This window comes from Anolis carolinensis, chromosome 2 (assembly GCF_035594765.1).
Source record: "Anolis carolinensis isolate JA03-04 chromosome 2, rAnoCar3.1.pri, whole genome shotgun sequence".
Lineage (NCBI taxonomy): Eukaryota > Metazoa > Chordata > Lepidosauria > Squamata > Dactyloidae > Anolis > Anolis carolinensis.
Window position 1 is genome coordinate 323,823,309 of NC_085842.1, and position 71,895 is coordinate 323,895,203.

The 71,895-nt window shown below is 43.6% G+C and overlaps 2 protein-coding genes across 4 annotated transcripts; both read left to right on the top strand.

The window, feature by feature from the left end:
• The first annotated feature begins 7,450 nt into the window (after positions 1 to 7,450).
• LOC103280941 (C-C motif chemokine 19-like) lies at positions 7,451 to 25,017 on the top strand. The gene is made up of 4 exons (XM_062972650.1): positions 7,451 to 7,644; positions 11,793 to 11,916; positions 19,561 to 19,657; positions 23,516 to 25,017. The coding sequence occupies exons 1-4, from the start codon at positions 7,575 to 7,577 to the stop codon at positions 23,570 to 23,572; spliced, it is 348 nt and encodes a 115-aa protein (XP_062828720.1). The 5' UTR covers positions 7,451 to 7,574; the 3' UTR covers positions 23,573 to 25,017.
• A 33,972-nt stretch (positions 25,018 to 58,989) lies between these two features.
• Positions 58,990 to 68,387, top strand: LOC134295877 (uncharacterized). 3 transcript variants are annotated; one of them, XM_062969345.1, is made up of 4 exons: positions 58,990 to 59,776; positions 61,738 to 61,916; positions 67,568 to 67,683; positions 67,779 to 68,387. In XM_062969345.1, exons 2-4 carry the CDS (start codon positions 61,788 to 61,790, stop codon positions 68,161 to 68,163), a joined length of 630 nt encoding a protein of 209 aa, XP_062825415.1. In that variant the 5' UTR covers positions 58,990 to 59,776; positions 61,738 to 61,787; the 3' UTR covers positions 68,164 to 68,387. The 3 variants fall into 3 exon arrangements, with proteins under 3 accessions (XP_062825415.1, XP_062825414.1, XP_062825416.1); XM_062969344.1 differs by having other exon boundaries at positions 59,119 to 59,822; positions 67,779 to 68,383; XM_062969346.1 differs by having other exon boundaries at positions 59,587 to 59,822; positions 67,597 to 67,683; positions 67,779 to 67,901.
• The last annotated feature ends 3,508 nt before the right edge of the window (positions 68,388 to 71,895 follow it).

The window sequence follows — 71,895 nt, forward strand, 5'->3', positions numbered from 1 at the left end:
AGTAGAGTCTCACTTATCCAACACTCGCTTATCCAACGTTCTGGATTATCCAACGCATTTTTGTAGTCAATGTTTTCAATACAGTAGAGTCTCACTTATCCAACATAAACAGGCCGGCAGAACGTTGGATAAGCGAATATGTTGGATAATAAGGAGAGATTAAGGAGAAGCCTATTAAATATCAAATTAGGTTGTGATTTTACAAATTTACAAATTTACAAATTACAAATTAAGCACCAAAACATCATGTTATACAACAAATCTGGCAGAAAAAGTAGTTCAATACGCAGTAATGCTACATAGTAATTACTGTATTTACAAATTTCGCACCAAAATATCATGATATATTGAAAACATTGACTACAAAAATGCGTTGGATAATCCAGAACGTTGGATAAGCGAGTGTTGGATAAGTGAGACTCTACTGTACATCATGATATTTTGGTGCTAAATTCGTAAATACAGTAATTACTACATAGCATTACTGCGTATTGAACTACTTTTTCTGTCAAATTTGTTTTCTAACATGATGCTTTGGTGCTTCATTTGTAAAATCATAACCTAATTTGATGTTTAATAGGCTCTTCCTTAATGCCTCCTTATTATCCAACATATTCGCTTATCCAACATTCTGCCGGCCCGTTTATGTTGGATAAGTGAGACTCTACTGTAGTAACAAGAAATTCTTGATAGGATTCACAGTTTGTCTGGTTATGCTGGTTTGTGATGACAACTACTGTACAGTATATAATAAATGTTCATTTTTTTGTTCAACAATAAATGTGAATTCTTCTTCATGGAAAAATAAGACATCCCCTGAAAATAAGACCTAGCACATCTTTGGGAGCAAAAATTAATATATGACACTGTCTTATTTTCGGGGAAACACGGTATGATACTTCACCTTGTTGATGGGAAGCTTCCCACCGGAGTGGAAATCATCTATCGGACAGATGGCAAGCTATTTAACCTCAGCAGACTGAGAGCCAAAACCAAGGTCACCACAACCGTGTTGTATTTCAGCATCAATGTTGACTTTTGTGGAGAGGTGGCTGCCAAGATAGCGGAAATGGCCAGTATTTTCTAGTGTTACACCATTAAGTTGTATTCCTGGCATTGCAGAGGGAGTAGCTGGTGCCTGTTGGAAGAGCACCTTGGTTTTCTTGATGTTCAATGAGAGGCCGAGCTTCTCGTATGCTTCTGCGAAGGTGTTTAGAGTGGCTTGTAGGTCTTCTTCTAAATGAGCACAGACCACATTGTCATCAGCATATTGGAGTTCCATAACCGACGTTGTTGTGACCTTAGTTTTGGCTTTCAGTCTGTTGAGGTTAAAAAGTAGTCCCCAACTGTCACCCTAACCCACCCTTGCGTGGAAGACTTTGGAGATTTCCCTTTGATGTGAACTTTGTTGCAAACTGTCTAACCAAAAGTGCCCAACTTGCTACCACTTTGCACCTGGGAGCTGTGTTTTGGCCAAAGACTTCTTTTGTCTCATAAAACTAGATCCCTAGAGTGGAACTTGGGGCTCCAGGGCAGAATATAGCGGGACTAGGACGTCCCTCAACATGGAAGCAATGTTTTTAGTAATGCAGGCTAAAATGGCATTCGCCTTTGTTTCTAGAATCATAGCATCCTTGAGTTGGAAGAGAGCCCCATTGCCATCCAGTTCAATCCCCTTCTGCCAGGCAGGAAGACACAAGCCAAACCCTCTCAACAGATGGCTATAAAGACTCTGTTTGAAAACATCTGGATGTTATCTTCCAAAATAATAACTTAAATTAAGTCTCAAACCCAGTTTACATGTTGATCTGGTTTGAAATGTAGCAGGCATTCTGAGTGATGAATCCCCACTGCTGTTTAAGCAGTCTGTTGAATGGGTTGCTGTGAGTTTTTCAGGTTGTTTGGCCATGTCCCAGCAGCATTCTCTCCTGACATTTTGCCTGCATCTTTGGCTGGCATCTTCAACAAGTTCTTCCTAATATTTAGGTGGAATCTTCTTTCCTGCCATTTAAATACACCACTCCATGGCATCACAACACAGAGGGAGAAAAGGTATGCACAGATCTAGGTTGGTGTAATACTTGGCTTGACATTTGCAGTGCTTCGTCATCCAGAATCCACAGATGGGATGCCCCATCCCAGCCATTGTGTGAGTATATTTTCACCAATGGAAAAATTGTGGGCTGGGCTGCGGCGCAGCTGGTCAGTAGCCAGCTGCAATAAATCACAACTGACCGAGAGGTCATGAGTTCGAAGCCAGCCTGGATCGGATTGAGTGCCCGACCATTAAAATAGCCCAGCTCGTTGTCGACCTAAACAACCTGAAAGATAGTTGCATCTATCAAGTAAGAAATTTAGGTACCACTTATGCGGGGAGGCTAATTTAACTAATTTACAACACCATAAAAATCATCCAGCAGCATGTGGAAAGGAATGAGGAAGTAATCCATCAAGGACTTGGTGTCACAAGTGGACGATGAAGCAGCAGCTCCCCCTGTGGCCGGAATCGAGCACACCCTCATGAAGCCGGAAGCTGGAAAATGTTAAATTGCCTCTGTGTCTTTGTCTCTGTCTGTCTGTCATATGGTATTGAATGTTTGCCATGTATATGTACATTGCCCTGAGTCCCTTTCAGAGTGAGAAGGGAAGAATATAATTACTGCAAATAAATAAATAAATAAATAAATAGTGTGTGATTGTGTACTTGTGTCCTCAACAGAACGGTGAGAGATTAGAAACATAGTTTTGCATTTCGATGCCAAATCCCAAAATGCACTTACTTGGCAGGGAAACGCTGAAAAGGTGCAAACTAAACAAGTGACCATCCAAAACCAAGCCTGTGCCTGACGTCAAGCCTTGGCCTAAAGCAAGTCCGGAACCGGAATTCACCACAAGCTGAATATGAGCCAGGAGTGTGATGCAGCAGCTCAAAAGACCAATGTGATTGTAGGCCACAACAAGGGGAGAATAATGCTTGCATTGAGGGAATCGAGTTGGAAGATATATTCCTTTCCTTGCCTTGTTTATCCATGCCTCACAACCTCTGAGGATGCCTGCCATAGATGTGGGCGAAACGTCAGAAGAGAATACTTCTGGACCATGGCCACACAGCCCGAAAGACATACAACAACCTTGGAAGAGACCTCTTGAGCCCATTTAGTCTGACCCCGTTCTGCCATTATGCAGGAAAACCACAATCAAAGCACCTCTGACAGATGGCCATCCAGCCTCTGTTTGAAAGCCACCAAGGAAGGAGCTTCCACCACCAATTACAGGAAAAGAGATTCTCTCTAAACCTGAGAAAGAACTTCTTGATGGTAAGAGCCATTTAACTATTGAATAATACTGCCATGGAGCCTGGTAGAATTTCTATGCACAAGCTGGGTGGTTGTCTGTTAGGAGGGCTTCAATGGTGCCTTCCTGCCTGACGAAGGGGTTGGACTGGATGGCCCTTTGGGGTCTCTCCCAACTCTAGGGTCCTATGGTTCTAATAGGAAATGAGTTCCTTGCATCCTTTGGGGCTGAGAGAGTGTCCTTGCTTCCGGGAAACTTGGCTGCCAAGGCCAGACTGACTTCTAAGAAGGCAGCCCTGAAAGGCCTGGCTTTGCAAAGAAATGGGTTTCCTTTTCATTTCAGTGGCCGGTGCTTCACCTCGCAAAAAATTCCCGCGGGACTTTTCTAACCACTGCATTTTTCAAAGAACAAAACTTTTCTCATAAACCTCAAATATTAACAGAATCAGGGGAGGAGCTCAGTTCCACAAACAGATGGGAGATGGATTTGGAAGAAGGGTCTCTCAGAGGAAGAAGCTTCCGTGCCATGAATAAGACCTTTTCTATAATAATAATAATAATAATAATAATAATAATAATAATAATAATAATAACCCCCCCGCAGGTGCCACCTTGACGTGGTGGGGTGCAAGGAAACCGATGAAACCATTGATCATATCCTCAGCTGCTGTAAGAAAATTGCACAGACAGACTACAAACAGAGGCACAACTATGTGGCCGAAATGATTCATTGGAACCTATGCCTCAAGTATCACCTCCCTGCAGTTTAGAACTGGTGGGATCACAAACCTGCAAAGGTTGTGGAAAATGAACACGCAAAGATACTGTGAGACTTCCGAATCCAGACTGACAAAGTTCTGGAACACAACACACCAGACATCACAGTTGTGGAAAAGAACAAGGTTTGGATCATTGATGTTGCCATCCCAGGTGACAGTCGCATTGAAGAAAAACAACAGGAAAAACTCAGCCGCTCTCAGGACCTCAAGATTGAACTTCAAAGACTCTGGCAGAAACCAGTGCAGGTGGTCCCAGTGGTGATGGGCACACTGGGTGCCGTGCCAAAAGATCTCAGCCGGCATTTGGAAACAATAGACATTGACAAAATTACGATATGCCAGCTGCAAAAGGCCACCCTGCTGGGATCTGCACGCATCATCCGAAAATACATCACACAGTCCTAGACACTTGGGAAGAGTTCGACTTGTGATTTTGTGAAACGAAATCCAGCATATCTATCTTGTTTGCTGTGCCATACAACGTCGTTGTATCAATAATAATAATAATAATAATAATAATAATAATAATAATAATAATATACCCCGCCACCACCTCCCCGTGGGGACTCGGGGCGGCTCACAATGTTACAAAAGTAACAGCGCAAATACATTAAACAATATACAAAATTTAAAACACAAGAAGATGATAAAACAGAAGTTAAAACAAAGGTTTATACAACAGTGATAATATCAAACAACCACCAATGCCATTCAGTCAACTTCAAAGGTGGTGGTGGTGGGGGACTATAGCAGCAATATAAGATAAAATAATTAGATTAAAATACCCCGATGAAAGGAACCTAATAACATTCAGAATAGAATTATAATGAGGCTGGTCATCCAATGGCTGTCTCTCCAAAGGCCAGCCCAAACATCCAGGTTTTCAATTGTTTCTTAAAGGATTATTCTTTGAAGGTGTTTAAGCAGAGGTTTGGCTGGTGTCTTCCTGCAAGACGGAAAGGGGTTGGACTGGATGACCCCTTGGGGTCCCTACGAAAGCTTAGGATTTGATGGCCATTCATTCATTGTAAACTACGGCTTGGGAGTCCTGTCGTGGAGTCTCCTTCCTTGGAGGTTTAAAGCAGAGGCTTGATGGCCATCTGTCAGGAAGGTTTAAGTAGTATCTTCATAGCAAAAGGGGGCTGGACTGGATAGTCTCGGGGGTCCCTTCCAACTTTAGGATCCTATTATTCTGGTTTTTGGGTCTGTTTCCAAACAGACCTTTCTCATTCTCACGTTCCCTCCTTCCAAGCACAGAGTGAGCAAAGTAATTGCCTGATTGTTGCATCTACACTGCAGAATTAATTTAGTTTGGCGCTACTTTAACTGCCGTGACTCAGGGTTGTGGAATCCTGCTATTTGCAGCATGGTGAGGCCATGCCAAACTACAACTCCCATGATTCTGTAGTTTTGAGCCATGGCAGTTAAAGTGGTACCAAACTGCACTTATTCTACAGTGTAGATGCACCCTACATCAGTGACCAAAGAACATTTGTAGTCATATATTTTTTCCTGGCTTCATTAAAATGTCCAAATTGACAAGTTCTTCAGTGAACATTTGCAGTCATATTTTTTTTTTCCTGGCTTCATTAAAATGTCCAAATTGACAAGTTCTTCATCTGTCTCAGAATTTCAGAGCTCAAGGAAAGCAATGATCCCATCATCCCCCAGACAGCATGGCTTCAGTGGGAGATGCTGGGATTGGCATTCCAAGATAACTCTGCCTTTCCTACTGTTTCCTCGCCTTGTGCCAAAAAAAACCTTAGGGAGAAAGCAGCGTTAAAGCAGAATTAGAGGCAGGACAACCTCGCCAGGCAGTGGCCATGCTGACTGGGACACCGGGCTGTGGCACAGGCTGGTGAGCAGCCAGCTGCAACCAGCTGCAACAAATCACTCTGACCAGGAGGTCATGAGTTCGAGGCCAGCTCAGAGCCTGCGTTTGTCTCTGTCTTTGTTCTATGTTAAGGCACTGAATGTTTGCCTATATGTGTAATGTGATCCACCCTGAGTCCCCTTCGGGGTGAGAAGGGCCGAATATAAATACTGTAAATAAATAAAGGAACTTTGCCCAAGTTCTGCTCTTTATTAGCATACAACAACGAGAACACAACACAGGCATTTACAACAAAAGGAAGTCACAGATTAAAAAGTAACGCACACTTAAAAGTTGCCAATCTCAAGAATAAAATTTGCAACAGTCTCAGTCTCTGCTCTTTCCCAGGTCGAGATGTGGGATAAATTAAAATGCCAGCACCGTGGGACAGAAGGGACAAGAAGCGCCAGTTGCAAGCCACTGGCCTTGCTGGCAAAGGGACTCTGAGGCTTAAAAATGAACTTTCCCAAGCCCTGATGGTCTGGCCCCATATAGTCCCTTTTTATATGCCAAAAATCAAGGGAAGAAGGCAGTGTTAGTCTAAGGTTTTCATGGCCAGGATCCCAGGGTTGTATGTTTTCCGGGCTGTATGGCCATGTACCAGAAGTATTCTCTCCTGATGTTTCACCCAAACCTATGGCAGGCATCCTCAGAGGTTGTGAGGTATATGGAGAAACTAAGCAAGGGAGGTTTATATATATGTGGAAGCCAGATTTTGTCCATTTTAGTGGTTTCCTCCTTTCTGTTGAGATTGTCCACGTGTTTGTGGATTTCAGTGGCTTCTCTGTGCAAACAGAAGAATTCCAGACATGAGTCAATCAGGGGCAGCTAACAACTCTGAACAAAGGATTCCCCCAGGCCAGGATGTGAAGGTTGCAAGGCATTTAATGCTAATCAAAGTGATTTAGTACAACATTCACACTGGCCTCCAACAGACAAGAGTTCTTTCCCCTACCCAGGAACTTCCACACATATATATAAACCTTCCTTGCTTAGTTTCTTCATATACCTCATAACCTCTGAGGATGCCTGCCATAGATGTGGGTGAAACGTCAGGAGAGAATGCTTCTGGAACATGGCCATACAGCCCGGAAAACATACAACAACCCTGTGATCGCGGCCATGAAAGCCTTTGACAACACATTATTATTATTATTATTATTATTATTATTATTATTATTATTATTATTATTATTATACCCCTCTTTACCTCCCCAAAGGGGATTCAAAGCTGTTTGCTGTGGCACTAAGGCTTTATGGCTGAGAAGGCTAAATATCTCCCAAAACACTGTTCCATTGCACTGAGCTATAGCTGTTCGAGCAGAGTCAAATTGCATGAATTCTACAGTATTGTATAGCAGTGCTCTTCGAGACCGTCCACACTGCAGAGTTATACTACTTTGACACCTGATGACACTTTTCCTTGTCTCTCTGCCCCAGAAGGGTGGCACTTCTCCATCCCCGGGATTTCCTGCCTTGCTCACCCAAAGACACACAGAAGGAAAGTGAAAACGAGAGTCAAGAGAAGAGCGTATATAGGAGAGGCAGGAGCCGTGTCTGCCCAGGACTGGGGCCAGCTTTTCTTCCGAGTTGGCTCTTTGCCTTTGGCTCCTCGGTGTTGTGTCTGCCATGGCCATCCTTGGACAAAGCCAGGCTCTGCTCTGCCTGATGGCTCTCTCCGCCTGGACCGTCTCTCAAGGTAAGAACTGACTCCATCTGGGTTCCCAGCAGGACCCTCTTTGCCCAGTCTGGAGACAGAGAAAAGGATTTGAAACTGCAGCTCCCACTATGCTGAACATAAGCAGAGGCTGGGTGGTCATCTGCTGGGAGGGCTTTGATTTTGTCAACCTCCAAGGGTGAAGGGGGTTGGTCTAGATCAGGGGTCCCCAAACTTTTTAAACAGGGGGCCAGTTCATGATACTTCGGACCGTTGGAGGGCCGGACTATAGATGGCCACCGAGCAATAACAACAACAACAACAACAACAACAACAACAGCAACAACAACAACAAAAAGAGTCCAATCCCCTTCTGCCTTTGTGCACTGAAAGCACAAGCAAAGCACCCCTGACAGATGGCCACCCAGCCTCAATGTTAATAATAATAATAATAATAATAATAATAATAATAATAATAATAAAGAGGGTTGGAAGAGACCCTTTGGGCCATTGAGTCCAACCCTCTTCTGCCTTTGTGCACTGAAAGCACAAGCAAAGCATCCCTGATAGATGGCTACCCAGCCTCAATGTTAATAATAATAATAATAATAATAATAATAATAATAATAATAATAATAATAATAATGAGGGTTGGAAAAGACCCTTTGGGCCATTGAGTCCAACCCCCTTCTGCCTTTGTGCACTGAAAGCACAAGCAAAGCACCCCTGACAGATGGCCACCCAGCCTCAATGTTAATAATAATAATAATAATAATAATAATAATAATAATAATAATATAGACATTGACAAAATTACGATCAGTCAACTGCAAAAGGCCACCCTGCTGGGATCTGCACGCATCATCCGAAAATACATCACACAGTCCTAGACACTTGGGAAGTGTTCAACTTGTGATTTTGTGATATAATATCCAGCATATCTATCTTGTTTGCTGTGTCATAATAAAATAATAATAATAATAATAATAATAATAATAATAATAATAATAATAATAATAACAAAAAAAGAGGGTTGGAAGAGACCCCTTGGGCCATTTAGTCCAATCCCCTTCTGCCTTTGTGCACCAAAAGCACAAGCAAAGCACCCCTGACAGATGGCCACCCAGCCTCAATGTTAATAATAATAACAAGCCATCAGGACAAATGCAATTAAGGCCAAGATCGAAAAATCAGCTGATGACCCAAAATGCAGACTGTGCAAGGAAACAGATGAAACCATTGATCATATCCTCAGCTGCTGTAAGAAAATGGCACAGACAGACTACAAACAGAGGCACAACTATGTGGCCCAAATGATCCATTGGAACTTATGCCTCAAGTACCACCTCCCAGCAGCAAAGAACTGGTGGGATCACAAACCTGCAAAAGTATTGGAAAATGAGCACGCAAAGATACTGTGGGACTTCCGAATCCAGACTGACAAAGTTCTGGAACACAACACACCAGACATCACAGTTGTGAAAAAGAACAAGGTTTGGATCATTGATGTTGCCATCCCAGGTGACAGTCGCATTGACGAAAAACAACAGGAAAAACTCAGCCGCTATCAGGACCTCAAGATTGAACTTCAAAGACTCTGGCAGAAACCAGTGCAGGTGGTCCCGGTGGTGATGGGCACACTGGGTGCAGTGCCGAAAGATCTCAGCCGGCATTTGGAGACAACAGACATTGACAAAATCACCATTTGCCAACTGCAAAAGGCCACCCTACTGGGATCTGCACACATCATCCGAAAATACATCACACAGTCCTAGACACTTGGGAAGTGTTCGACTTGTGGTTTTGCGAAACGAAATCCAGCATATCTATCTTGTTTGCTGTGTCATACAACGTCGTTGTGTCAATAATAATAATAATAATAATAATAATAATAATAATAATAAGGGTTGGAAGAGAAAAAGAGACCCCTTAGGGGGTCTGCCCTTTTGCTGTGGGGGCCGGATAAATGGCTTCGATGGTTTGGGGACCCTTGGTCTAGATGGCCTTGGGAGATTCCTTTCCAACTCTAGTGGAGTATAAACTGTCTGAGAGTTCAATGGAGTCTTCATGGATGGAGGATTCTAAACTCGGGTTGAATGGCCATCTGTTGGGAGGGCTTGGATTGTGTCTTTCTGCCTGGCAGAAAGGGTTTGGACTGGATGGCCTTGTGGGTTCCTTTCCAACTCTAGTGGAGTATAAACCACCTGAGAGTCCAATGGAGTCTTCATGGCTGGAGAATTTTGAATACACATTGAATGGCCATCTGCTGGGAGGGCTTTGGCCATGTCTTTCTGCCTGGACTGGATGGCCTCTTGGGGTCCTTTTCAGTTCAAAGATTCTATCATTCTGCTGCAAGATGATCACAAATTGACATTGTAATGCAGAAGCCAAACAGGCCCATGCAAGTGATGTTTTCCTGCATTGCAGACTGGGCTTGGCGATGGGTGGCCTTTTGGGGTTCCTTTCATTTCTAGGAATCTATGATTTGACTGGAAGATGAAGATGAGTCAGTAGCAGCACAAAAGTCCAATGCAGTTGGTGTCTTCCTGTGTTGCAGAATGAGGTTGGACTGGATGGCCTCTGGGGGTCCCTTCCAACCCTAAGGAGCTATGAAAAGCCAGCAAGCCCCTTTGGGTGCCTTTAGTCCAGGCATGGCCATCCATCCTTAAAAGATTAGAGAGCTGGACCAAAGGTTAGCCCAATGAATACCAACAGGGAGAAATGTACATCATTATTATTATCATTATTATCATTATTATCATTATTATTATTATTATTATTATTATTATTATTATTATTATTATTATTGCAATATTTATTTATACCCCGCTTTATCTCCCCAAAGAGGACTCACTTTAGCAATGTAGATGAAATACATAGCTATAGGATGAGTGATTCTTGGCTTGAAGACAGTCTCCGTGGAAGGGATCTAGGAGTCTTAATAGACTACAAGGTGGAGTCAAGAGTGTGGTGCAGTGGCAAAAAAGGCCAATGCCATTCTAGGCAGCATCAAAAGGAGGGCAATGTTGAAATGGAAGGAAGTCATCATCCCACTCTCTTCTGCTTTGATCAAACCTGCTCACCTGGAATGATAACACATTGTCCAGTTCTGGGAAAAGCAACCCTTAGGCCCCTTCTACACTGTCATATAAAATCCATATTATCTACAGTAGAGTCTCACTTATCTAACATTCACTTATCCAACATTCTGGATTATCCAACGCATTTTTGTAGTCAATGTTTTCAATACATTGTGATATTTTGGTGCTAAATTCGTAAATACAGTAATTACTACGTAGCATTACTGCATATTGAACTGCTTCTTCTGTCAAATTTGTTGTATAACATGATGTTTTGGTGCTTAATGTGTAAAATCATAACCTATTTTGATGTTTAATAGGCTTCTCCTTAATCTCTCCTTATTATCCAACATATTCGCTTATCCAACGTTCTGTCGGCCCATTTATGTTGGATAAATGAGACTCTACTGTACTTTGACTCAGATAATTCAGTTCAAAGCATATAACCTGAATTATTTGCTTTGATAATCTGGATTATATGGCAGTGTAGATCCAGCCTCAGGCTCTATCTACACTGCCATATAAAATCCACCTTATCTGCTTTGATCTGGATTGCATGGCATTGTAGACTCTTATAATCCAGTTCAAAGCAGATAATGTGGACTATCCGCTTTGATAATCTGGATTATATGGCAATGTAGAATAGACCTTTTTCTGGGGGCTGGATGGCCATTTTCCGGCAGGGCTTGGGATGTATCTCCCTTCCTAGCAGAAGTGGGTGGACTAGATGTCTCCTGATAGTCTCTTTGAATTCTATGATTCTATGAAATTCTAGAACCTTCCATTGCACTATTTGGTTGGCATTAGAAAAAGACACCAATTGAGAAGAAGAGAGGGAGGAATGAGAGAGAAAGAGAAAGGAATGGATGGATGGATGGATGGAGGAAGAGTTCCTGGTACCCACCTTGGAGACCATCTCCTACCTTTCCCAGCCTTCCTTCCTTCCTTCCTTCCTTCTTGCAGAGAAGTCCCAAGGCTTCTGCAGAAAGACTCCAACTTCTCCCTGGCTTTATAGCCCAGATGGCCCAGCTAGCCAAGGAAGGGGAAACCCTGTCAGCTTCTCCTCCTTCCTCATGATGGCTTCTCTCCTTCTGCTTCCTTCTCTCCCAGTCTCTGAAGGACACCAGGTGATGGACTGCTGCGTGAGGACCAGCCCCGTCCCCATCCCGGCCAAGATCATCCGCTCCTACCGGGACCAACACTCCCAAGAAGGTTGCTTCCTCCGCGCCGTGGTGTAGGTTGGGGCCTGGACCGGGATGGGAGTCTTGGGGTGCATCTACACTGTAGAATTAATGCAGTTTGAGTCCCCTTTAGCTTCTATGAAGTGCTGGGAGTTGTCATTTGGGGAGACAACTGCCTTATTTGGCAATGAAGGCTGAAGGCCTTGTGGTGGACGTTCCTTCTTTGAAGGCTTTGAAGCACAGGTTGGATGGCCATCTGTCAGGAGTGCTTTGAATGCGATTTTCTTGGCAGAACGGGGTTGGACTGGATGGCCCATGAGGTCTCTTCCAACTCTAGGATTCTAGGATTCTATGAAACTACACCATGGCAATGCTACACCTGCCCAGAGTAGACCTTTAGAGTCAACCTGGGGTAATGGTTTGGGTTTTGGACTGTGTTTGAAGTCCAGCTTGGCCAACATGAACAAAATAAAAACTCAAGTGACCATGGGGAAGATGCATCTTCTCAGGCCCCTTCTACCCTGCCGTATAATCCAGATTACCAAAGCGGATAGTCCACATGATCTGCTTTGAATTGGACTATATGAGTCTACACTGCCGTATAATCAAGCTCAAAGCAGATAAGGTGGATTTTGTGTTGTTGAAGGCTTTCATGGCCAGGATCACAGGGTTGTTGTGTGTTTTCTGGGCTGTCTGGCCATGTTCCAGAAGTATTCCCTCCTGACGTTTCACCCACATCTATAGATGGATGGTGAGATTAGTTATGAGGATGCCTTCCATAGATGTGGGCGAAGCGTCAGGAGATAATACTTCTGGAACATGAAGAAGTATTCCAGAAGTATTCCCTCCTGACGTTTCACCCACATCTGTAGATGGATGGTGAGATTAGTTATGAGGATGCCTTCCATAGATGTGGGCGAAGCGTCAGGAGATAATACTTCTGGAACATGGCCAGACAGCCCGGAAAACACACAACAACCCAAGGTGGATTTTATATGGTAGTGTAGAAAGGGCGTCAACCCAAGGCAAAGGAAAATCTCCTTGGAAGAAATCTTACCTAGAAAACTTAAGGGTTGACTCAAATTGGAATGTGCAGGTGGAAAATGGTCCAGGAGATGCATGTCCTTGCCACTGGTGTCCATTGTTTGTCCTTGCCAGGTTCTCCCCATTCTTCTTCCAATGCGTTTCTTAGGTTGCATCAACAGGAATGGAGGGTCTAGACCAGGCATGGGCAAACTTGGGTCCTCCAGGTGTTTTGGACTCCAACTCCCACCATTCCTAACAGCCTACCGGCTGTTAGGAATGGTGGGAGTTGGAGTCCAAAACACCTGGAGGACCCAAGTTTGCCCATGCCTGGTCTAGATCAAAGGAAGTCTTCTGCTGCTCCAGAGATAGGACACAATGGAACAATATGGAAATATTAGGAAGAACATCCTGGTAGCAAGAGCTGTCCATTCAGGAAATACTTTGCTTGGGAGTACAATGGAATCTCCTTCTCTGAAGGTTTTCAAGCAGAGGCTGGGTGGCCATCTGTTGGGAGAGCTTTGATTTTGTGACAGAATGGAATTGAGCTCAGTGACACTGGGGATCTCTTTCCAATCTTATTCCTCATCCATAAGAAAAATAGAAGGAGTAAAAATTAGAGGACAAAGCTGTAAGTTCAGACAGGCTTTTTATTCCCCTTGGGGTGATAGGGCAGAATAAAAAATAAAGTATTATTATTATTATTATTATTATTATTATTATTATTATTATTGACACAACGACGTTGTATGACACAGCAAACAAGATAGATATGCTGGATTTCGTATCACAAAATCACAAGTCAAACACTTCCCAAGTGTCTAGGACTGTGTGATGTATTTTCGGATGATGCGTGCAGATCCCAGTAAGGTGGCCTTTTGCAGTTGGCAGATCGTAATTTTGTCAATGTCTATTGTCTCCAAATTCCAGCTGAGATCTTTTGGCACGGCACCCAGTGTGCCCATCACCACTGGGACCACCTGCACTGGTTTCTGCCAGAGTCTTTGCAGTTCAATCTTGAGGTCCTGAGAGCGGCTGAGTTTTTCCTGTTGTTTTTCTTCAATGCGACTGTCACCTGGGATGGCAACATCAATGATCCAAACCTTGTTCTTTTCCACAACTGTGATGTCTGGTGTGTTGTGTTCCAGAACTTTGTCAGTCTGGATTCGGAAGTCCCACAGTATCTTTGTGTGTTCATTTTCCACAACCTTTGCAGGTTTGTGATCCCACCAGTTCTTAACTGCAGGGAGGTGATACTTGAGGCATATGTTCCAATGAATCATTTGGGCCACATAATTGTGCCTCTGTTTGTAGTCTGTCTGTGCAATTTTCTTACAGCAGCTGAGGATATGATCAATGGTTTCATCGGTTTCCTTGCACAGTCTGCACTTTGGGTCATCAGCTGATTTTTCGATCTTGGCCTGAATTGCCTTTGTTCTGATGGCTTGCTCCTGGGCTGCAAGGATCAGGCCTTCTGTCTCCTTCTTCAGGGTCCAATTCATGAGCCAGAGCCAGGTCTTCTCCTTATCAGCTTTTCCTTCAATTTTGTCAAGGAACTTTCTATGCAGTGTTTTGTTGTGCCAGCTGTCAGCTCTAGTTTGTAGTGCGGTTTTCTTGTACTGGTTTTTTGTCTGCTGTGCTTTGAGGAGTTTCTGATTTTTGACTTCAATCAAAGCAGGTTCTTCACTTTGTTTTACATCTTCTGCCAGGGCATGTTCTTCTTCTTTGACTGCTTGTTTTACTTGCAAGAGTCCTCTGCCCCCTGATCTTCTATTATTATTATTATTATTATTATTATTATTATTATTATTATTATTATTAGTTTTTAAAGATGAAGGGGTTTTTTTTGGCTGTATGGCCATGTTCGAATAGCATTCTCTCCTGATGTTTTGCCAGACTCTACCTCCATATATTCCATCTTGAATGCTTCTGTCTTGAAAGTTCATAGACTCACAAAGATCCCAAGAGATCATCCAGTCCAGCCCCATTCTGCCAGATGGGAAGACATCATCCGAACTATCTGTACAGATGGGCTGCTGTGAGTTTTTCAAGCTGTATGGCCATGTTTTAGTAGCATTCTCTCCTGACGCTTCTCCTGCATCTGTAGCTGGCACCTCTGAAAATGCCATTAATCGGAGATGGAGGTGAAACGTTAAGAGGGAAATGTTAAGAGGGCTGTGGCGCAGGCGGGAGAGCAAGCCAGCTGCAACCAGCTGCAATGAATCACTCTGACCAGGAGGTCATGAGTTCGAGGCCCGCTCGGAGCCTATGTTTGTCTTGTCTTTGTTCTATGTTAAAGGCATTGAATGTTTGCCTATATGTGTAGTGTGATCCGCCCTGAGTCCCCTTCGGGGTGAGAAGGGCGGAATATAAATGCTGTAAATGAATGAATGAATGTTACTGGATCATGGCCATACAGCCCGAAAAACTCCCAGCAACCTATCTGTAGAGATGGTTGAGATGGTGTTGTCCCGCCTGGCAAAATGGGGCTGGACTGGATGATCTCTTGGGATTTCTGTGAGTCTATGAACTTTCAAGACGGAAGCATTCAAGACGAAATATCTGGAGGCAGAGTCTGGTGAAGCATCAGGAGAGAATGCTACTGGAGCATGGCCATACAGCCAAAGAAAACACCTTCATTTCTGTATTCAACTTTCAGGAGCTTCTGGTGGCCTAGGGGATAAAAGCCTCGTGACTTGAAGGTTGGGTTGCTGACCTGAAAGCTGCCAGGTTCGAATCCCACCCGGGGAGAGCGCGGATGAGCTCCCTCTATCAGCTCCAGCTCCATGTGGGGACATGAGAGAAGCCTCCCACAAGGATGGTAAAACATCAAAACATCCGGGCAATGTCCCCTGGGCAACGTCCTTGCAGACGTCCAATTCTCTCACTCCAGAAGCAACTCCGGTTGCTCCTGACACGAAAAATAGGTGTGAATACAGCCCAAAAAATTCACAGCTACCCAGCGATTCCAGCCATGAAAGCCTTCGACAACACATGGCTGTTTTTGTTCCAAGGCTTGTGTATTTCTCCAGGGACAACGGGGTTAGACTGCATAGCCCTGGAGGTCCCTTCCAATTCCGTGCCTTTGCTGTTGGGGCTCTTGAAGCTCCAACTCTTCTCCAATTTGTTATCATGTTTCCACAGCTACTGAGGACTCTTTCTGCCAGCTGGGCGGTCAAGGGCGAAAATGGCCCAGGCAGGTGTTGCTTTTGTGTGTGAAACGGAGACCGTGCACAAAAATGTGTGCACAAAATACTTCTCTCTTGCTTACAGTCTGGATTTGCAGCCGTGCAAGGCATAGAGGCACTCCCAACACTTACGGGGACCTGATCTGCTTGGAAGACGTCCAAAAGCCTATGCCAGGGAGACATGTTTCCTGCCACCTTCTATCTCAGGTATGGGCAAACTTTGGCCCTCCAGGTGTTTTGGACTCCAACTCCCACAATTCCTAACAGCCGGTAGGCTGTTAGGAATTGTGGGAGTTGGAGTCCAAAACACCTGGAGGGCCCAAGTTTGCCCATGCCTAGCTATCTGCACAGTTTTAAGTATTCGTTCCATCCCTATGAACACATTACAATTCGCAACTCAACTTGTTTCCTTTTGGGAGCATAATCTGATTAAAGGTTGCAATTAAAGCAACACCTGCGGTCAGGGGCTTGCAGCCAAATCCGAATTTAGAGGCTTTTGGTTCCACCTGAGCAGCCGGCTGACGGATGGCAAAGACGGCTTCTGCATCTCCCGTTTTGGCTCCTTCCCAAACCGTCATGGGACAAGAGAGGCAAAAACGAAGCAAAAACGAAGGAGCCAAATGTTCGAGTTTCACAGTCCATTTATCCAGACTGGAAGCCTCTCATCTACGGCTTGACCCAATGGCTCCTTCCCAAAATTTGCAAACTTGGCCTCCTTTGGAAAAGCTACTCTGGGTCTCGATCAAGAGAGAAAAATAGAAAAGTGACATAATGCTACAACACTGAGGCTGTCCCTAAGTTGAAGGACATACCTTGGATGTGTTGGTGTATTGTGGCCAAATTTGGTGTGATTTGGTTCAGTGGTTTTGTTGTCTACTCAGTCCTACAAACGTACATTACATTTAATATATATAGATATGTGGCTGGAGTTGCACTTAACAAATGTCCCTATTCCAACTTATACAAATTCAATGTTGCACTGTAGCCTTCAGACACCTTTTCTGACCCGAGAGTCCAGTGTATTAACTGCAGCAGTTTATTAAGAAAAACATGTACAAAGGGGAAAGGGGCATTTCCCAAAAGAGCAGTAGAAAAGGAGCTATAAAATAGCGGTAATCTATATACAAAAGTATATCCCTGGTGGCACAGTGTGTTAAAGGGCTGAGCTGCTGAACTTGCGGACCAGAAGGTGCCAGGTTCAAATCCCGGGAGCGGAATGAGCACCCACGGTTAGCCCCAGCTCCTGTCAATCTAGCAGTTCGAAAACATGCAAATGTGAGTAGATCAATAGGTACCGTTTTGGCAGGAAGGTAACGGCGCTCCATGCAGTCATGCTGGCCACATGACCTTGGAGGTGTCTATGGACAACGCCGGCTCTTCGGCTTAGAAATGGAGATGAGCACCAACCCTGATGGAGATGAGCACCAACGACTGAACTTAACGTCAGGGGAAAAGAGCAGTAGTCCAAAAATGGAAAAGTACATGAAGTCAAGGAAGTCAGAATCACGGGCGTACTTCCATAAACATGAAAGCAGGAACTTTTTCCAAAGCAAAATTCTTTCAGGAACATAGGCAAACACAGGAAATGTGAGCTGAGATAGGAACCTGAACCTTCTGGCAAAGTTGTCTGCTCTTGAGACACCAAGAAACATCACTTAATTTAAGCCCAAGTCCAACCTCTTGGTTGGATTTGGGCTTAAATTAAGTGATGTTTCTTGGTGTCTCCAGCCATGAGATAGTGCCTTTGACACCTGAGTTTCAAGGATTTCTCAGAGTCTCTCTGAGTGCCTAATCAATCTATCCTTCACTCCCTCCATCCTGGGACCTAATCTGATATCACGGGAAAACTCCCCATCAGATGAAGGACAATTCCCAAGAGAAATGGACCTTTCACTGGTTTCCCTTTCCCTTGTTGCTAAGGAACAAAGATTGAGATCCAAAACATCCTCTGTCGCATCTTCAGCTGCCTGTACTTCTCTCTGATCTAAGGCCTGCAATTCACCCCTATCACACACAGAGTCCAAAGTTGGAAACCCATCATCCCCCTCATCCTCTGAGAAATCTCCAGCCTCTCGCTGAGCCCCAACATTCAACTTAAGAACAAGCCTACAGAACCTCTCTTGCTCGTAATTTGGGGATTGCCTGTAATCTCTTTGGAAATCCCAGAAAGTTGCTCTCCCCTGCAACAAGGCCATTAAATGGTACAGATAGCCCTCCTCATTTGTTCCACTTAGGGGTGTAGGGAAATGAAAAAAATCTACATATTCAAAAATCTTTTTTTAAAAAAGGGAAATCTCCTCTTAAGAATCTCTAGGTTCTCCATAGTCAAGCAGCAAACAGACCCTGTGAAATGGATCTTAGCAGACTACAAAGGAAACATGAGTAAACATAAACAGTGTGATGCCGCAGCTAAAAAGGCCAATGTGATTTTAGGCTGCATAAAGAGGAATCTAGTGTCCAGATCGAGGGAAGTCCTAGTCTCATTCTCTGTTCTGCTTTGGCGTTACCTCCGCACCTGGACAAATAACACTGTGTCCAGTCATGGGCAAAGCAAGGCAAGAAGGAGATGGACAAGAGGAGAGAAACCAAAATGGTCAAAAAGACTGAAAACTATTAATCCCTCTGAAAGGAGGTTGAAGGGCCGGGCTGTGGCGCAGCTGGCTAGTAACCAGCTGCAATAAATCACTATTGACCGAGAGGTCATGAGTTCGAAGCCCGGGTCGGGTTAAGCCCCCGACCATTAAATAGCCCGGCTTGCTGTTGACCTATGCAGCCCCGAAAGACAGTTGCATCTGTCAAGTAGGGAAATTTAGGTACGCTTTATGCGGGAGGCTAATTTAACTAATTTACAACATCATAAAACTGCCAGCAAAACACGAGGAATGGAATGAGGAAGTACAGCCACTACTGGACAGTGAAACAACAGCTCCCCCTGTGGTCGGAATCGTGAAGCTGGAAAAAAATGTTAAATGCCTCTGTGTCTGTCTATACGGTATATTGTTTGTCTGTCGGCATTGAATGTTTGCCATATATGTGTTCATTGTAATCCGCCCTGAGTCCCCTTCGGGGTGAGAAAGAAGGGCGGAATATAAATAGTGTAAATAAATGAATGAATAAATAAATAAGCTGAGGACTAGAGGAGAAAAAGTTGAATGGGGACATGAGAGCTATGCTTAAACATTTGAAAGGCTGTCCCATTACAGAGGAAGAGCAAGCTTGTTGTCTAGAGACTGGGACACGATGGAGTTGTGGATTCAAATGGCAGGAAAAAAGATTCCACCGAAACACGAGGAAGAGGTTTCCTGACTGTCAGAGCTGTGTGGCAATGGCATGTGCTGCCTGGGAATCCAATGAGTCTCCTTCTCTGGAGGTTTTGAAAAAGAGGCTGGATGGCCATCTCTCTGGAGGGCTGGGCTTGGACTGGATGCCCTTTGGGGGCCCCTTTCAACCCTTGGATTCTAAGTTTCTGTGTGTTTTCTTTTCCAGTTTCACCACCTTCCGAGGGAAGCACCTCTGCGCCCCACCGGATGCCTGGTGGGTGGAGCACCTGAAAACCCGGCTGGACCGAAGGGAGGCCCGACAGGTGAGAGAGACATTTACCTGTTGCAGGTGTGACTTCTGTGAGGAGGGGAGGCATTCATGCATAGAGGGGCTTGGGTCTGAAGCAGGCTTTGGCTCATGGCAGCCTTGCAGTGGGATTTCACAGAATCATAGAATCATAGAATAGTAGAGTTGGAAGAGACCTCATGGGCCATCCAGTCCAACCCCATTCTGCCAAGAAGCAGGAAATCGCAGGAAATCCCCCAATTCTCTTCTCTCTGCACAATTGGAGGGCAGTTGAGACTGTGGCTAAAGTGCCAAGGTCACAACCATTTAGTGACCGTGTGCCTCCAGACTTCAATCCTGAATTCTGGCCATAGATTTTTAGACTTGTGCTGTACAAGGCTTTGAAAGTCATTAATTTGCTTGGAAATGGGGCCACTGATATTATCCATGCCACTTATGCACAATGGACCACAGGGGCCAGTGATCTATTTTATGGTAAAGTATTGCTTGTGATCACAGCGATCACTGGAAAGCAAATGTTCCAGATCAGAAAATGGAAAAAGCAAACTTTAGCATGCAGTAGATAAAAAAGTCCAAGCAATTCTTGACTGCTTTAATACACGTATAGTATTAGTGGATACTATAGCACATTATAGTTTTCTGGGACACTGTCCACCAATTTCACAGAGTTTCAGCCACAAAAACAAAGTTTCTGAACTTGAACAAAGACTTTCAAAGTAAAGACAACCCGATGAAATAGGAAATAAGACTTTCAAACCAGGAAGAGATTTCTGCAATTACAGTAGAGTCTCACTTATTCAACATAAACGGACCGGCAGAATGTTGGATAAGCGAAGATGTTGGATAATAAGGAGGGATTATGGAAAAGCCTATTAAACATCAAATTAGGTTATGATTTTACAAATTAAGCACCAAACATCATGTTATACAACAAATTTGACAGAAAAAGTAGTTCAATACACAGTAATGCTATGTAGTAATTACTGTATTTACGAATTTAGCACCAAAATATCACAATGTATTGAAAACATTGACTACAAAAATGCGTTGGATAATACAGAACGTTGGATAAGCGAGTGTTGGATAAGTGAGACTGTATTGTATTAGTGTATACTATAGCACATTATGGTTTGCTGGGACACTGTCCACCAATTTCACAGAGTTTCAGCCACAAAAAAAAAGTTTCTGAACTTGAACAAAGACTTTCAAAGTAAAGACAACCCGATGAAATAGGAAATAAGACTTTCAAACCAGGAACGGATTTCTGCAATTATTTATAAACTGTTTTTTTAATAAAAGCTATGAAAATTCACCAAAAATCAGAGGATAAGGAAAACGTTCTGAAATTTGGTGAGCTAGCAGGGGTACCTGTATTCTGCAACTGTACCAAGTTTGATCAGGATAGCTCAAAGAATGAGGGTGGGAGAGTCCTGTAAAGTCCCACCGAGTGCTGTTTTTCGCTAATGCGCATGCGCATCTGCCATTAACGAAGTAATTACAAATATTCCAAATTTTTGGAAAGTTTGGAAGTTTTTGCTTCCAAAATCAGAAATGACTTTAGAAATGAAGCGCCAGTGCCCCCTACTTTTGAAACGAGCATTGAACCTTTTTTTTCCCATGGATCGCTCATGTCTAGTGTATAGTATACTCATGGTCCCACTCTCTTCTGCTTCGGTCAGTCCTCACCTGGAATAATAGCCCTGTGTCCAGCTCTGGGCAGAACTAATCAAGAAGGACATTGGCCAGATGGATGGTGTCCAGAAATGGACAAGCAAAAATGGCAAATGCTATGGAATCCTGAGAGTTGTAGTTTAACAAGGTCTTGAGCCTCCTCTGTTTACGAGTGTTGGTGCCTGAACAGACTACAACTCCCAGCATTCCCTAGCATTGAGCCCTGGCAATTCAAATGGTCCCAAACTGCATGAGCTCCACATTGCAGACACTCCACTCATGATGCGTAAGGCAGCTGTTCTGTCACCAGAGCTAACTCTCAGGTGCCCTATTCTTGGCAAGAACAGAGTTGGAAACTCACAACAAAAGGTGCAACGATAAACAAAAAAGTATTTTTTTCTCCCGCCCGGGCTGTGGCGCAGGCGGGAGAGCCACCAGCTGCAATTAACTGCAATGAATCACTCTGACCAGGAGGTCATGAGTTCGAGGTCCGCTCGGAGCCTATGTTTGTTTGGCTTTGTTCTATGTTAAAAGGCATTGAATGTTTGCCGGGCCGGGCTGTGGCGCAGCTGGCAAGTAACCAGCTGCTATAAATCACTACTGACCGAGAGGTCATGACTTCGAAGCCCGGGTTGGGTTAAGCCTCCGACCATAAAAAAAAAAATAGCCCCGGCTTGCTGTGGACCTAGCAGCCCCGAAAGACAGTTGCATCTGTCAAGTAGGGAAAATTTAGGTACGCTTTATGCGGGAGGCTAATTTAACTAATTTATAACACCATAAAACTGCTCATGAGGAAAAGAATGAGGAAGAACAGCCACCAATGGATGGTGAAGCAACAGCTTCCCCTGTGGCCGGAATCGTGAAGCTGGAAAGATGTTAAAAATGCCTCTGTGTCTGTCTAAAACTGAATGTTGTTTGTCTGTTGGCATTGAATGTTTGCCATATATGTGTTCATTGTAATCCGCCCTGAGTCCCCTTCGGGGTGAGAAAGAAGGGCGGAATATAAATACTGTAAATAAATAAAATAAATAAATAATGTGATCCGCCCTGAGTCCCCTTCGGGGTGAGAAAGAAGGGCGCAATATAAATGCTGTAAACAAATAAATAAGTAAATAATTTAATTATACTGAATATCAGTATCTAATCCCTCCTAGGGTCTGAATAACAAACTATTACTTGAAGGAACAGATGGGATTTTAGAACTTAAGTGGGTTTCTCGATTTTTTTTTTCGAAGAGGTCCTTTTTCTGGCCTCTTTTCTGTGTCATTTGCCTGGCTTTGACTTCTGTCAACACTTCCTGTTAAGTCTCTTTTCTTCTTTAAACTGTGGACTTGATTCTTTCATACTTCAAGCTTGTTTCTCCAAATCTTAAACTTAATTTCTTCAACCTTATAATTCTTAAACTTTGACTGAGTTTCCTTAACCTTTGATATTGCAGCCTCTGGGCTCCTTGGCACCCTTAGACTGACTAACTACAAAGGAGTTGCTGAGGCGGACTGCAATCACCTCTGGGGGGTTTCTTAAAGGGACAGGATCTAATTCAGATTCTCTCCCACAGAAAACTATACAAAAAGGAACTAAACCCTTCTAACTAAAGGGACAACTGAGGCTCAATAAAGAAAACAGTAAACAGTAAAAACATGACAGCAGCCATCTCAACAAATTCCTCCAAAGTTATAGTAATAACTAGCTCTGCCCGGCCACGTGTTGCTGTGGCGAAGTCTGGTGGTATGGGAAATAAAGTATTGAGGAATTGGTGGTAGTTAAGGTAAAGGGTAAAGGTTTTCCCCTGACATTAAGTCCATTATAAATGGGTTATATAGCTGTGTGGAAGGGCCTTGAGTCTACACTGCCATATAATCCAGTTAAAATCAGATAATCTGTATTTTATAGACAGTGTGGAAGAGGCCTAAGTGAGGCCTAACTCTGCCTGTCCCCTGGGCTGTGTGGGTTGCTAGGAGACCAAGTGGGCAGAGCATAGCCTTCTAACTGGCAACGATTGGATAAAAACAATTATTCCTCTCCCTCTAATTAGGACTTTATTTTTCTTTTCTTTTTGTTGTATGAACGTAGAGGCATGGATGAGGGGTTGTGCTGCCAAGTTTAGTGTTTCTGGGATGTGCAGTTTTGTTGTTTTGTCCTAGGCCGAAATTTCATTACCCTTTTATATATATAGATATTCATTTCTTTCTCAACTTTCTAGAGATCATCTTGGACTTCCTACAGACATCAACTAGCCTGGATGAAGGACCTTCAGTAAATAGCTGGCATCATAAAATGCCCGTCTTTCCCCAAAGTGGACGCTTGACCTGGTCCGGCCAGGTGACTCCTTGCTGCTTGACCACTGCAAATGCTTTCTGTGCCTTCTTCTGCATTGGCAAATGCCCAACAGAGCTTGGCTGAGACAGTTCCTCCTGCCGTTGGATCTGTAAAATAAAAATTTCGAATACGCAATGTCACATTGTCAAAAATAGATCAGTGATGAACAGATCACAGATTTCTTGGGATCCACTTTGGTTTGGTTTGGGGGTTTTCTACCAGAACTGCAAGGCTCAGCATTCAAACCAAGGGCCAAAAATCACTAGCGGATATAGGAACGGAGCACAAAATTGCACTCTGTCTTTCTTTGTGCCAATAGGTAAGAGTTTAATAAATTTGCTATTAATCTTATGGAACTTTTGGGAGTCAGGAAATCCCAATTTGCGAATACGAACCATCCGGACTCCAATTGGCCTTCTTCATCTTCTTGCAATTGAAAATCAATAATAAAAATAATAATGCTTATTAATAACACCATAGAACAGAACTTCAAACATATATAAAGGCAAGAAAATTTACACTGTAAAATATATAGTAAGACCCCTTATCCATTGGCTAGATATCTAAAGTTTTACTTGTGTACACTCCAAAAATGTGTTTGTGGTTTTTTCTAAGGCTGCACCTAGATTGGAGAGCCAATGCAATCCAAGAGATGTCAAACTACATTAATTCTACAGTGCGGATGCACCCACATTTTGGAATGTCTGTGAATGCTTACACCAGAAAAGACTCTTGACCCTGGGTTAGGAAAGGGCCAGTGGACTTTGTGTTGCTAGGCAGATTTTATTCTTTGCAGTCCTTTTCTAATATTCTTGGACATTAAAAATCTGGATGTTTTCATTGCCATTTGCCTGGTTTGCAATTATGGTCCAAGGTTGCATATACGCTATAAAATGAATGCAGTTTGATACCACTTGAACTGCCATGACTCAATGTTATAAAATTGCAGGATTTGTAGTCTTGGGAAGCAACAGCTTTTTAGGAAGAGAAGATCTTGCAAAACTACAGCTCTCATGATTCCATAGCATTGAACCAAAGTGGGGTCAAAATGCATTCATTCTACAGTGCAAATGCACCCTAATTCTCTAAATGTTCCTTAGAGGAGTGGCCCAAATTGCCCTTTCCAAAACCCAGTGTTTGATTTCTATGTTGAAAAGCCTTTTATAAAATCTTTATTCAGGGCTAATTCCTTTGTTTCAAGAGAGTTTCTGCCTCAGCGGCTTTTCAAAGCAAAGTTCCTCTCCATTGTTTGCTGTCATGCCATGTTTCCCTTTACCGATATTTACCCATGGATTTGAAGTACAGGTGGAGATGTTATTCTTTCAGTCTCTGTAATCCCTTTTCGTTCCCAAACAATACAAAATAAATAAATAAAAGGAAACCAAATTGGTCTGGTTCATTTGAAATGAGACCTGGATGAGAAGGTGCCTGAGATAAAATTAGTCTATTGGTTCACCAAGGCCCCATCTATTCTGGCATATAATGGTCAGAGTAGATTTATATCATGCAAAATTGAACTGCATTGGACTGGATTATATGAGGGTTGAACGAAAAGTAATGCCTCCACCTTCGTTACTTGGGTTTGGATGGGAATATTTTAATAAATCAAACGCAGAAATAATCCTTAGAATGTGCTCTTGAACGACCACTATTCACTTTTCCACATCATCACCAGACAATTGGATACATTTCTGCCAACAATGAACACATTTTCTGAAGCTGTCATGGAAGAAGTCGACACTCTGTTTCCGCAACCGGTGTCTCACAGGATCCATTGTGCACAGATCTTCTGATAGCCAAGCAAAGCAATAATGTGACCCACACATTCTTGTGAAATGCTGATTATGCTTGAAATTTCTGAGTGATACCCTCTGAGTGATACGACAATCGTCCTGAATCCGTCTGTCAACCTTTGCTTGTGAAACTTGGTGGTTACTGTCACAGAACGTCCAAGTCTTTGTTTGTCACGCAAGTCAGATGTTCCCACCTCAACATTTTAAACTTACTCACATAAAGACGCACAGGACTCACATCAACGCAATCAGCATCAACAGCTTGCATTCTCTGATGAATCTCCTTTGGGGTGACACCTTCTCCTGTCAAGAATTCAGTGACTCTAGGTGGCTTAGGTTACAATGACCGACCGTCTGCTCAGGGTTCCATACTTTGCGTTTTAACAACATAACCGTTCAATGCTAAGGCTTCCCACCAAATGGAACTGTAGAGGAAAGTCTACTGAACAAGCCAGGACCTGCCGCAGACCAGGACTGCCATCTGTTGAGGAGTTGCGAAGGTGGAGGCATTACCTTTCATTGAACCCTTGTAGAGTCTACACTGCTTTATAATCCAGTTCAATGCATTTAATCTGCACTCTTGTTGGGGTGCAATGTTGTGTCCCTCATTTCTCAAATGGCCCCAAAACCTCCAGGATCTCTTTATCCAATCAATCACTGGAAGCAAGGAGATGGTTCAACAGGTTTATTTGATCAAACCACCCTGCCTGGTGAACAAAGGGAAGTGTCACACAATACTGAGATGTGATCAAAACCTTGAGCATGTGCATAGGCTATTTTCGGGCTATTTTCTTCAATTCATGTCTCATCTCTATTCCTTTTGTTCCCTTCTGCTGCCAGCTATTATCAGTATTTCTGCGCCTGATTTTTCTCCAATCCCCCCCTTCTGCGCCTGCTTGTTTCTAGGCATTTTCCTTGTGAACTTTTCCCTTGTCTGAACTCTGCTTTGGCTGGTAATTTTCCACTACTACTTTAGCCCTAGTCCCGTCACTCTGAAACAACATTATATGGTCATACAGATCCAGTCTATACAACCATTGGGTCATGCAATTGGAAGGGGTTCCTTTTGAAGGCCATCTAGTCCACCCCCAGGACGGAACAGATGATCCTCAGTTGAAACATGGATTCAAATTGGAAGAAAAGGGGTACCACTTGAATATTAGTAAGAACTTCCTTAATTTTCATTGTATACAAGTAACACATACAAAAACAGAGAAAAAAATAATACAATTACTAACAAAAATTATACATTTAGAGCATTGTACCAAACCCCTTCCCTCCATCCCCTCACCCATGATTTCTATCACTACTCCTTGTGAATCTGAAATCTATTAAAACATACCCTTTTATCTGCTTTAATAAATTCCCATTGCAGCTATCTTGAAATCTATATTTGCGTTTCTTTCCGAATTTCCAAATGTCAGCCTCCATTTTTTGAGGAACTCTTCATTATTTCCTCCCCGAATACCTTTGGATAGCTTTGTTGTAGTTCAGCCTGAGCCTGAGATTGGGCTCATTCTGCCAGTCATTGTCCCTGCACCTGCTTTGCCAGAGGATTCTGGGTTTGGGCCTGAGATGCAGCCAGAGTCTGTTCCAGTGGATTCTGGGACCAGAGTCAGAATGGTTGCAAGCAGGCACTGTGAACCACGTTCTTCTCCACAGTCAAGGCCAGTTCACCAGGTGCCACATGGACATTCTAGTTTGGAGGAGGATAATGTGTTTGACAGGAAGGAGGCGATAACTCACAGAAGGAGGGATCGAGAATGTTTATGAAGAAGTAAACGACTGTTTTTGAAGCGCTCTAATGAGTAGTTTTCTCATGAGAGAAAGAGTTTTCTCATGGAAGGAAGACCTTGGATTTTCTTTAAATGCCTGGTTCTTCTCTGCACGGCAGAGTTGTCAACTTTGTAATTCAAGAGAGAAAGATCTTTGCTCCATGTTCTTGCATGCTTTGCAGCCGTGGATTTTGCTTCAAGTTCCTGCCTTGTTCTTTGCCTTTGAATCCAGATGAATGTTCCAGTGACTTTGCCGTGTGGATTTCTAATGCCTTGGATTACTTTGGAGTTTGATCCTGCATTCTAGCCTTGTTTCCTGTGGTTCCAGATTGTTTCATGCATTGGAATTGAATCTTGTTTGGATTATTCCTGATGCTTTTCATGGCACTGAGTTCAAGTTCTCGTTTGGACTATGTTACTTGAGTGACTTTCTTAGACTCTTGCTTTAGGATTTCAAGTACTCTGCTCTTGTGGATTTAAACCCTGAAATATATTTGCTTGTGCTTACTTATAACCTTCAATAAACAGCTTGTTTGCTTGTATTCTGGGGCTCCAGTGTGGTTTTGAAGTGCCTACGCAGACTAGGGGTGCAACAAGCTTGGACACTGGAATAGAGTTTAATTTGGATACTTCATTAGTGATCCTGTGCAACTTGATCAGATCATGGTACTATTCTTGGATAGTTCTCTCTCATTTGAGGTGGCACTGATATATAAAGTATGTTTTCCCGAATTGAATTCCATTTATTTTCAGCTATTTTTATTCTGAAACACTGGAGAATTTTGCCTAGGGAAAGCAAAATTTTGTCCCTCTTTTGTCCTCCATTAAGTTGGAGGGCAAAACAGTCTTTGTGCCTTGAACTCCATTTGCAGCAATTGAAGCTGACCAAGGATAAAAGGGGAAGGTGGGAGGAGGAGGAAACCGGGACATTTTATAAACAGCTGGGAAAGTGGGACGGCAGAGGATGGGTTGGAACACAGGCCAAAACAGGACAATTGGAGAAAAGGCATCCTGTGTAGATGCCTTGCAAGAAAACTGGAGATTCTGGCCTTGAAATCTGGCCACTGGCCCTTAGTCAGCCCCAGAGAGGGATTTTCCAGGCCAATTAAAGACTAGAGATAAGAACAACCTAAGGAGATTTGCAATATAAAATGCCTTGCTTGCAAAACAAAAGGTGGCATTTACGTCTCGCAGAAAGGCAGGGATGGAAAGGGGATTTTAACCAGACTGGGACAAGGGTTTCGCATTCATATGATTCTCGTAAACAGACTTTTAAGTCAACACTGATTTAATATTATCGCTATGCTAGTTAAATGTGTTTTAATATGTTTATATTATCACTAGTTGACTGTGTTTGGTCTTTTTCTGCCAGTACATGTTTTAATGCATTCTGTTCCAATTCTGGGAAATTGGGAGGGATGGGAGAAAGGGAGAAGGAAGGAGAGAAAGAAGGAAGGAAGGAAGGAAGGACAAAAGAATGAATGAATTCCCTTTTGTCTCAGCTTTTACTCATCAGCAACAACTGACTACTATCTATATATATAAAAGAGTGATGGAATCCTGGCGACCGACAAAACAACAAAACTAAACACCCCACAACCTCGAAAATTGACAGCACAACCCCTCATCCACGCCTCTAGGTTGATACAACAAAAAGAAAAGAAAAATAAAGTCCTAATTAGACGGAGAGGAATAATTGTTTTTATCCAATTGCTGCCAGTTAGAAGGCTAAGCTCTGCCTACTTGGTCTCCTAGCAACCCACTCAGCCCAGGGGACAGGCAAAGTTAGGCCTCACTTAGGCCTCTTCCACACTGTCTATAAAATACAAACACCACCAGACAATGCCACAGCAACGCGTGGCCGGGCACATTAGTGAATATATAAAAGACCCGCAAGACCTCTGGAAGTTCTTTGTCAATTTAGGCCAAAAGAAGGGATTTGCATCAATCTGGATCCTTTTTGGTTCTGTTCCACTCCCCAATTGCATAAATATACATCTACTGGTGGATCTAACCAGTCATGACCAGTGGCTTCCATGTGAACCCATTCTGGGTATTAGTCCGAACTTGAAGGAGGCCCTGTGGCCCTGTGGGATCACTGGTCAGTAGGTGGATTGTCACCAGTGGGAATGCACAGATTTTAGCTCGGACCACGGATAAGAAGGTCCATACCTGGTGAGCTTCCACAAAACCAGATCAGCCCAGGTTGAGGACAAGTGCTACAGGTTGAAGGCAAAGCTACAGAGGTTTATTACGATTCGGCCGAATAGGTTGCAAATGTAAGCAATACATTCCAAAAGGTACAAACACGAATTCACAGAACAATACATGACATTGTTGTTGTATGTTTTCCGGGCTGTTTGGCCATGTTCTAGAAGTATTCTCTCCTGACGTTTTGCCCATATCTATGGCAGGCATCCTCAGAGGTTGTGAGGTATGGAGAAACTAAGTAAGGAAGGTTTATATATGTCTGTGGAAAGTCCAGGGTGAGAGAAGAACTCTTGTCAGTTGGAGGCCAGTGTGAATGTTGTAGTTAATCACCTTAATTAGCATTGGAAAGGTTCATCTCCTGGCTTCTTCCTGCCAGGGGGCATCCTTTGTTCAGAGTCGTTAGCTGCCCCTGGTTGATTCATGTCTGGAAATCCTCTGTTTTCAGAGTGTTGCTTTTTATTTAGTGTTCTGATTTTTGAGTTTTTTTAATACTGGTAGCCAGATTTTGTTCATTTTCATGGTTTCCTCCTTTCTGATGAAGTTGTCCACATGCTTGTGGATTTCAATGGCTTCTCTGTGTAGTCTGACATGATAGTTGTTGGAGTGGTTGAGCATTTCAACCTGGACACAGTATATTATTTGAGAACACAGAAATGCTTGATCACTCCAACAACTATCATGTCAGACGACACAGAGAAGCCATTGAAATCCGCAAGCATGTGGACAACTTCAACATAAAGTTGAAGTAGGATGTAGCGTACCTGGATTTCAGTAAGGCCTTCGACAAAGTCCCCCACGACCTTCTGGCAAACAAACTAGTAAAATGTGGGCTAGACAAAACTACGGTGAGGTGGATCTGCAATTGGCTAAGCGAACGAACCCAAAGGGTGATTCTCACCCATGCGTCGTCTTCATCTTGGAAAGAAGTCACGAGTGGAGTGCCACAAGCAGGGCTCCGTCCTGGGGCCGGTTCTGTTCAACATCTTTATTAATGACTTAGACGAAGGGTCAGAAGGCACGATCATCAAGTTTGCAGATGACACCAAACTGGGAGGGAGAGCCAACACTCCAGAAGACAGGAGCAGAATTCAAAACGATCTTGAAAGACTAGAGAGATGATTGGCCGAAACTAACAAAATGAAGTTCAACAGGGACAAATGCAAGATACTTCACTTCGGCAGAAAAAATGGAAATCAAAGATACAGAATGGGGGACGATGCCTGGCTCGACAGCAGGATGTGCAATCCTCATGGGGAACAAGTTAAACAGGAGCCAACAATGTGATGCAGTGGGTGAAAAAAGCCAATGGGATTCTGGACTGCATCAATAGGGGAATAGCATCTAGATCCAGGGAAGTCATGCTCCCTTCTACTCTTGGTCAGACCACACCTGGAATCACACTGGGTCCAATTCTGGGCACAGCAGTTGAAGGGAGATGTTGACAAGCTGGAATGTGTCCAGAGGAGGGCGACTCAAAGGATCAAAGGTCTGGAGAACAAGCCCTATGAGGAGCGGCTTAAAGAGCTGGGCATGTTTAGCCTGCAGAAGAGAAGGCTGAGAGGAGACATGAGAGCCATGTACAAATACGTGAAGGGAAGTCATAGGGAGGAGGGAGGGAGCTTGTTTTCTGCTGCCCTGCAGACTAGGACACAAGGGAACAAGGGCTTCAAACTACAGGAAAGGAGATTCCACCTGAACATCAGGAAGAACTTCCTCACTGTGAGAAGGGCTGTTCAGCAGTGGAACTCTCTCCCCGGGGCCGTGGTGGAGGCTCCTTCCTTGGAGGCTTTTAAGCAGAGGCTGGATGGCCATCTGTCGGGGGTGCTTTGAATGCGATTTCCTGCTTCTTAGCAGGGGGTTGGACTAGATGGCCCATGTGGTCTCTTCCAACTCTACTATTCTATGATTCTATGATTCTAGGACACGGAACAATGGCTTCCAACTCCTTTGCTGATTCCACCTGAACATCAGGAAGAACTTCCTCACTGTGAGAAAGGCTGTTTGGCAGTGGAAATGCTGCAGAGTGTGGTGGAGGCTCTTTCTTTGGAGGCTTTGAAGCAGAGGCTGGATGGCCATCTGTCGGGGGTGCTTTGAATGCTATTTCCTGCTTCTTGGCAGAATGGAGTTGGACTGGATGGCCCAAGAGGTCTCTTCCAACTCTAGGAGTCTATGATTCTTTGATTCTAACCATGTGCAAAGAGCCTTCCATTCAAGACAGTAGCTCATTCAATCTAAATGCCTTTAAACATTCGATCTAAATAGCTTAAAACAGAGGAAACTGGCACAGTTGGGGTGCCTCTACATTGTAGGATGAATGCAGTTTGGCTCCTTATTCCCTGCCAATGTTCAACACTATGGAATGCTGGGAGTTGTTGTTTGGGGAAGTTCCGGCACTCTGTGGCAGAGGAGACCAAGACTCTCCCAGGGCTTCCATATCGCATTGAAACCTGGTGTCAAACTGCATTAATCCCACAGGGTAGATGCACCTAAATCCTGCACATCATTCCTGAAGATAAGACCTGTGGATCTCTCACGCTTGCACAACTCTCCATGCCTTTTTCACATGGCAAGAAAATGCAACTTTAAAGGGGACTTTTGGATGGACAATTGGGAATGGAAATAATATTTGGAGACTCAAGTAAAAATCCAAAACATCCAAATCAGAGCGTAGTTTGTAATTCCCACTGCCTAGATTTCTCCGACTCCAGTGGCGCACTGAGCTGCTGAACTTGTTGACCAAAAGGTCGGTGGTTTGAATCTGGGGGAACAGGGTGAGCTCCCGCTGTTAGCCCCAGCTTCTGCCAACCTAGCAGTTCGAAAACATGCAAATGTGAGTAGATCAATAGGTACTGCTCTAGCAGGAAGGTAATGACACTCCACGCATTCATGCCGTCTACATGACCTTGGAGGCATCTATGGACAACACTGGTTCTTGGGCTTAGAAATGAGATGAGCATCAACCACCAGAGTCAGACATGACTGGACTTAACGTCAGGGGAAAACCTTTACCTATATATATATATATATATATATATATATATATATATATATATACACACACACACACACACACACACACACACACACACACACACAGGTGAGAACCCTTGTCTGTTTGAAGCAGGTGTGAATGTTGCAATTAGCAAGCTTGACCAGCATTGCTTCAAACACACACAGGTTCTTTCTCCATATACACTCCATTTGCTTCACTGCCAACAGAACCTCTGAGGATGCCGTTAGCCACAGATGTAGGCGAAACATCAGGAGAGAATGCTGCTGGAACATGGCCATAGAGCCAGGAAAACTCACAGCAACCCAGTGATTCTGGGCATGAAAGCCTTCGACAACACCATGAACTTGTTGTTGTATTTTCAAGGCAGTGCTCTCACCTTGAAATTCTTCCTATCTGTCTGAGGAATGGAGAGGAAAGCCCAGGCTTGTTCAGAGAGCCGGACCCGTTCTCATTGTTTTCTGTTTTCCGTGGAACAACTGGAGGAGCTTCTTGGTGTGAAGAGCAGTTTACATTAATGGGTCCGATTGTCCATATAGAGATGTTGGGCTCAAAGAAGCTGGACAGCTCCTTGCTCCTGGGTGTGCTCTTGCTGCTCACCAAAAGGGTTCAGTGAAAAATATGTTAGAAATCAGATTTAAAACAGGTTTTAAAATAAATCCATCCAAACTTGGGCCCTCCCTCCCTCCCTCCCTCCAGGTGTTTTGGACTGCAACTCCCACCATTCCTAACAGCCTCGGGCCCTTTCCTTTTGCCCCTCAGCCACTTAAGCATGAGTGGCCCCTGGTCAAAGTGGCCCCTGGTCAAAGTCTTGCCTAGCATTTTATAGTTGGCCATGCCCACCCTGAGCCCTGGTCATTGGATTTTGGCCCCGTTGATGGAGCATATTGTAACTGGATTTTAATCTTTGTGACTGTTTTGAATTGGATGTTCTTGTTTTATGTTAATTATTTTTACTATGTTTAATTTGTAGTATGGTTTCTTTACAGCAATTGAATGTTCTGCTATGTTGGAAACCGCCCTGAATCCTCTTGAGGAGATAGGGCAGTATATAAATAAATTATTATTATTATTATTATTATTATTATTATTATTATTATTATTATTTTATGACACAGCAAACAAGATAGATATGCTGGATTTCATATCACAAAATCACAGGTCGAACACTTCCCAAGTGTCTAGGACTGTGTGGTGTATTATTATTGTTGTTGTTATTATTATTATTATTGTTATTATTATTATTATTTTATGACACAGCAAACAAGATAGATATGCTGGATTTCGTATCACAAAATCACAAGTCGAACACTTCCCAAGTGTCTAGGACTGTGTGATGTATTTTCGGATGATGCGCGCAGATCCCAGAAGGGTGGCCTTTTGCAGCTGGCAGATCATGATTTTGTCACTGTCTATTGTTTCCAAATGCCGGCTGAGATCTTTTGGCACGGCACCCAATGCGCCGATCACCACCGGGACCACCTGCACTGGTTTCTGCCAGAGTCTTTGAAGGTCTTGAGGTCCTGATAGCGGCTGAGTTTTTCCTGTTGTTTTTCTTCAATGCGACTGTCACCTGGGATGGCGACATCAATGATCCAAACCTTGTTCTTTTCCACAACTGTGATGTCTGGTGTGTTGTGTTCCAGAACTTTGTCAGTCTGGATTCGGAAGTCCCACAGTATCTTTGCATGTTCATTTTCCAATACTTTTTCAGGTTTGTGATCCCACCAGTTATTTGCTGCTGGCAGGTAGTACTTGAGGCATAAGTTCCAATGATCATTTGGGCCACATAGTTGTGCCTCTGTTTGTAGTCTGTCTGTGCAATTTTCTTACAGCAGCTGAGAATATGATCAATGGTTTCGTCGGTTTCCTTGCACAGTCTGCATTTTGGGTCATCAGCTGATTTTTCGATCTTGGCCTTAATTGCATTTGTTCTGATGGCTTGCTCCTTATTATTATTATTATTATTATTATTATTATTATTATTATTATTATTGCTTATTATTATTATTATTATTATTATTATTATTATTATTATTGCTTATTATTAGAAACACAACAAGATAAGTCCACAGCAGACCCTCTGCTGGCTGTTGTACTGGATCACACATCGGACCCTTACCAAGTGTTTAGGACTATGTGATGTATCGGCGAATAATGCTCGCATATCCCAGTCAGGTGGCCATTCTTCTGCAGCTGGCAGGTAGGGATTTTGTCAACACCGATTGTGTTCAAGTGCAGACCAAGGTCTTGAGGCACTGCACCCAGTGTGCCCATCACCACTGGGACCACCTTGACTGGCTTGTGCCAGACACTAAAGAACACAGAAATCTATATGTATGTGTAGAGATACAGTTGTCCTATTACTAGCTCATATACAGAATAGAACAATGGTAACAGACAAAATATAATCATTACAGGCGCATGAGTAATGCACAAATGAAAACTGTTTAAAACATTACATCAAGCATTATATTCATGCTTGTATGTTTTTTCAGTAACAGAGCCTTTGCAATTCGATCTTTAAATTCTCATATCGTGTCGGCTTTTCCAGTTGTTTCTCTTCAATTCTGCTGTCCCCTGGGATTGTAACATTGACAATCCATACTTTGTTTTTTAACACGATCGTGAGGTCAGGAGTCTTGTGCTCCAAAACCCTGTCTGTCTAAGTCCCAGAGTAGCTTGATATGTTCATTCTCTGTACCCTTTTCTGGCTTGTGATCCCACCAGTTCTTTGTCACAGGCAGATGGTATTTGTGGCACAAGTTCCCATGAATCATCTGAGCAACGGTGTTATGCCTCTGCTTGTAGTCTGTCTGTGTGATCTTCTTGCAGCAGCTGAGGATGTGATCTATTGTTTCATCTGCTTCCTTGCAGAGTCTACATTTGGGATCTGTCGTTGACTTTTCAATTTTAGCTTTGATGGCATTTGTTCTAATGGCTGGTTCTTGGGCTGCCAGGATCAGGCCCTCTGTCTCCTTTTTCAAAGTCCCATTTGTGAGCCACAGCCATGTTTTTTCTTTGGTCAATTTGGTTCTTGATTTTTCCCAGGAACTGTGCCTGGAGAGCCTTCTTTCGCCAGTTTTCTCTTCTGCTCTGGATCGTGCTTTTACGGTATTCACTCTTTGTCTTTTGCACTTGAAGCAGTTTACTACTCTTGACTTCCCTCAATGCTGGTTCTTGACTGCCTTTCCCATCATCTGCCAGGGCATCTTCCTCTTCCTCTACCATTTGTTTCACTTGTAGAAGTCCTCTTTCTGCCTCCTGATTTTCTGGGCAGATAAAGCCTGTCGACATCACTATGCGGGTGTCATGAGTAGTGGATTGTCATCAGTTTTCTTGTTTTTCTGTCCAGATCATCTAGCTCTGCTTGTGTCCAGTTTATTTATTTATTTATTTACAGTATTTCTATTCCGCCCTTCTTTCTCACCCCGAAGGGGACTCAGGGCGGATCACATTACACATATAGGCAAACATTCAATGCCTTTTAACATAGAACAGAGATAAGACAAACATAGGCTCTGAGCGGGCCTCGAACTCATGACCTCCTGGTCAGAGTGATTCATTGCAGTTAATTGCTGCTGGCTTGCTCTCCCGTCTGCGCCACAGCCCCGGAGTCTGCATTTTGGGTCATAAGCTGATTTTTCGATCTTGGCCTGAATTGCCTTTGTTCTGATGGCTTGCTCCTGGGCTGCAAGGATCAGGCCTTCTGTCTCCTTCCTTCTTCAGGGTCCCATTTGTGAGCCACAGCCAGGTCTTCTATTATTATTATTATTATTATTATTATTAATTGCCTTTGTCCTGATGGCTTGCTCCTGGGCTGCAAGGATCAGGCCTTCTGTCTCCTTCTTCAGGGTCCCATTCGTGAGCCAGAGCCAGGTCTTCTCCTTGTCAGCTTTTCCTTCAATTTTGTCAAGGAACTTTCCATGCAATGTTTTGTTGTGCCAGCTGTCAGCTCTAGTTTGTAGTGCAGTTTTCTTGTACTGTTTTTTTGTCTGCTGTGCTTTGAGGAGTTTCTGATTTTTGACTTCAATCAAAGCAGGTTCTTCACTTTGCTTGACATATTCTGCCAGGGCATGTTCTTCTTCTTTGACGACTTCTTCTTCTTCTTCTTCTTCTTCTTCTTCTTCTTCTTCTTCTTCTTCTTCTTCTTCAAGTGCCCCCTAGTCAAAGTGGTCCCTGGTCAAATAAAAGTTGGGAACCATTGTGTTACATAGTCTTGTTGTTGCTGAAGCCTTTTTAAAGGAATGTTTGGTCTTGCTCTTGACTCCGAGGCCTTCCTTTTCTTCCTCCGCTTTCCCTCTGTGTGTATTGGGATGTGTGTTTCATGTCTTTAATGCCCAGAAGTGAGTGTCCTTGCTGCACTTTCGTTTTGTTTCAATGTAAATCCTACTCTTTCTTGTAAACAGCTCCAGAACTTCTTTCCTTCTGATAAACAGTTTGGAAGGATCTGCTTTGCATTATTTTGGGGAAATCTTGAGCCAGCAGCTGGCTTTCTTTTAAGGATATTGTTGAATGCTATCTCTTTCCCAAAGTACTTTCTTGGCAGGCATTTATTAGGATCTCAGCCAATTGGGAGGAAAATAGAAAAGCTTTGAGTGTCTTCAAAATGTGACTGAGAAAATGCCTGCCCTGGCATGCTGCACCCAAAGCCATGATACATTCAATATTATTATTTAATTTTTAAAAACAATTTCTAGACACAGTTGCATATGTTTTCCTATTTACATTTCTGTCCCCTTTCTTGTAAAGTTTGGGGACAGTTCAGTCCAAGTCCATAGCCAAGGGGGCAGTCAAGGGTTCAAACCATCCGCAAAATCTTTCAGGTAAAAAAAATCCTGGTTTACTCCTAGATTTTAACTGCTTAACCAAATCCCCCAGCCAAGTCTATGAGAAGCAAAAACTCAGAGTCCATGCAGAACTGCAAGCACCTGTTGTTTATTTGTTCAGTTGCTTCCAATTCTTGGTGACCTCCTGGACCATCCCTGGCCAGAGCTCCCTGTTGGCCATCCATCACCGCCCGCAGCTCCTTCAAGGTCAGGCCAGTCCCTTCTGTTGGGAATCACCCTGGACTACTCAAGTCTAAATGTAGTCAGATAGATGATAGAGTTAGATTGAGGAAATCCTTTCCCTGTTTCCAAAGCATGCCTAGATAGGATTCACCATTGTTTCCTGCTTCCCGTCCTATTTAGGTCAGCCCACCCTTTGATGTTTCTAGAAATGTGATCTCTTCTAGGGCTTTGACGTAACTTTCCCAATTTGGCCTTAGGAATGTTTATGGCCCTAGAGAAGAAGCGACCCACGAGGCTTGGTCGCCATTCCAGCTTCCTGCTTTGTTCCAGAGAGGATGCACCTCTGTTCTCTATTAGTCAAGATGTAGCTATCTAGAGCTTTGTTATTTTAATCCGTCTATGTGTATTAGAACAGGATAGATTAGATAGTTAGCTCCAAACCTTTTCTATCCATCAATGGATTTCTTTTTACCTCAATAAATGCTTTTAAACTTTAAAGCTGACTTTGCATCCCTTTGCCTTCCTGATGACAAAGAGGCCTTCCAAATCTCGCACCGCGTAAGTCTCACCTGTTGCAATTTTTACTCTGCTATTTTAATGGGAATTTACTTCATAAAGAGGGTGATTAGAGCTTAACGGCTCGTCCCTTCCCAACACCTTCAAGGATCCTATCCATCCACATTTTCCTTGGTCGGCCCCTTTTCTTTTTTCCTTCCATTTCCCCAGCATCATTCTCTTCTCCAAGCTGCAAGCATTATCTCAACCAAGTTTTCATCATTCACACGGTCATTACCTACCTTTCTACCAATTTACATGGCAATGGAAGCAGTAGTTGACATAGTGGAAGTGACCAAGTTGGTCTACCTGCAGTCGTAGGCAAAGCCTAAGGTGCGTGTGGGGAGAAGGAGATTGACGTGGATTGCAGGTGGGAACTGGGAAAGTGTAGAAACTGTGATGTCTCCCACTGGTTCATCTAATGCAAGCCCTGCCAAAGACACCACGAAACAGGAGCAAAGAGAAGAAGTTGTGTCACTGGAATCATAGAATCATAGAATCACAGAATCCTAGAGCTGGAAAAGACCTCACGGGCCATGCAGTCCAACCCCATTCTGCCAAGAAGCAGGAAAATCACATTCAAAGCACCCCCAACAGATGGCCATCCAGCCTCATAGAATCATAGAATTGTAGAGTTGGAAGAGACCTCATGGGCCATCCCAGTCCAACCCCCTGCCAAGAAGCAGGAGTCCAACCCGCTCCCAAGAAGCCTCTGGTTAAAAGCCTCCAAAGAAGGAGCCTCCACCGGACTCCCTCCGTGGCAGAGAGTTCCACTGCTGAACAGTTCTTTCTCACAGTGAGGAAGTTTTTCCTGATGTTCAGGTGGGATCTCCTTTCCTGCAGTTTGAAGCCATTGTTCTGCAGTCTCCAGGGCAGCAGAAAACAAGCGTGCTCCCTCTTCCCTATGACTTCCCTTCACGTATTTGTACATGGCTCTCATGTCTCCTCTCAGCCTTCTCTTCTGCAGGCTAAACATGCCCAGCTCTTTAAGCCGCTCCTCATAGGGCTTGTTCTCCAGACCCTTAATCATTTTAGTCGCCCTCCTCTGGACGCTTTCCAGCTTGTCAACATCTCCCTTCAACTGCGGTGCCCAGAATTGGACTTTGTCTGAACAAGATTGTGTCTGATTTTGCAATTAGTGCAAAATCCACTGACCCCATGCCCAAAATATGTATTTCCTGTGGATAAGAAGAAGAATCTTAAGATTTCAACCCAAATAGTTCAGCAGATTCCCCTGGTTGTCCTACTCATTTCATGTACAAGGTACGCTCTGGAAGTACAGTATGATTTTTGGAGGAGAAATTCAGGGTAAAGGTGCTCATCAGGAGCTTGATGTATTGGTTGCTAAACCATTTGTGCAATGGAAAGAAGCAATAGAAGTCTTCAATAGACACCAACAAACAGAGTCCCATCAGAAGAACTGGTGCTTGGCTGAAAACTTCTTACTCATTCATAGTGGAAAATGTCTTGATGATAAAGGAAATAAGAAGAAAGCAGAAGGAAAGAGAAAAAAACTTCTGCCAATCGTGTAAACGATTCTCCTTTGTGGCCGACAACAACTGGGAGCAATGATTCATGTTGACCGTTTACCTGTGAAGAACCTTTGCACAATGATGGTCATTTCAAGGCCTGGCTGAGATCTCGTGCCAGATCAGGAGACACTGGCCTTAAAAGTCATTTCAGGGGAAAAAGTTTTCCCTGGGATAATAGGATGCAAAGTTAAAGGAAAATTTCCACCACTCAATGCATGATCCAGCTACAACAACAACAAGAACAACAAGTTTTATTTATTACCTGCTGCACCTCACGGCTTGAGGCAGGAGACAACATAGTCAAAATACATACATTAAACAAAGAACTATACAAATGCATGTATCATAAAAATAGGACAAAGACAGGCCTGTAGCAAGGGGGGTTTTTAGGGGTTCAAACCCCTCCCCCCCTCCCCAAATTTTCAAAACCCCTCCCAAATTTTTTTTCTGGCTATGGCCCTGGTCAAAGATTAAAACATTCACACTAATGCTATTATTATTATTAGTCGGATTTGAGATTTAAACTAGGTGTAGACTATGGTTGGAGAACTGGACTACAACTCGCAAGACTTGGGTTCGAATCCCTGCTCATTCATTGGCTGAGTCACATACTCTCAGCCACAGAGGAAGGCAATGATAGTTCCTTGCCATGAACATTTGAAAGGTTTGCCTTAAGTCAGAAATAGCATGAAGTGGAGCCAAATTGCATTAATTTTACAATGTGGATGCACCTTGGGACTAAAGAGGAACGTGGGAAGATGAGTGAGAAACCAGGACATTGCTAAAAACCACTGGCAAGGTGGGCACACAGGGGACTGGTCTGGGACAATTGGAGAGCACTGGATCTACACTGCCATATGATGCATTTTTAGGCCTGTGTATGAAATGTACGTGTATTTCTTGTTCAGGCTTGGCACTTTCCCCCAACATATCTCATTATTTATGCATATGCAAATACGGTTATTCCAAAATAATCCCAAATCCAAAACACTTCTGGTCCCAAGCATTTTGGACAAGGAAACTCAGACTGCATTGGACGATGTATGTTACAATTTTCAGGGCGGATTCATATAACGCAGTTCAATAATTACTACGAATCTACACTGACTATATAGTGCAGTTTCAAACGGGATTATATGACGGTGCAAATGTGGCCTTCCATGGCATCCTTCCCATTACGGTGCAAGTGTAATTCCAAGTTCAGAACAATGCTGCTGAAAAGGAAGAAAGGCTATGCTTCTCTGGAGCCATGGAAGCAGAGAGAGTCGGAAGGGGCCCTAGAGGTCATCTAGTCCAAACCTATGGATTCCAAAGCCATTAATGCAACTGTACCCAGGGATGCCGTGGAGGCCCTATCTGAGCTCTGTTTGCATTGCCAAGTATTGGAAACTCCCCGGGGGCCCTGGCTTGTTTGCTCAGTGCCAATGACCTGCAACGTACTGGGAGGCCCAGCGTCCCCAGTTGGCCTTAGGGGAAGTCAAGTGGGGAGATATCTGTCCCTTGTCGCAGGATGCCCTCCCCCTCCTTTAACCGGGCCTGGGAAGCCCCGCGGTCAACGTCCTCTCTTCCGCTCAGACTTATTTTTGTAAACGCTTCCTGCTTCGGAGAAGGAAAAACAGATTGACTTCAGGGTTTGGGTCAGCTGTCCTCGGTGGAAAAGGGCTCTGGGTGTAAAGCAGGCATGGGCCAACTTCGGCCCTCCCGCCAGGTGTTTTGGGCCCAGGGCTGAATCTTCCTTTGGCAGCCAGGTGGCAGGAAGGGAAGCCATTCAGAAGCAAACTATGGGTTCGATTCAGAGGGCAAAGCTGCAAATGAGGAAGAATAGGCAGGGTAGGAAAGGCTGCCGCGGTTTGCTTTTGCCTGAGCCGACTGCGAAGAGGAGCCATGGACTGAAGGGCCTGCTGAGTTCAGCTGGTCAGCCCATCCCCATTCTACCTCAGACTAGCCTTGTCCAGCCCACACTTGCCAGAATATCCCAGTCTACTTCCATGGGCTGAAACATAAGGTGCTGGGCTGTGGCGCAGGCTGGTAAGCAGCCTGCTGCAATAAATCACTCTGACCATGAGGTCATGAGTTCGAGGCCAACTCGTGGTGGGGTGAGCACCCGTCAATTAAAAATAAAAAATAGCCCCTGCTCGTTGCTGACCTAGCAACCCAAAAGATAGTTGCATCTATCAAGTAGGAAATAAGGTACCACTTATAAAAAAGTGGGGAGGCAAGTTTAACTAATTTACAACATTGGAATGAGGAAGTGCCGTCAGAGTGGATGAGGAAGCAGCTGCTCCCCCCTGTGGCCAGAATCCAACACCCCCTCAGGAGAAGGTTAAATTGCCTCTGTGTCTGTCTGTCTCTGTTTGATGTGTTTATAGGCATTGAATGTTTGCCCTATATGTATACAATGTGATCTGCCCTGAGTCCCTTCGGGGTGAGAAAGAAGGGCGGAATATAAATACTGTAAATAATAAATAAATAGGGTTGTTGTATGTCTTTCGGGCTGTGTGGCCATGTTCCAGAAGTATTCTCTCCTGACGTTTCGCCCACATTTATGGCAGGCATCCTCAGAGGTTGTGAGGTATGGATTTGAAATATGGATAGGGCCATGAAAGCCTTCAACAACACAATAAATAAATAACATGCCTATGGATTTAGCAATATTTTGTCCATGAAGCTTTTCCCACCTGGAAAGTCAGGGATATCCTGTGGACTCACTGTATTTAATTAAATCTAATACTCACCGTTTTTGACTAAACGACCTTCCCAAAATTAGGCAGTGCATTAGATTTGCATAATATGTTAATCTCAGTGCTGAGCCAAAGCAAAAGGGGAAGCTGCTTCAGGAGCTACACCCGGAGCTCCTCTTTTTGAAGGACTTCATCTCTAATCTGCCATGGCTCAATGCTATGCAATGCTGGGATTTGTAGTTTGGTGAGGCACCAGCATTCCTTGGCAGTCCCCATAATCCCAAACTACAGCCCCCATGACCCCATAACACTGAATGAAGGCAGTTCAAGGGGATTCATTCTGCAGCATAGACTCACCCCAAGGTCTTCTTTTCCATTGCTGAAGGCTTTGGTGTTTGAACACTTTTGTTTTTAAAGAAGGAATTACAAGGGTTGAATGAAAAGTAATGCCTCCACCTTGGTAACTCCTCAACAGATGGCAGTCCTGGTCTGTGGCAAGTCCTGGCTTGTTCAGGAGACTCTACAGTTAGTTCCATTTGGTGGGAAGCCTTAGCATTGAACAGTTGTGTTGTTAAAGTGCGAAGTACAGAACCCTGCGCAGACAGTCAGTCAATGCGACTTAAGCAACGTGCAGTCATTGAATTCTTGACAGCAGAAGGTGTCACCCCAAAGGAGATTCACCTGAGAATGCAAGCTGTTTATGGGGATTGTGTTGATGTGAGTCCTGTGCGTCGTTGGGCAAGTGAGTTTAAAGATGTTGTAATGGGAACATCTGACTTGCATGACAAACAAAGAGTTGGATGTCCTGTGACAGCAACCACCGAGTTTCACAAGCAAAAGCTTGACAGATTGATTCAGGACGATTGTTGTATCCCTCAGAGAGAAATTTCAAGCATAATCGGTATTTCACAGGAACGTGTGGGTCACATGATTGCTTTGCTTGGCTATCGGAAGATCTGTGCACGATGGGGACTGTGAGATGCCGGTTGCAGAAACAGAGTGTCGACTTCTTCTGCGACGGCCTCAGAAAACTTGTTCATTGTTGGCATAAATGTATCTAATTGTCTGGTGATGATGTGGAAAAGTGAATAGTGGTAGTTAAAGAGCACGTTCTAAGGATTATTTCTGCGTCTGATTTATTAAAATATTTCCATCCAAACCCAAGTAACAAAGGTGGAGGCATTACCTTTCATTCAACCCTCATATAAGCATGCGGCCACTGTAATGTGCACCTTTTTTGCCAAATGATTTCAAGTTTTTGAAAATTGAGGTGTGCATTAGATTCGATGGTGCATTAGACTCCAGTAAATGTATGTCCTTGGCCTCTGTCAGGACGACGGGATTATCGGCTCAGAGCACAAGAGGGGCATGCCTGGCATCAACGCTGGAAGTGCCCATGGGCCACCCTCTGTGGCCTTTTTGCTGGGGCACCTTTGCTTGTCCTCGGTGTCCCTCCAGACGTCCCTGGGCCAACCCTGCTCCCGGTTTCTATTCCGGTTGAAGGAGAGCCAAGCTTCGGTTTCAGTCACCGAGAAGCCAGAACCAAAAGTGACTCCAGTCCAGGTGGGGAAGAAGGAGGCACAGGGAGGGACGGGGGGCACGCCAACTGCTTCCAAGAAAGGGATCGGGTTTCCCTCAGCAAATCAACCTCCCAAGAAGGAAGGGAAGTCGAGCGTGCTTCTGTGAAATCGAAACTGGCAGAGGAACTGGGCTGAAACAGCAGCCTTTTCGTGGTTCTTAGAAACAAAGAACGGGGGCACGGAATAGCTTTGGGGTTCCCTCTCCAAAAAGGGCCACCCTACGCCCCCAAGACCATAGAATTATAAAGTCCAAGGGCCATCCAATGCAAGTCCCTTCTTTCAGGCAGGAAGGCACAAGCCAATCCCTCCCAACAGGTGGCCATCCAGCCTCAGTTAAAACACCATCAGAGTAGGGCTGTGCACGGATCTGTTTCTCAAACCGGGCTCTGCTGATTCAGCTCTTTTGGCCAGCCGCAACTGCATTTTTTTCCGTCTGCAACAGACTATGTCAGGGGTCCCCAAACTAAGGCCCGGGGGCCACATGTGGCCCATCGAAGCCATTTATCCGGCCCCCACGGCACAAAGGCAGAAGAAGGTTGGGCTAAATGACCCAAGGGTTCTCCTCTTCTCTTCTCTTCTATTATTATTATTATTGAGGCTGGGAGGCCATCTGTCAGGGGTGTTTTGCTTGTGCTTTTGATGCTTTTGATGCACAAAGGCAGAAGAGGGTTGGATTAAATGGCCCAAGGGGTCTCTTCCAACCCTCTTTATCGTTGTTGTTGTTGTTGTTACTATTATTATTTTTAACATTGAGGTGGGGAGGCCATCTGTCAGGGGTGCTTTGCTTGTGCTTTTCGAGCACAAAGGCAGAAGGGGGTTGGACTCAATGGCCCAAGGGGTCTCTTCCAACCCTCTTTATTGTTGTTGTTGTTGTTGTTACTATTATTATTTTTAACATTGAGGTGGGGAGGCCATCTGTCAGGGGTGCTTTGCTTGTGCTTTTCGAGCACAAAGGCAGAAGGGGGTTGGACTCAATGGCCCAAAGGGTCTCTTCCAACCCTCTTTATTATTATTATTATTATTATTATTATTATTATTATTATTATTAATTATTATTATTATTATTATTGCTTGGTGGCCAACTATAGTCTAATGGTCCGAAGGATCGTGAACTGGCCCCCTGTTTAAAAAGTTTGGGGACCCCTGGACTATGTGGCTGCTGATCCCGGCTAGTTTCGGCTCCATTCGACTACACATGTAGCTCAGAGAAAGAGCCATGGACCCGGACGGGATTTCCCTGTGAGCCCTGCTTATTGAGCCAATCAGAACAGAAGAAAGCCATAAAGTGTCTTTTAGCCAACCTGGGTCGAGCAAGTGCTTCCATTTTTCTGTTGCGAAAAGGCTTCTGAGAGACACAGACCGTGCTCCAGTCTGCTGGTGATCTAAATGCAGCGCGGCTCTGTATCACTTGCCTTGCTTTTTGATTCAAATGGCAATCTATTTCTTGGTCAATTTGATTACATTTAGAATCATAAAGTCATATAATTGTAGAGTCGAAAGAGACCTCATGGGCCATCCAGTCCAACCCCATTCTGCCAAGAAGCAGGAAAATCGCATTCAAAGCCCTGCTGACAGATGGCCATCCAGCCTCTGCTTCAAAGCCCCCAAAGCCTCCACCACTGTCACGACCCAGGCTGCAGAGCACCAATAACCATACACAGAGGCCAGAATCTATCTAATATCTTTATTGAGGAAATATATAAAGTTAATAAAAGCAAGTGTAGGAAATAGTTCAGAAGTAGACCTTTCAGGAAAGGTCAAAATAAGTCCAGAGAAACAATGTCCAATATGAGATATTAAGGTCCAAAGTTGTAATCCAATAACCGAAACACTCACTTTGCCAAGCAAAGTGAGGGGAGAAGACAAGGTCCTTTAGTCCATGAAACTTAGGCAAGGCAAGGAAATAACTTGATTCTTGGATACAAGGCTTAATTCAAGGCAACAAAGAACAAGGAGCAAAAACAGGATCCGTGGTAAATTCGTGGCGAGGTCCGGAAGGCAAGGCTGGGTCCGTGAAGCAAACAAGGTCCTGGGAAGCAAAGCAAGGCTGGAAACGGGAGCTTAGTCCACACACAACCTACTCCCGTAGTTGACGAATTGACTCCGCAAGATTCCTACGAGGGCAAAACACCTAAGTAGGGTCTCGGTTTCCCGCCAAGAGCAGATTCTCTGGGGAACCAGAAGCGAAGGCCATTCTCTGGGTCCAGATGCATGACTCCTTAAAGTTTCTCATGGGAAGCAGGCTAATCAACCATTTGTTTGGCCGCGATTCTCAGGCTTCTGCGATTAGCCTGTTGAGCTCCTCTCTGTTGTTGACAATAATCACGGCGAGAAAAAGGGGGAGATTTTGGCTCAGGGCTTGTTTGGCAAACTTCTGGAAGGCAAACCTCCTGCAGGTGCAAGGGTTCCAGTTCTGGCTGAGAAAGTTCCAATTCTGACTGAAACGGAGGAAAACCTAAGTTTTCCTCTTCATCTGTCACAACAGCGCTAGGAACGGGACTACATGGCCCATGAGTCATCACAACCACACTCCCTCTAAGGCAGAGAGTTCCACTGCTGAACAGCTCTCTCTCACAGTGAGAAAGTTCTTCCTGATGTTCAGGTGGAATCTCCTTTCTTGTCATTTGAAGCGGTTGCTCCATTGTGTCCTAGTCTCCAGGTGTCACGCCCAGGGCAACGAGAGCACTAAGAACCGACACACGGAGGCCAAAAACTATCTAATATCTTTATATTTATTAAGGAAATATGTAAGAATAATAAAAACAAGTAGGAAATATAGTCCAATATAAGACCTTCCAGGAAAGGTCAGAAATAGTCCAAAATTATATTGTCCAATATTTTATATTAGAGTCCAAAGTTGTAAACCCAAACCGAAACACACTCTATTTACAAGCGATAGAGTGGGGAAACGTCCAAATTCTTTCCGAAGTTCAGAGTAAGTCCACAGCAAAGTTAGAAACAAGGCTTGATTCTAAGAGCAAGGTCCAAGGCTGGAAACAAGGCAAGATAGTTCTTGAACAATTGGCTAGACAAGGCAAGGCAAGGAACTGGAGTTGCGGACTTTGCGAAGTCCACACTTGGCTGGAACCACGAAATCACTCCCGAAGTAGATCTGTTGACTCCGCACGGAATTCTTCGTGTCCGGCACTTTTATCCCAGTTTCATTTCTCTGCAAAGCAGATGTCCAGCTTCCTTTCCCAAGGGAAAGGAGAACGAAACACATCTCCCTCCAGATGCGTTCCTCCCTAGAGTTTCCCAGGGGAACATGGCTAATTAGCGTCTTGTTTAGCTGCTATTCTCAAGCTCCTCCGAACCTGCTCTTTCTCGCTCCTGCCCGCCGCATAGGACTGTTTCCTGGGAAAAGGAGGGGAGGCAGTGGGAAAGGCCTGGTCAAGGTCTTCCGTAATGGGCTCTCGGGAAGAAACATCAACATCAGGCATCTGGAAAGATTCCGGCTCTTGCTGAGCCGGCAAAAATCCTCTGTTTTCCTCCTCATCAGCCACAATGGCACTGGGATCAGGACTCCATGGCCCATGGGACATCACACCAGGGCAGCAGAAAACAAGCTTGCTCCCTCTTCCCTAGGACTTCCTTCCCCTTGCTTCTTGATTCATGGCCCTCATCATGTCTCCTCTCTCCCACCCTTTTCTTCTGCAGGCTGAACATGTCCAGCTCTTTCAGCCATTCCTCGTAGGGCTTGTTCTCCAGGCCCTTGATGCTTTGAGCCACCGTCCTCTGGACACATTCCAGCTTGTCAGCATCTCCCTTCAATTGTGGTGCCCAAAACTGGACACAGTGTGGGATTCCAGGTAAAGTGGACTGACCAAGGCGGAAGAGAAGAGAGGGGCAGCATGACTTCTCTGGACCTGGGCACTAGGCTCCTCTTGATGCCGGCCAACATCCCATTGGCTTTTTTAGCTGCCGCATCACATTGTTGGCTCATTATTTAACCTTACCTTATTATTGTATTTTCCTTTATTCTTTATTTGTAGTGGGACTTGCCACTTCACCACACACAATTAAATAAGCATTTCTACACATTTAAGAAACTGCCACCGATGATACCCTTCACACTCACACGGCACAAACTTCAAATGTGGAGTAGAGGTATGTTCTGGCCATTTCTAAAGCCACCATAAAACAAGGAGGTAATTTATATCTTTTTGAAAGAGTGGCTAATGCTCCTTCAGGTGGTGTGGATCCCACTGAAATAAGTGTTTAACTCAGCTTCATTGAAAGGGTGTTGAGAATGGGAAAAGATTTCCCAAAGGAAAATTGCTCAGATCTGAAAGTAGCTAAATTAGGCATGGGCAAACTTGGGCCCTCCAGGTATTTTGGACTTCAACTCCCACCATTCCTAACAGCTGGTAGGCTGTTAGGAATGGTGGGAGTTGGGAGTCCAAAACACCTGGAGGGATAAAATTTGCCCATGTCTGGTCTAGACTTTAAGAAAGCTGACTTCTAGAGGTATCCCCTCTAGAAGCCATGCGAAGGAGAATCTTGGGCTGGAAGATTTGGCCGAGATATAAGGAAATACTCACAAAAACCAAAGAAGGATTCCAACTGAAGAGTCAAGATGAAATAAAAAAGAAGTATAGTAACCTAACCTGGTTTCAATACGCTCAAATCAAAGAATTATACACAAACGACAAACAAACTGGATTCAATGATACAGAAAACACTTGGGACAAGTTACTTAAGAACGATAAAAAAGGCATAACCAAATTGTACAATAAACTACTGGAATGGTCCACGGAAATAGAAGGAATTAAAAACTGCATGACAAAATGGGCCCAAAACATAGGCAGGCCAATTAAACTAAGTGAATGGGAGCAGATCTGGAACCAGAAGCAAAATTACACTTACTCGCTAGATTTAAAAGAAAACTGGCTGAAAATGTTCCACAGGTGGCACATCACACCAGAAAAACTAGGGTTGATGTATAAAAACGTGCAAAACACCTGCTGGAAATGTAAAAACATAGTAGGCTCTTACTGTCATGTATGGTGGTCGTGTGAGGAAACCCAAAAATTTTGGGAAAAAATCCACTCGGAAATACAAAAAATGCTGAAAAAGACCTTTCCCTTAAAACCAGAGTACTTTCTCTTAGGAATCACGGACGAAGACACATGCTTTAATCGTAACGAAGACGTACTGTTTACCTATATGATAACGGCAACAAGAATAACATTTGCGAAAATGTGGAAAACGCAGGATATACCGGACACGGAACAATGGCTTGAGAAGCTAGAGGACATTTATGATATGGACACATTAACATTCTTACTGAGACAACATAAAGGAAAACCAATTAAACAGACCGATTGGAAGGTATACGAGGACTATAGAGAAAAATAAAATAAAATTAGGAAATCGTAATAACTAAAATCAATAGAAAACCCAATTTTGTTCCGAAAAAATCCACCCAGAGTAAACGGAAAAATAGAGAACTCATGGTGTATTGAACCGGTACTGATGAAAATGGAAGTCTGACAAATTCCCCCCCTCCTTCTCTCCGCTCACCTTTCCCCCCCCCCTTTTTTTCCCTTCCACAGCACACCTCCCCCCCTCTCTAACCCTGTGTTTAGTTATGTTTTATATGTCTTCTTGAAAATTGTTCAATAAAAATCATTTAAAAAAAAAAGAAAGCTGACTTCAATATACTGAGCCTGACTTCAAAAGGAGAAAGAAAGGAAGGAAGCTCTTAAAAATCCAGCCTGCAATCCGCTGTTGGCCCCAGAGGCCCTGATTCCCTGGGATGGGTGGCCTGACTCATCCTTCAACCATTGTTCTGACTCCACTTGGGGGGATCAGCCAGCCAGACCCCCGGCTGCACTTCAAACCACAAAGTGCCCAGACCTCAAACCACAAGTTCTACAGAACATCACATTTTTGTGATGTTAATTTAATAAAAGTTCCCCTGAAAAGGGAAGCCAGAACCGAAAGTGAGTCTATTCTGAGTCGAGGACGGGACAAAGACACAAAGGGAGAGACAGAAGGAGGCACTTCAGGCGGTTCCAAAAAAAGAAATGTTTAACACAGTGGGTCAAGAGCAGCGTGTTTTTGTCAAATGGAAACTCTCCGAGGATTTGGAGCATCCCGTGAGTCTTGGAGGCAGGGAAAAGCAAGGCCTTGCTGTTGCTGTCTCCAAAGGCACGAGTCCTTCCTTTTGATGGATGGAAGGGGAAATCAGGCCCAAAGGGGCTAACCAGAGGGTTAGCGAATTGAAGCCACAAGTCAGGGTGAGCTCCCAGATGTCATCCCTAGCTTCTGCCTACCTAGCAGTTCGAAAGGCAGTAATGCGAGTAGAGCAATAGGTACTTCCTTGGCAAGGAGGTAAAAGGGCACCCCATGCAGACATGTAGACATGCTGGCAATAATCAGACAAAGTCAGTGGACAACAGGCTCCTTAGCATGGAACAAGAGCACCTACCTCTTCAGGGCCGGAGTTAAGCATCGTTTCCAGACGCCAGAGATGGAAAGGGGAAGGCCTTTACCTCTGTATGACGTTGTTCACGGTGTAAAAAGGCATCGAATGTTTGCCTTATATATGTCAACTGTAATCCGCTCTGATAAAGTGGATTATTATTATTATTATTATTATTATTATTATTATTATTATTATTCAATGTCAAACCATAAAGGGGAATATAAATAAAATGTATTATTATTACTATTTTATGACACCGCAAACAAGATAGACATGCTGGATTTCGTATCACAAAATCACAAGTCGAACACTTCCCAAGTGTCTAGGACTGTGTGATGTATTTTCGGATGATGCGTGCAGATCCCAGTAGGGTGGCCTTTTGCAGTTGGCAGATCGTGATTTTGTCAATGTCTATTGTTTCCAAATGCCGGCTGAGATCTTTTGGCACGGCACCCAGTGTGCCCATCACCACCGGGACCACCTGCACTGGTTTCTGCCAGAGTCTTTGCAGTTCAATCTTGAGGTCCTGAGAGCGGCTGAGTTTTTCCTGTTGTTTTTCATCAATGCGACTGTCACCTGGGATGGCAACATCAATGACCCAAACCTTGTTCTTTTCCACAACTGTGATGTCTGGTGTGTTGTGTTCCAGAACTTTGTCAGTCTGGATTCGGAAGTCCCACAGTATCTTTGCGTGCTCATTTTCCAATACTTTTGCAGGTTTGTGATCCCACCAGTTCTTAGCTGCTGGGAGGTGGTACTTGAGGCATAAGTTCCAATGGATCATTTGGGCCACATAGTTGTGCCTCTGTTTGCAGTCTGTCTGTGCGATTTTCTTACAGCAGCTGAGGATATGATCAATGGTTTCATCGGTTTCCTTGCACAGTCTGCATTTTGGGTCGTCAGCTGATTTTTCGATCTTGGCCTGAATGGCCTTTGTCCTGATGTCTTGCTCCTGGGCTGCAAGGATCAAGCCTTCTGTCTCCTTCTTCAGGGTCCCATTCGTGAGCCAGAGCCAGGTCTTCTCCTTGTCAGCTTTTCCTTCAATTTTGTCAAGGAACTTTCCATGCAATGTTTTGTTGTGCCAGCTGTCAGCTCTAGTTTGTAGTGCGGTTTTCTTGTACTGATTCTTTGTCTGCTGTGTTTTGAGGAGTTTCTGATTTTTGACTTCAATCAAAGCAGGTTCTTCACTTTGCTTGACATATTCTGCCAGGGCATGTTCTTCTTCTTTGACTGCTTGTTTGACTTGTAAGAGTCCTCTGCCCCCTGATCTTCTAGGCAGATATAGCCGGTCAACATCACTGCGAGGGTGCAGTGAATGATGGATGGTCATGAGTTTTCTTGTTTTTCTGTCCAAATTGTCCAGTTCCACCTGTGTCCAGTTTATGATGCCAGCAGTATATCTCCTTCTTCTTCTTCTTCTTCTTCTTCTTCTTCTTCTTCTTCTTCTTCTTCTTCTTCTTTCTTCTTCTTCTTCTTCTTCTTCTTCTTCTTCTTCTTCTTCCTCCTCCTCCTCCTCCTCTTCTTCTTCTTCTTCTTCTTATCCTTCCTGTGTTTGTGTTTGTGTTTTAGGTTATATCTTTGGCATGGTTGTTGTTGTTGTTGTTGTTGTTGTTGTTGTTGTTGTTGTAATTATTATGATTTCCTCTCTTCATTGACACCCAATACGGTTCACAATATTTAAATAATGCACCTGTATTATTATTATTATTATTATTATTATTATTATTATTATCCTTCCTGTGTTTGTGTCTTAGGTTGTTGTAATTATTATGATTTCCTCTCTTGATTGAGACCCAATACGGTTCACAATATTTAAATAATGCACCTGTATTATTATTATTATTATTATTATTATTATTATTATTATTATTATGTGGATTATCTGCTGTATTATTATTATTGTTGTTGTTGTTGTTGTTATTGATGTTGTTGTTATTATTATTATTATTATTATTATTATTATTATACTTCCTGTGTTTGTGTTTGTGTCTTAGGTTATGTCTTTGGCATGGCTGTTGTTGTTGTTGTTGTTGTTGTAATTATTATGATTTCCTCTCTTCATTGAGACCCAATACGGTTCACAATATTTAAATAATGCACCTGTATTATTATTATTATTATTATTATTATTATCCTTCCTGTGTTTGTGTCTTAGGTTGTTGTAATTATTATGATTTCCTCTCTTGATTGAGACCCAATATGGTTCACAATATTTAAATAATGCACCTGTATTATTATTATTATTATTATTATTATTATTATTATTATTATTATTATCATAATGTGGATTATCTGCTGTATTATTATTGTTGTTGTTGTTGTTGTTGTTGTTGTTATTGATGTTGTTGTTGTTATTATTATTATTATACTTCCTGTGTTTGTGTTTGTGTCTTAGGTTATGTCTTTGGCATGGCTGTTGTTGTTGTTGTTGTTGTTGTAATTATTATGATTTCCTCTCTTGATTGAGACTCAGTACGGTTCACAATATTTAAAGAATGCAGCTAGAATCATAGAATCATAGAATCATAGAATAGTAGAGTTGGAAGAGACCCCATGGGCCATCCAGTCCAACCCCCTGCCAAGAAGCTGTATTATTATTATTATTATTATTATTATTATTATTATTATTATTATCATAATGTGGATTATCTGCTGTATTATTATTGTTGTTGCTGTTGTTGATGTTGTTGTTGTTATTATTATTATTATTATTATTATTATTATTATTATTATTATTATTATTATACTTCCTGTGTTTGTGTTTGTGTCTTAGGTTATGTCTTTGGCATGGCTGTTGTTGTTGTTGTTGTTGTAATTATTATGATTTCCTCTCTTGATTAAGACTCAGTATGGTTCACAATATTTAAAGAATGCAGCTAGAATCATAGAATCATAGAATCATAGAATAGTAGAGTTGGAAGAGAACGTGCTCTTTAACTACCACTATTCACTTTTCCACATCATCACCAGACAATTGGATACATTTATGCCAACAATGAACAAGTTTTCTGAGGCCGTCGCAGAAGAAGTCGACACTCTGTTTCTGCAACCGGCGTCTCACAGGACCCATCGTGCACAGATCTTGCAATAGCCAAGCAAAGCAATAATGTGACCCACACGTTCCTGTGAAATACCGATTATGCTTGAAATTTCTCTCTGAGGGATACGACAATCGTCCTGAATCAATCTGTCAAGCTTTTGCTTGTGAAACTCAGTGGTTGCTGTCACAGGACATCCAACTCTTTGTTTGTCATGCAAGTCAGATGTTCCCATTACAACATCTTTAAACTCACTTGCCCAACGACGCACAGGACTCACATCAACACAATCCCCATAAACAGCTTGCATTCTTGGAAGAGACCTCATGGGCCATCCAGTCCAACCCTCTGCCAAGAAGCTGTATTATTATTATTATTATATATCATAATGTGGATTATCTGCTTTGATAATCTGGATTATATGGCAGTCTAGAAGGGACATTTCTCTGGCTCTCATTTCTGGCGCAAGCGAAAACCTGTGAGCAAAGGCTGAAAGACCTTTCCTTCCTCCCCATATCTTCTAAGCCAAAGGTATATTAAATATTCAGTGCCATTCCAGGACAGGTGGATGTACCTGGGCTGGAAGGAAATTGGTTGAAGGGTTCATGGGTATCCACGGGGCTTTCCACTTTGGGACTTTCTCTGCCACCTCCAGCAAAAGAATCAGGGTTTAAATGGCGGTGCCGCACCCAGAGCAGCACATATTTACCCACATAAATCTTGTTATCAGGTGTAAAGGTGTACTTGCTACTTTGTGTGCCATGGCTCAGTGCTCTGGGTTCCTGGGAGCTGTAGTTTCCCAAGGTCTTTGCTGCCAAAGAGCGCCGGTATCTGACCAAATTACACATTCCAGGATATCCCATGATGTAGTGTATACACCAGGCATGGGCCTTCCAATTCTAGGATTCTGAAATCTAAAGGGAAAGAAAATCCAATACGCAAAACACTTCTGCTTCCAAGATTAACATAAGCCAACAGCGTGATGCTGCAGCTAAAAAGGCCAATCCAATCCTGCATAGCAAAATATTACTGGACTGAATGACCCCGGGGGGTGCCTTTATTATATGACTTTACCACAAGCCAACAGCATGATGCAGCAGCTAAAAAGGCCAATGCAATCATACATAGTAAAATGGGACTAGATTGGATGGCCCCTGGAGTTGCCTTCCAATTCTAGGATTCCGAAATCTAAAGGGAAAAAAAATCCAATACGCAAAACACTTCTGCTCCCAAGATTAACATAAGCCAACAGCCTGATGCAGCAGCTAAAAAGGCAAATGCAATCCTGCATAGCAAAATACTACTGGACTGAATGACCCCGGGGGGGGGGGGGTGCCTTTATTATATGACTTTACCACAAGCCAACAGCATGATGCAGCAGCTAAAAAGGCCAATGCAATCCTACATAGTAAAATGGGACTAGATTGGATGGCGCCCGGAGGTGCCTTCCAATTCTAGGATTCTGAAATCTAAAGGGAAAAAAAATCCAATACGCAAAACACTTCTGCTCCCAAGATTAACATAAGTCAACAGCGTGATGCAGCAGCTAAAAAGGCCAATGCAATCCTGCATAGCAAAATGGGACTGGACTGGATGGCCCCTGGAGTTGCCTTCCAATTCTAGGATTCCGAAATCTAAAGGAGAAAAAAATCCAATACGCAAAACACTTCTGCTTCCAAGCTTAACATGAGCCAACAGCGTGATGCAGCAGCTAAAAAGGTCAATCCAATCCTGCATAGCTAAATGGGACTGGACTGGATGGTCCCTGGAGTTGCCTTCCAATTCTAGGATTCTGAAATCTAAAGGAGAAAAAAATCCAAAACGCAAAACACTTCTGCTCCCAAGATTAACATAAGCCAACAGCCTTTTTTTTCCGTGTCAGGAGCAACTGGAGTTGCTTCTGGAGTGAGAGAATTGGCCGTCTGCAAGGACGTTGCCCAGGGGACACCCGGATGTTTTGATGTTTTACCATCCTTGTGGGAGGCTTCTCTCATGTCCCGGCATGAAGCTAGAGCTGATAGAGGGAGCTCATCCACGCTTTCCCAGCCAACAGCCTGATGCAGCAGCTTAAAAGGCCAATGCAATCCTGCATAGCAAAATGGGACTGGACTGGATGGCGCCTGGAGGTGCCTTCCAATTCTAGGATTCCAAAATCTAAAATCCAATATGCAAAACATTTTGGAAAAAGGATGCTCCAAGGTTCTTTTTCCAGGATGTGCCTGGTAGAGTGTCCTTTTCAAAGGGGAAGCCTGCCCTCTAGTGGCACATTTGGGGACTGCCTGCTTCAGCTTTCCAAGGCCTGGACCAACTCAGAAGAGATTTCTTCCAGGCAGGAAGACACCATCCAAGCCCTCCCAACAGAGGAGCATGCAGCCTCTGCTTAAGGACCTCCAGAGAAGGACACTCCACTGGACACTCCATCTCTGTTCTACTAGAGCTAGGTAGGAACCTCGAAGGCTGTCCATCCTTGAGCATAAATGATATTCCATTCCCTGTGTTGCATCTCAGCGAGGTCCCACCTTGCTCTCAACACACACCACTGAGACAGACTTGGCATAAACAGATTATTGATTAAAAGGTAGCAAAAAGTAAGGCAAGAAGCAATAAGGGAATGCAATAATCCAAAGGTAAATGCAGTAATTCAAACAGAGTTCAATGTCCCCAAAACAGCAAGTAATCCCTTAAAAAACCAGGCTTAAAACATCAAAGCAAAATCCAAGATGCATGATAGACCCAGGAGCATGAAAGCAAGAATACTTTCCCAAGGAACCATAGGCAACACTTGAATCAAGACAGGAACGAGGCAGGGGATTTTGCTCTGAATATCGATAGGGCACAGATATCTATATCAAATGCTATAGGAATGGTGTGTATATATATATATATATATATATATATATATATATATATATAGTAGAGTCTCACTTATCCAACACTTGCTTATCCAACGTTCTGGATTATCCAACGCATTTTTGTAGTCAATGTTTTCAATACATCGTGATATTTTGGTGCTAAATTCGTAAATACAGTAATTACTACATAGCATTACTGTGTATTGAACTACTTTTTTGTCAAATTTGTTGTATAACATGATGTTTTGGTGCTTAATTTGTAAAATCATAACCTAATTTGATGTGTAATAGGCTTCTCCTTAATCCCTCATTATTATCCAACATATTCGCTTATCCAACGTTCTGCCGGCCCGTTTATGTTGGATAAGTGAGACTCTACTGTATATGAAAAAACAACAACTTAAATGTATATGCTCTCATGTAGGTTTTAACGTGTGTATTGTGGTATGCTAGTATATAGAGAATTTTCTTTCTTTCTGTTTGTTATTATGAAACATATAAAGCAAAACACACATAAACCTCCAACCGAAAACAGTCCACAAATATGTATGATATTTTTCTTCTTACTGTGATTCTCAGATCTTCTATGGTATGTTGTGGATGTATTGAAAAAAACTCAGAGCCCTGCAAGAGTCACAACGTAAATTGACTACATTGAAAGGCCTTGAACTAAAGCAGGACCAAGCAAGTCATTAAGATTAAAGAGACAGCAATACATCCACAACATACCATAGAAGATCTGAGAATCACATCAAAAGACTGTTTAAGATCTCACATAAATATCAACAACCTGAAGAAGGACTTCCCGAAACGAGGCAGTGTACCCGGGATTACTTGTTGTTGCATAGTTTTATCCATATACACACAACAGCAGTCGTATAATTTTATATATACCATATCTGTGGACTGTTTTCGGTTGGAGGTTTATGTGTGTTTTGCTTTATATGTTTCATAATAAGATAGTACCCAGTTGGGACTGTAAAGAAAATACTCTATATACTAGCATACCACAATACACACGTTAAAACCTACATGAGAGCATATACATTTAAGTTGTTGTTTATATACCATTCCTATAGATTTTGCTCTGAAAGCAAAGTTGCTTGATCTGAAATGTGTCCCCACATTTTCCCCTTAAATATTTACCCATTCTGACAAGACATGAAGGCATTCCTTTGACCTTGGGTTCCCAGCCTTTTGGAGCAATTCAGAGTGAATGTCTAGGGAGCGTCTTTCTCAGACTCAGCCTTGTTTCTCTGTCTAATTGGACTTCCTCCTTACCACTTTCAGAACCACCTGGTTGTTGTTGACTTTCTCTGCCCTCCTCCCGTTCAGAGAGATGGGAAAGCTCGCTCTGATCTGAAGCCTCCGTTATCTCTGTTGGCGGCCTTCTCAGCATCTCTAGCTGCTCAGACTGTCTAACATTTTAAGTTTCAGACTGTGCAAACCCAAATCCAGCTCATCATCAGACTGAACCACAACACCCTGCATGAAAGATCTGAACCATCGACTGGCCTGTTGAATAATGCAGTTGGATGCCATTTTTAACTGCCATGGCTCAATGCTATAGCATCATGGGAGTTGTAGTTTTGCGGCGCTTGTAGCCTTGCAGCCAAACCACAACTCCCACAATCCCATAGCGGTCAAAGTGGTGTCAAAAGCCATTCATTCTACAGTGTTGAAGCGGTCCTGTGTATGGCCATCTGTCGGGAGTGTTTTGAATACAATTTTCCTGCTTTGGACTGGGTGGCCCACGAGGTCTCTTCCAACGCTAGGATTTTATGAAGGAATAAAATATTGTGTTGTTGGAGGATTTCATGGTCGGAATCATTGTGTTAGTGTGAGTTTTCTGGGTTGTATGGCCATGTTGCAGCAACATTGGTTTTGCCTGCATATGTGGCTCATGCCATCCTCGAGTTTCTGTTGGCAGTGAGGCAAGTGGAGTGTATATATATCTGTGGAATAACATCCAGGATGGGAGGAAGAACCCTTGTCTGTTAGAAGCAAGTGTGGATGTTGCAGTTAGCAAGCTTGAATAGCATTGAGTAGCCTTGAAGCTGCAAAGTCAATCAGTGAGGGCATCTGCATAGAAGTGGCCTGACCTCTGTTGCCTGGAGGCACCCTCTCTGGAATGATGTCCAGGGTGGGAGGGGGAACCCTTGTCTGTTTGAAGCAAGTGTGAATGTTGCAATTAGCCGGCTTGATTAGCGTTGAGTAGCCTTGAAGCTGCAAAGTCAATCAGTGAGGGCATCTGCATAGAGGTGGCCTGGCCTCTGTTGCCTGGAGACACCCTCTCTGGAAGGATGTCCATGGTGGGGGGGGGGGGGGAACCCTTGTCTGTTTGAAGCAAGTGTGAATGTTGCAATTAGCCGGCTTGATTAGCATTGAGTAGCCTTGACGCTGCATGGAGGTAGCCTGGCCTAATTGAAACATTCACAAGAGTTCAACAAGAGTTCTTTCTCCCACCCTGGACACTACAGATATATGCGCACTCCACTTGCCTCATTGCCAACAGAATCTCCGAGAATGGCATCAGCCACAGATGCAAGGAAAACATCAGGAGAGAATGCTGCTGGAACATGGCCAGACAGCTTCGAAAACTCACCGCAACCAAGATTAAAATATTGTTGGAATAAATATTATTACAGTAGAGTCTCGCTTATCCAACATAAATGGGCCGGCAGAACGTTGGATAAGTGAAAATGTTGGATAATAAGGAGGGATTAAGGAAAAGCCTATTAAACATCAAATTAGGTTATGATTTTACAAATTAAGCACCAAAACATCATGTTTTACCACAAATGGACAAAAAAAGCCGTTCAATACATGGTAATGTTATGTAGCAATTACTGTACAGTAGAGTCTCACTTATCCAACATTCACTTATCCAACGTTCTGGATTATCCAACGCATTTTTGTAGTCAATGTTTTCAATATATCATGATATTTTGGTGCTAAATTCATAAATACAGTAATTACAACATAACATTACTGCGTATTGAACTACTTTTTCTGTAAAATTTGTTGTATAACATGATGTTTTGGTGCTTAATTTGTAAAATCATAACCTAAATTGATGTTTAATAGGCTTTTCCTTAATCTCTCCTTATTATCCAACATATCCGCTTATCCAAAGTTCCACCGGCCCGTTTATGTTGGATAAGTGAGACCCTACTGTATTTACAAATTTAGCACCAAAACATTGCAATGTATTGAAAACATTTACAAAAACATTGGGTACTAAAAGGCAGATAGCGTTGGATAATACAAAACGTTGGATAAGCGAGACTACTGTATAACCATCTTGTTGACCTAAGAGGGAAGGGGGGCAATCAGGTGGATTTTGATGCCAAATGAAGATACCAGTTGAGCTTTTTCTCAAGCCATCCTTCCCTGGAAAGGGTTTCTTCCTAGACTACAACTCCCGTCATCCCTGAGCTGGCTTGACCAGTGACCCCCCTCCCGTTCTCTCTCCGGACATGGAACTCTGGACCAACATTCTAGAAAGGGAGCAACGGACGAGGCTGAGGGCCATTTTGTCCCCTGGCTGGCCTTCCCTTTGGGCCGGACCCTTTGGCCCAAGGGTCCACGTTTGAGGCCGAGACGTGGCTGCCCACCCTTTCCATCTTCTGAAGGAGGCAGAGAAGAGGCTGCTCAACGGCCAGAGATCAGGGAGGTGGGCAAGAGTGGTCATAACTGGCTCCACGCAGGTCTTTCCTGAGGTTAGTCCTTGGAGGAGAGACCACCACCCAGTCCCAGGTCCCATAGGCTGCAATTCAGAGGAAGGACCGGGCAGATCTTCCTTTTGGCCGAAGAGGACCTCATGGGATTCATGAGATCCACGTTTGTTGACATGCAACTCGAAGGCACATACACTCAAAGCAATTTCTGTATGTGGTTGTGAGGTATGGTTTTCTCCATACCTCACAACCTCTGAGGATGCCTGCCATAGATGTGGGCGAAACGTCAGGAGAGAATGCTTCTGGAACATGGCCACACAGCCCGAAAGACATACAACAACCCAATTTCTGTATGTTTGACTATATTCTGAGCCACGGTTTAAGGCAGGACTGGGCCAACTTCGGCCCTCCTCCAGGTGTTTTAGACTTCAACTCCCACAATTCCTAACAGCTGGTAGACTTCCCTAGGTAAATATCGTGGATATGGAGGCCCTTGGGGTCTTTTCAGCCCATTGGCGTGTGTAATAATCATAATCATCACCATCATCATCATCATAATTTATTATTATTATTATTATTATCAACACAACGACGTTGTATGGCACAGCAAACAAGATAGATATGCTGGATTTCGTTTCGCAAAACCACAAGTCGAACACTTCCCAAGTGTCTAGGACTGTGTGATGTATTTTCTGATGATGTGTGCAGATCCCAGTAGGGTGTAAAATCATAACCTAATTTGATGTTTAATAGGCTTTTCCTTAATCTCTCCTTATTATCCAACATATTCGCTTATCCAACGTTCTGCCGGCCCATTTATGTTGGATAAGCGAGACTCTACTGTAATAATATTTATTGTAACAATATTTTAATCTTGGTTGCGGTGAGTTTTCTAGGCTGTCTGGCCATGTTCCAGCAGCATTCTCTCCTGATGTTTTCCCTGCATCTGTGGCTGATGCCATCCTCGGAGATTCTGTTTACGTTGGATAAGCGAGACTCTGCTGTACATAGGGAGGAGGGAGCAAGCTTGTTTTCTGCTGCCCTGGAGACTAGGACACGGAACAATGGCTTCAAACTACAGGAAAGGAGATTCCACCTGAACATCAGGAAGAACTTCCTCACTGTGAGAAGGGCTGTTCACCAGTGGAACTCTCTGCCCCGGGCCGTGGTGGAGGCTCCTTCTTTGGAGGCTTTTAAGCAGAGGCTGGATGGCCATCTGTCGGGGGTGCTTTGAATGCAATTTCCTGCTTCTTAGCGGGGGGTTGGACTGGATGGCCCATGAGGTCTCTTCCAACTCTACTATTCTATGATTCTATGATTCTATGTGGGAAAACACAATCCAAGCCTTCCTTACAGATGGCCATTTCAAAACCTCCAGAGATAGAGACTCCACCAGGCTCCCAGATATCCTTTCCCACTGCCTAAATGTCAAGAAGTTCTTCCTATTTATTTATTTATTATTTATTTACAGTATTTATATTCCGCCCTTGGCAAACATTCAATGCCAACAGACAAACAACATTCAGTTTTAGACAGACACAGAGGCATTTTTAACATCTTTCCAGCTTCACGATTCCGGCCACAGGGGGAGCTGTTGCTTCACCGTCCATTGGTGGCTGTTCTTCCGCATTCTTTTCCTCGTGAGCAGTTTTATGGTGTTGTAGATTAGTTAAATTAGCCTCCCGCATAAAGCGTACCTAAATTTTCCCTACTTGACAGATGCAACTGTCTTTCGGGGCTGCTAGGTCAACAGCAAGCCGGGGCTATTTTTTTTTTTTAATGGTCGGAGGCTTAACCCGACCCAGGCTTTGAACTCATGGCCTCTCGGTCAGTAGTGATTTATAGCAGCTGGTTACTAGCCAGCTGCGCCACAGCCCGGCCCCATAGATATCTAGATGATAGGGTGGTGCTACTGATATTGAGGTGGGGTCTTTTCTTCCTCTTTCCTCTTCCTCAGAGACATCCCTGAGGCTCCTTCTGCCCCTCGCAAGGTCCCTGCAGCCGGAGATGTACTGCTTCAGCAGCCAAAAGGTCCCCGCTGCCCAGTCCGTCTCCGACCGGGGGGAGATGGTGTCGCCGCTGAACTGGGAGAGGAAGAGCGACTGCAAAGGCATGCGGGGGGACAGCGCCTACCAGGTCAGTGGGATGGAGCCAGGCCTCCCCTCCACACACCCGGCACACGTGCGCCAGGGCCTCCTCAGGGTGCATCCACACTGCAAAGCGAATGCAGTTTCGCCCCACTTTGACTCCCATGGCTCAATACCATGGGATTCTGCAAGTGCCAGTTTGACAATGCACCCCACTTTGTGGCGGAGGAGGCTAAATACTACAATATGCATCAGCTTCCCACTTATATATATATATATATATATATATATATATATATATATATATATATATAAAGAGTGATGGCAGCGGACAAAACAACAAAAGTAAACACCCCACAACTTTGAAAATTGACAGCATAACCCCTTATCCATGCCTCTAGGTTGATACAACAAAAAGAAAAGAAAAATGAAGTCCTAATTAGAGGGAGAGGAATAATTGTTTTTATCCAATTGCTGCCAGTTAGAAGGCTAAGCTCTGCTCACTTGGTCTCCTAGCAACCCACTCAGCCCAGGGGACCCTAACCCTTAACTACCACCAATTCCTCAGTACTTTATTTCCCATACCACCAGACTTCGCCACAGCAACGCGTGGCCGGGCACAGCTAGTATATATATAAAAGGGTAATGAAATTTCGGCCTAGGACAAAACAACAAAACTGCACATCCCAGAAACACCAAACTTGGCAGCACAACCCCTCATCCATGCCTCTACGTTCATACAAAAACAAAAACATGGTTATAGGACCAGGCATTTGAGCACGAGTAACAGCAAAAATGAGGTAAGAACATATGACCTACTGACAGACCCCACATGAACATGGAAAGCGCCTTAAATGTATATTTAAATGTATAATTATGTATATTTTAATGGCTATTCTTAATTTTATTGTAATTTTTAATCTTGATGGATTTTTAAATTTGATGACAACTGTTTTTAATGTAAGCCGCCCTGAGTCCCCTGATGGGTGAGAAGGGCGGGGTAGAAGTGATGTAATAAATAAATAAATAAATACAACAAAAAGAAAAGAAAAATAAAGTCCTAACTAGAGGGAGAGGAATAATTGTTTTTATCCAATTGCCGCCAGTTAGAAGGCTAAGCTCCACCCACTTGGTCTCCTAGCAACCCACTCAGCCCAGGGGACAGGCAGAGTTAGGCCTCACTTAGGCCTCTTCCACACTGCCTATAAAATACAGATTATCTGATTTTAACTGGATTATATGGCAGTGTAGACTCAAGGCCCTTCCACACAGCTATATAACCCATTTATAATGGACTTAATGTCAGGGGAAAAGCTTTACCCTTTACCTTAACTGCCTCCAATTCCTCAATACTTTATTTCTCATACCACCAGACTTCGCCACAGCAACGCGTGGCCGGGCACAGCTAGTATGCTTATAATACTCAGTGTTGCCATCCTATAGTATTAAATATTACATTGTTTGATGGATGGATGGATGGATAGATAGATAGATAGATAGATAGATAGATAGATAGATAGATAGATAGATAGATAAAACAGTGGGATCCTAAAAGTGGTAGCTTGATAAAGCACCAGCACTTTGTGGCAAAGGAGGCTGAACACTACATATGCATATACATCAACTTCCTAGTTGTTTGCTTATAATACTCAATATTGTGATTCTATATTAAAGATGTTTTTAAATTGTTAAGATTTTAGCCTTTCTTGTAAGCCGCCCCGTGCCCTAGGGGAGTGGCGGCATATAAGTTTAAATAATAAATAAATAAATAAATAAATAAATAAATATTAGCTATTACATGGCTGGATGTGTGTGAATGTCTCTGTGTTTGGATGGATGGATGGATGGATGGATAGAATGCTTATAATACTCAATATTATGATCCTATCTATTTATCTCTATCTATCTATCTATCTATCTATCATCTATTATTTATTTATTTATTTATTTACAGTATTTATATTCCGCCCTTCTCACCCCGAAGGGGACTCAGGGCGGATTACAATGAACACATATATGGCAAACATTCAATGCCAATAGACAAACAACATTCAGTTTTAGACAGACACAGAGGCATTTTTTTTAAAACATCTTCCAGCTTCACGATTTCCGGCCACAGGGGGAGCTGTTGCTTCACCGTCCATTGGTGGCTGTTCTTCCTCATTCTTTTCCTCGTGAGCAGTTTTATGGTGTTGTAGATTAGTTAAATTAGCCTCCCGCATAAAGCGTCCCTAAATTTCCCTAATTGACAGATTCAACTGTCTTTCAGGGCTGCTAGGTCAACAGCAAGCCGGGGCTATTTTATTTATTTTTTTATAGTCGGAGGCTTAACCCGACCCGGGCTTCGAACTCATGACCTCTCGGTCAGTAGTGATTTATAGCAGCTGGTTACTAGCCAGCTGCGCCACAGCCCGGCCCCAGATAGATCTATCTATCTATCTATCTGTCTCTGTCTCTGTCTCTGTCTCTGTCTCTGTCTCTGTCTCTGTCTCTGTCTCTGTCTCTGTCTCTATCTATCTATCTATCTATCTATCTATCTATCTATCTATCTCTATCTCTACATCCATCCATCCATCCATCTATCCATCCATCTATCTATCCACACACACACACATCCAGCCATGTAATAGCTAATATAGAATCACAATATTGAGTATTATAAGCATACAACTGGGAAGCTGTAGCCAGAGTGGGGTGGATGGGGGTGAGACTTTAAGGGTTTTAACCCCCCCAAACCTGGTTTGCTCATGAATTTTAATTGGTTAACCAATTTATAAGTAAACCAGGGTTTACTTATTTTTAACCTCACACATTTCAGGGGGGTTTTGAATTCTTAATCCCACCCCCAACAGCCCTATATATATTATACTGCTCTATCACCCCGAAGTGACTCAGGGTGGTTTCCAATCAAAACAACATACGTTACATAGTCAAAAATTGAGAATATTTAAAAAAATACAACTATACAATTAAAATAGACAATAAATAACAATTACAACCAATCAAGGTCAAGAGGACAGGGATCATTGGCCAATATCATAACAATCCGATCAGGGAGGAATTAATCTTATATATCTCAAACCATGTAATCTATATATATAAAAGGGTAATGAAATTTCGGCCTAGGACAAAACAACAAAACTACACATCCCAGAAACACTAAACTTGGCAGCACAACCCCTCATCCATGCCTCTATGTTCATACAACAAAAAGAAAAGAAAAATAAAGTCCTAATTAGAGGGAGAGGAATAATTGTTTTTATCCAATTGCTGCCAGTTAGAAGGCTAAGTTCCGCCCACTTGGTCTCCTAGCAACCCACTCAGCCAGGCAGAGTTAGGCCTCACTTAGGCCTCTTCCACACTGCCGATAAAATACAGATTATCTGATTTTAACTGGATTATATGGCAGTGTAGACTCAAGGCCCTTCCACACAGCTATATAACCCATTTATAATCTTATATTATCTGCTTTGAACTGGATTATCTTGACTCCACACTGCCATATAATCCACTTCAGTGTGCATTTTATACAGCTGTGTAGAAGGGGCCTCATATAATCCAGTTCTAAGCAGATAATATAAGATTATAAATATAATATGTAATAATTACTGTGATATAATAATACAGAACAATATAATCTCTAAAATCAGGACAGTAAATAAAGAACAACACTCTGAAAGCATAAGCCACAGCAACGCGTGGCCGGGCAAAGCTAGTCTATATATATAAAAGGGTAATGAAATTTTGGCCTAGGACAAAACAACAAAACTACACATCCCAGAAACACTAAACTTGGCAGCACAACCCCTCATCCATGCCTCTACGTTCATACAACAAAAAGCTCCAGCTACTCCAGAAAACGGCCAGGCTTTGAGACTGCAAGGCTATTCACTGCTATTCCACCTGGCCAACAAAGGATTCCCATAAGCCACAGCAATGCGTGGCCGGGCAAAGCTAGTATCTAATATAGGATCACAATATTGAGTGTGTGTGTGTGTGTGTGTGTGTGTGTGTGTGTGTATACACACACACACACACACACACACACACACACATATATTGATTGGTAATGTCTAAAGCTGCTTAATAGAAAGTATAAATTGCTTGGTGGGAGCAGACTGGGGCAGCCAAAGCCCCATTAGTTAGGCATGTGGACCAATCTTAGGTTGAGTTATGAGCAAAGTAACTCCAGGTTTTTCCTGATGTGGAAGCCAAAAGAGAGAGGGAAAGGCAGGTATCTGGAAGATCTGGCCGATGAGGGGAAATGGCCGGGCTGTGGCGCAGCTGGCTAGTAACCAGCTGCAATAAATCACTACTGACCGAGAGGTCATGAGTTCGAAGCCCGGGTCGGGTTAAGCCCCCGACCATTAAATAGCCCGGCTTGCTGTTGACCTATGACAGTTGCCCCTGTCAATTAGGGAAATTTAGGTACGCTTTATGCGGGAGGCTAATTTAACTAATTTACAACATCATAAAACTGCCAGCAAAACACGAGGAATGGAATGAGGAAGTACAGCCACTACTGGACAGTGAAGCAACAGCCCCCCCCCCCCCCCGTGGCCGGAATCATGAAGCTGGGAAAAAATGTTAAATGCCTCTGTGTCTGTCTATATATGTTGTTTGTCTGTTGGCATTGAATGTCTGCCATATATGTGTTCACTGTAATCCGCCCTGAGTCCCCTTCGGGGTGAGAAAGAAGGGCGGAATATAAATACTGTAAATAAATAAATAAATAAATAAATGTCTTATACTGCATGTTGACTAATGGGGAAATACCACACAAAAAGTTTGGATTGAGCTACCTATAAATATATGCTGCTTGCAATGCTTGGAGGCTCTGACAGTAACCAGGGTAGAGTAACTTATCCCTGTTTTCTTAAATAAAGCTTTAATACATGTATCAATCCCAAGGTCCAGCCCTCCTTGTCATTCTATAGGGCCTTCCAGATGCTAGGCTGCAACTCCCGCATTCTTGATCATTAGACATCATGACTACAGCTGATGGGAGTTGTGATACAGAAATATCTGGAAGGTGGAATAGTGGGGTTTGGATTGAGATACAAGGCTTATGGATATGATGCCTTCCTTTTAAGGCACAAGGAGCATTAGGTCACAATTCCCATCAACTCCTTCCACATGATAAATTAATAAAAAAATTATGGATATTATTGTTGAGTAACACCTGGCATCCCAAATGGGGTAAAAACTATAGAGCACCCACCACTATGTAAAAGAAATAATACTATGTAACAACATTTGAAAAACAAAATCTGTTTCTGGTTTGTGTTATTTCCTGTTTAATTGTGCTGTCCTTACTTTAAAAGTAGTTGTTCTACTCCAGAAACTCCGTTTTCATGGCCGTTTTCGTGAATTGGTTGAGACTTGATGATGAGATATTCATCGAGTTTATATTCATAGCTCAAAATGTGTTGCAAGATGTCTTGCAAAAACATAGTATTTTGCAGTTGCATAAACTTTTCCCACGTTTTTATGATAGAACCAATTAGGAAATGATATTGATAACCCAGAGACAAAAATGATGTTACCTAGTGTTATAGTTGGTCCTCTATCTCCATGGATTCTTCGGCCCTGGATTCAATAGCCCTTTGAAGGCAATCTTAAGGATGATGGGGACCTCCACAAAAATGAGCTTGACCTCCTTCTTTAATCCCTCAAAAACTTGGTTTTATTTCCTGAAAGGGAGAGACCCTGTTATGTGCCCCTTGCAGAAAAAGAAAGAGAAGCTGGCCCAGCAGCACATGGAAACAAGGGCCGGTGAGGACCACCTGGCCCACGGAGAGGGATGCTCGGATCAGGTACGTTGTGCCACGTCCCGGAGATGTCCGGATGGTCTTGGGTGCTTTTGCCGCAGCCTACTAAGGCCTTGCAATGTCTCTTGTCTGGCCCGCAGGTCGGTCGCTTGGAGGCCAAGGGAGTCCTGCAGCAAGGAGCCAAAGGAGAAGAAGACCCTTTGGAGGCAAGTCAAGGCTCTCTGGGATGGCAAGGGAGGGGTGACTAGTTCACTGGCAATGCGGGAAAGCTACTTTCTGTGTTGCCGAAGACTTTCATGGCCGAAACCACTGGGTTGCTCTGAGCTTTTTGCGTCGTATGGCTGTGTTCCAGCAACATCCTCTCCTGACTTTTCACCTGCATCTGTGGCTGGCATCCTCAGAGGTTTGTTCAGAGGTCTGTTGGAAACAAGGCAAGTGGAGTGTACAAACAATCTACAGACCCACCAAGAAAATGCAACCCGTCCTGTTTTGTCTTTCAAGAACAGCCGTAAAACACTGTGGTAAGTAAATGAAAACTGCTTTGCTGCAGCAAAACCATAAAGTACAGCACACTCAGTGGAATAATGCAAAAGAAAGTAAAGAAATCTTAGGGCAAACACAGTTCTTAAGTCTCTGATAAATTCCCAAATCAAGTAGCAGTCTTACTTCAGACAAAGAAACAACAATTAATCCTTAGGAGTAGTTTCCCAGATGCAGACTCGAAGCAGGCACAAGGGGAGTGAAGGCTTAGGCATTAGAGTCAGTTTGTTGCCAACAAGAACTGGCTGCACCTGCTTCTGCTTTATAGCCCTGAGTCCCCTCACAGCTGCTAGGGCAGTTCCCAATTACTCAGCTGCATTTCTGGCAGCTCTTCTAGCTGAACAACATCTCTGCTCTGTTTCCTTTCGCCTCTCCTGAAATGTGGGTACTTGCAAAATCTCCTCCTCAGATTCCAACTCACCCTCAGATTCATGAACACTTTCCTGCTCCGCTTCCTCTTCTGAAGAAGAGGAATCCCTAACACAACCAATGCTACATCCAGCAAAGGATAAGAAGGATCTTCTAACCCAGTGGTTCTCAACTTGTGGATCCCAAAGCTTTTTGGCCTACAACTCCCAGAAATCCCAGCCAGTGTACCAGCTGTTAGAATTTCTGGGGGTTGAAGGCCAAAACATCTGAGAACCACTGCCTAACAACTGCAAAAGTCTAGTGCATACCGTGCAGCTGTGGAAAAGAAGTCTACCTAGGGACCACCAAACGCAGCAGCATTGCCCAGACATGAATCAAGAAGCATGAATGATTCTTTCTTCCACCCTGAAAATTCCACATATATATATACACTCGCCCACCTCCAACGGAGCCTCTGAGGATGCCATTAGCCAGAGATGCAGGTGAAACGTCAGGAGAGAATGCTACTAGAAAATGGCCATACACAGCAACCCAAGCAAGACTCAATTTCCCTCTTTACATATGCCTTTGGTGGGAGGAATATAATGCTGTGTGATGCCCAGCTGAAACCTATAGGAGAAACTTTAGAGTTCGTCACCTTGGATGGGTCATTTAAGGTCAAGGCTGAAACTGGGTCTGTCTCTGCCAGTGATTTTAGAGACATCGAGTGCAGGGAAGTGACCTCTGAATCCCAATTCTGTCATAGAACCCTAGAGTTGGAAGAGATCCCAAGGGCCACCCGTCCAACCCAGGACACAATCCAATTCCTCTTGACAGACGTCCAGCCAGCCCCTGCTTCAAAAACTCCAGAGAAGGAAGGCAACTCCACCACACTTCGAGGCAGAGAGTTCTACTTCTAAACAGCTCTGAATGTCAGGAAGTTCTTCCTCATGTTGAGGTGGAATCTCTTTCCCTGCAATTTCAGTCCATGTCTCTGGAGCAGTAGGAAAGAAGCCTTGCCCCTTCCTCGTCAATGGCATCTCCTTCCAAGTATTTAAACACGGCTCTCATATCCCCTTCTGTCAGGACCCAGGCTGCAGAGCACCAATAACCATACGCAGAGACCAGAATCTATCTAATATCTTTATTAAAGGATTATAAAAAGTCAATAAAAACAAGTGAAGAATATAGTTCAGAAGTAGACCTTTCAGGAAAGGTCAAATATAGTCCAGGAAAACAATGTCCAATATGTGATATTAGAGTCCAAAGTTGTAATCCAATAACCGAAACACACACTTTGCCAAGCAAAGTGTGGGGAAATGACAGGGTCCTTTAGTCCAATGGAGCTTGGCAAACAATGCTGGAAGCAAACTAGATTCTTGGCAAACAAGGCTTGATACGTGGCAGCAGGAGACAAGAAACAAGAACAAGGTCCGTGGCGAGGTCCGTGGAAACAAGGAAAGCTTGATGCTAGAACAAGGCCCGAGAAACAAGGCTTGGAACTCGGTCCTGGAGGCAAGGGACTGGAGTAGCGTAGTCCACACACGATCTCACTCCACAAGGTGACGAATTGACTCCGCAAGGATTTCTTTGCGGGCAAACATCTATATAGGATCTTGTTTTCCCGCCAAGGAACACTTTCCCTGGGGAACAAGAAACGAAACCCATACTGTGTCCAGATGCATGACTCCTTAAGATTTCCCAAGGGAAACAGGCTTAATCAGTTAATTGTCTGGCAGCAATCCTGGCGCTTCTGCGATTCGCCTCCCTAGCGCCTCTATCTCGATTATAATAATCCCGGTGAGAAAATGGGAGAGATTTCTGCTCAAGGCTTGTTTGGCTGACTTCTGGTGGGCAAACATCTTGCAGGTGCAAGGGCTCCAATTCTGGCTGAAACGGTGGGAAACCCAAGTTTTCCTCTTCATCTGCCACAATAGTACTGGGAACGGGACTACATGGCCCATGAGTCATCACACCTTCTCTCTGCCTTCTTTTCCCCAAGCTGAACATCCCCAGCTCCCTCAGCCGCTTCTCAGGGCTTGGTCTCTAAACCTTTGATTGAGTCTCCTGGTAGAGAGAAAAGCAGGATATAAACATAACAAACATAACAACAACAATAATCCAAGTGTCTGCAGGAGCACATGGTCACTTGCCCCTAAGGATCCAACCACTTCGACTGTATTGATCAGGTTTTCCACATTTGTTAAGATTAGATCAAGAGTTGCTGATCCCCTTGTTGCCTCTTCTACCTTCTGGACCATAAAATTGTCTGCAAGGCAAGTGAGGAATTTGTTGGACTTTGTACTCTTGGCTGAGTATCTGCTGGAAAACAAACTCAAGTTAAACATGAGCCAGCAATGTGATGCGGCAGCTAAAAAAGCCAATGGGATTCTGGCCTGCATCAATAGGGGAATAGCGTCTAGATCCAGGGAAGTCATGCTCCCCCTCTATTCTGCCTTGGTCAGACCACACCTGGAATCACACTGTGTCCAGTTCTGGGCACCGCAATTGAAGGGAGATGTTGACAAGCTGGAAAGCGTCCAGAGGAGGGCGACTAAAATGATTAAGGGTCTGGAGAACAAGCCCTATGAGGAGCGACTTAAAGAACTGGGCATGTTTAGCCTGCAAAAGAGAAGGCTGAGAGGAGACATGATAGCCATGTATAAATATGTGAGGGGAGGTCATATAGAGGAGGGAGCAAGCTTGTTTTCTGCTGCCCTGCAGACTAGGACACAGTGGAGCAATGGCTTCAAACTACAGGAAAGGAGATTCCACCTGAACATCAGGAAGAACTTCCTCACTGTGAGAGCTGTTCGGCAGTGGAACTCTCTTCCCCGGGCCGTGGTGGAGGCTCCTTCTTTGGAGACTTTTAAGCAGAGGCTGGATGGCCATCTGTCGGGGGTGCTTTGAATTCGATTTCCTGCTTCTTGGCAGGGGGTTGGACTGGATGGCCCATGAGGTCTCTTCCAACTCTACTATTCTATGATTCTATGATTCTATGTCTGGGTTTCGTCTCTGACCTAATATGCACGTGTGATGTGTTGTTATGTACATATAAATCTATAACAACAACAGCAACAACAATTGGTTGGCCTTCACTGGACATGTTCCAGTTGGACAATATCCTTAGGTTACATTGTCCAGAACAGGACACAGGGTTATTATTCCAGGTGAAGAGGTCTGGCCAAAACATCAGAGAAGGGGACATGTCTTCCTTCAATTTGGGCACTAAACTCCTATAGGTGCAGCCTAGAATTGCATTGGCTTTTTCAGCTGCTGCATTACACTTCTGGCTCATGTCCACCTTGTGGTCTCCTAAGACTCCCTTTCTCTTCATCTGTTTCCAAGCGAGGTCCTACCATGCTGTCT

Bases quoted from the DNA above. Each gene is read 5' to 3' on its own strand.
- LOC134295877 (XM_062969345.1), top strand. From the start codon at position 61,788: ATGTACTGCTTCAGCAGCCAAAAGGTCCCCGCTGCCCAGTCCGTCTCC. The intron at 61,917-67,567 runs GTCAGTGGGATG...ATTTCCTGAAAG, and splicing joins GGGGGGACAGCGCCTACCAG to GGAGAGACCCTGTTATGTGC. The intron at 67,684-67,778 runs GTACGTTGTGCC...TCTGGCCCGCAG, and splicing joins GAGAGGGATGCTCGGATCAG to GTCGGTCGCTTGGAGGCCAA.
- LOC103280941 (XM_062972650.1), top strand. From the start codon at position 7,575: ATGGCCATCCTTGGACAAAGCCAGGCTCTGCTCTGCCTGATGGCTCTC. The intron at 7,645-11,792 runs GTAAGAACTGAC...CTTCTCTCCCAG, and splicing joins CGCCTGGACCGTCTCTCAAG to TCTCTGAAGGACACCAGGTG. The intron at 19,658-23,515 runs GTGAGAGAGACA...TCAACTTTCTAG, and splicing joins ACCGAAGGGAGGCCCGACAG to AGATCATCTTGGACTTCCTA.